General features: G+C 44.2%; 1 protein-coding gene across 1 annotated transcript; it reads right to left on the bottom strand.

Moving 5' to 3' along the window:
* Positions 1–27,916: 27,916 nt before the first annotated feature.
* On the bottom strand, positions 27,917–31,775 carry LOC143350220 (uncharacterized). The gene is made up of 2 exons (XM_076782171.1): positions 30,703–31,775; positions 27,917–28,004 (listed from the first exon to the last, which is right to left on the bottom strand). The coding sequence occupies exons 1-2, from the start codon at positions 31,773–31,775 to the stop codon at positions 27,917–27,919; spliced, it is 1,161 nt and encodes a 386-aa protein (XP_076638286.1).
* Between the last annotated feature and the right edge of the window lie 40,314 nt (positions 31,776–72,089).

The following is a 72,089-nucleotide window of genomic DNA, read 5'->3' as shown; positions in this document are numbered from 1 at the left end:
ATACGATCAATATTTTAGAGGATAACGCCGGTTAGGTCTGGGTTATACCCGCATCTGGCTCACGCCTTTGCGTTTTTATGCATACTTGCTGGCCAGAGCCTAGGCCTTTTCTGGTTTGGATCACGTAGTAATGTGGTACCACACTGGAACAGTCGACTAAACCTGGTTACGATCAATATTTTTGAGAATGACGCATGCTAGGTCTGGATTAGGTCTGGGATTTGCACTCATCAGGCTCATACTTTCGCATTTTTCGCATACTTGTTGGCCAGATCCGGGGTTCTTTCTGGCTTGGATACCGTAATAATGTGGTACCGCACAGGAACACTCATTCTAACCTGGCCTCGATCAATATTTTAGAGGATAACACCGGTTAGGTCTGGGAATTGCCCTCACCAGGTTCATACTTCTGCATTTTTCGCATACTTGATGGCCAGAGCCTGGGCTTTCACTGGTATCCATCACGTAGTAATGAGGTACCACACTCAAACAGTCAATTAAACCTGTATACGATCTATATTTTAGAGGATAACACCGGTTAGGTCTCAGTTAGGTCTGTGATTTGCCCCCATCTGGCTCATACTTTCGCATTTTTCGCATACTTGTTGGCCAGATCCATGGGTTTTCTCCAGTTTGGATTACGTGGTAATGTGGTTCCACACTGAGACAGTGGATTAAACCTTGTCTCGATCAATATTTTAGATGATAACGCCGGTTAGGACTGGATTAGGTCTGGGATTTGCCCTCATCAGGCTCATACTTTCGCATTTTTCGCATACTTGTTGGCCATATCCTGGGCTTTGTAAGGTTTGGATCACGTAGTAATGTGGTACCACACTAAAACAGTCGATTAATTCTGGTCCCGATCAATATTTTAGAGTATAACGCATGTTAGGTCTGGGTTAGGTCTGGGATTTGCCCTCATTATGCTCATACTTTCGCATTTTTCTCATACTTGTGGACCAGAACCAGGGTTTTCTCTGGCTTGGATCACGATGTATTGTAGTACCACACTGAAACAGTCAATTAAACCTGGACACGATCAATCGTTTAGGGGATAACGCCGGTTAGGCCTTGGTTAGTTCTCGGATTTGCCCTCATCATGTTCATATTTCCGCATTTCTTGCATACTTGATGACCTGAGCCTGGGCTATTTCTGGTTTCGATCACGTAGTAATGTGGTACCACACTGAAACAGTCGATTAAACCTTGTCTCGATCAATATTTTAGAGTATAACGCAGATTAGGTCTGGATAAGGTCTGGGATTTACCCCCATCTGGCACATACTTTCGAATTTCTCATATACTTGTTACCAGATCGTGGGTTTCTTCTGGTTTGGATCACGTAGTAGTCTGGTACCACACTGAAACAGTCAATTTACCCTGGATACGATCAATACTTTTGAGGATAACGCCAGTTAGGACTGGGTTAGGTGTGGGATTTGCCCTCATCTGGCTTACACTTTTTTTTTTTTTTTTTTTTTTTTTTTTTTGTCGTGGGGAAAATCTTCGAAAGACTCCCTCCCACCTCCTTGGGGAGAGGTGGGAGGGGTGTGTGGGATTCCCCGCGCCCGTACAACGACAGGCGCGGGACCTACCCACTAAAAACCCCACGGTGACCCTTCGGCACGCTTTGGGAGGATACCGGGAATCGCTCGAAGCATTCTTCCGGTATCCTCCCCGTGCCCGCGCTTTCGCGCCCATCCCCCGGGGGGACAATCGGTCCCCCCAGTAGACACACTGCCTCATAGCGGCGGGACGGGGCCACTCCATCCCGCCGCTATCCTGTCCCGGGGCCGCGTTTAGTGGCGGCTGCGAGCCCCAACTCGCAACCGCCCGCGACCCCGTTTCCACCCCTCGGCGGCCGGGCGTTCATGGCCGCACCAGACCGCCGAGGGTGCCTCCCCTTGCGTCGGACCGGTAGGGGGAGGCACTCCTACCCCCAACCGGTCCGACCCGGCGCCGCCTGGCGGGAGGAGGGTCCCCTCAGGACCCCCCTCCCAGCCTAGGTCATCCGCCACGCCGAGGCGGTCGCCCGCGACGCCTCGCGACCGGGCGACGACCTCGGGCCACCGCACGAGCGCGAGCCTCAACGCGCCGCTGAAGCTCGCACTCCCTCCCCGCGGCCTCCTTCTGCAACATTACGTTCTCGTAGAAGGAGGCCACGGCCCTCCACTTCTCCTCGCTGCCGAGCATGGCGCGCACCACGCCCGGCAGCGAGACATCCCGCCCGACGACGCCGACCAGGACACGGCGCTCCCCCTCCCACGCGGGGCATACCTCCAGGGTATGATCCGCCGTGTCCTGCTCAGCGTCGCAGTGGCAGCAACGCGCCGTCGGCTCCTTCCCTATCCGGCACAGGTATCTTCCGAAGCTGCCATGCCCGGAAAATACCTGTGCCATCCGGTAGGTGAGGCTGCCATGGCCTCTGTCCAGCCACTCCTTCAGGAGTGGCCGAACCGCCCCGACAGTCCGGTGCCCCGCGGTTGGCAGAGCCAGCCGCTCCTGCCACGCGAGCAACACGGACTGCCGGGCCTGGCGCTTCAAATCGCCCCAAGCAGGTTCCTGCCCGCCCGGGACCGCCCCCACCCCCGCGCGACGGTCGACGCGGTGCCGGTACATCACCGCGTGCGACCGCGCGAGCAGGTCCATGGGCGGCATCCCCGCTAGAACCGTCGCCGCCTCATGTGACATGGTCCGATACCCGCGGACGACCCTGAGCGCCATGCGCCTCTGCACCCGATGCAGCATAGTCATGCTGCGCCGGGAGGCAGCCAGGTCGTCCGCCCAGACGGGGGCCCCGTATAGGGCCACCGACTGGACCATTGCCACATAGAGGCGACGAACTCGGCCCGCCGGGCCCCCAGGTTGGGCAGGATCCGGCCCAGAGCCGCAACCATCCTTTCCAACCGGGGGACCAGGCAGCGGAAATGCTCCTCGAAACGCCAGTGGCTATCGAGGATCAGCCCTAGATACCTGATCTGGGGCTTCACCTCGATGTCAGCCCCACCCACCCGGATCAGAGGGGGTGGCGGATCCTGCCGAGGTGAATGAAACGCAATCACCTCGGTCTTATGGACCGCCACCGTCATCCCCATCCCCCTGATCCGGTCGACGACGCGTTGCGACCCCTCCTCCGCGCGACGCATGGCCCTCCCCCAGTGCGCCCCGACGGCCAGCACCAGTGTGTCATCCGCATAACACACCGTGCTGACGCCGTCGGGGAGGCCGGCCCGCAACACCGAGTCGTACGCGATGTTCCACAGGAGTGGCCCGAGGACCGACCCCTGCGGAACACCGCAGTACACCTCCCTCCGCATATCACCATCCCGGCCCGGATACTCGATCCACCTGCCGCGGAGATAATCCCCGACGACCGCCCTGAGACAAGGGGGGACTCGATGATATTCGAGTCCCCTCCTTACCTCTTCCCAGAGGAGGGTGTTAAAGGCATTGGCAATATCCAAGGATATTGCCAATGCCACCCCTCCCCGGGAGACGGCCGCCTCCGAGAGGGCCCTCACACGACCTATCGCGTCGATAGTCGATCGGCCCCCCCGGAAACCGAACTGGCAGTCGGCCAGACCGGGATCACCCCGTGACAGGTGCTCGACGAGGCGGGCAGCAATGACACGCTCGAAGAGCTTGCCCACCTCGTCGAGGAGACAAATGGACCGGTATGCGGAGGGAGACTCCGCGGGCCGACCCTCCTTCCGGAGGAGGACCATCCTCACCACCTTCCAACTGGGGGGGAATCGCCCGTCCCTCAGGCAGCGGTCGAACAACCGCCTGAGGTCGGCCCCAAGGACGCCCTGGGTCAAGACCCAAACCCGGCCGGGCACACCATCCGGACCCGGGGACGTGTTACGAACCCCGAGCCGTCTGATGGCCGCTGCCAACTCCTCCTGCGTGACCCCCAGCTCGGTCGTCCACTCCACTGGGACAGCCGCCGCCGCCGGAGGACGCGGTCCCCTCTCCCCAATTGGGAAGAGTGTATTGACCACGTCCTCCAGCAGCCGGGGGTCAAGACCCTCGGTGACGGGGGGCGCCCACGGGCGGAGCTTATTCAGCACCACCTTATATGGGCGCCCCCATGATCTGGCTCATACTTCCGCATTTTTCTCATACTTGTGGACCAGACCCAGGGTTTTCTCTGGTTTGGATCACGAAGTATTGTAGTACCACACCGAAACAGTCAATTAAACCAGGATACGATCAATATTTTAGGGGATAACGCCGGTTAGGTCTGGATTAGGTCTGGGATTTGCCCTCATCCGGCTCATACTTCTGCATTTTTCGCATACTTGTTGGCCAGATCCATGGGCTTTCTCCAGTTTGGATCACGTGGTGATGTGGTTCCACACTGAGACAGTGGATTAAACCTTGTCTCGATCAATATTTTAGAGAGTAACGCATGTTAGGTCTGGGTCAGGGCTGTGATTTGCCCCCATCTGGCTCATACTTTCGCATTTTTCGCATACTTGTTGGCCAGATCCTGGGCTTTGTAAGGTTTGGATCACGTAGTAATCTGGTACCACACTGAAACTGTCAATTAAACCTGGACACGATCAATCGTTTAGAGGATAACGCCGGTTAGGCCTTGGTTAGTTCTCGGATTTGCCATCATCTGGCTCATACTTTCGAATTTTTCACATACTTGTTGACCAGATCGTGGGTTCCTTCTGGTTTGGATCACGTAGTAGTCTGGCACCACACTGAAACAGTCGATTAAACCTTGTCTCGATCAATATTTTAGAGTATAACGCATGTTAGGTCTGGGTTAGATCTGGGATTTGTCCTGATCTGGCTCATGCTTTCGAATTTTTTGCATACTTGATGGCCAGATCGTGGGTTTCTTCTGGTTTGGATCATGTAGTAATGTGGTACGACAATGAAACAGTCGATTAAGCCTGGTCTCGATCAATACTTTAGAGGATAACACCGGTTTGGTCGGGGTTAGGTCTGGGTTATACCCGCATCTGGCTCATACTTTCGCATTTTTCTCATACTTGTGGACCAGACCCAGAGTTTTCTCTGGTTTGGATCACGAAGTATTGTGGTACCACACTGAAACAGTCAATTAAACCTGGATATGATCAATATTTTAGGGGATAACGCCGGTTAGGTCTGGATTAGGTCTGGGATTTGCCCTCATCAGGCTCATACTTTCGCATTTTTCGCATACTTGTTGGCCATATCCTGGGCTTTGTAAGGTTTGGATCACGTAGTAATCTGGTACCACACTGAAACAGTCAATTAAACCTGGACACGATCAATCGTTTAGAGGATAACGCCGGTTAGGCCTTGGTTAGTTCTCGGATTTGCCATCATCAGGTTCATATTTCCGCATTTCTTGCATACTTGATGGCCTGAGCCTGGGCCATTTCTGGTTTGGATCATGTAGTAATGTGGTACCACACTGAAAAGGACGATTAAACCATGTCTCGATCAATATTTTAGAGTATAACGCATGCTGGGTCTGGGTTAGTTCTGGGATTTGCCCGCATCAGACTCATACTATCGCATTCTTCACATACTTGTTGAACAGATCCTGGGTTTTTTCTGGCTTGGATCAGGTAGTAATGTGGTACCACAATGAAACAATCGATTAAGCCTGGTCTCGATCAATACTTTAGAGGATAACACCGGTTTGGTCGGGGTTAGGTCTGGGTTATACCCGCATCTGGCTCATACTTTCGCATTTTTCTCATACTTGTGGACCAGACCCAGAGTTTTCTCTGGTTTGGATCACGAAGTATTGTGGTACCACACTGAAACAGTCAATTAAACCTGGATATGATCAATATTTTAGGGGATAACGCCGGTTAGGTCTGGATTAGGTCTGGGATTTGCCCTCATCAGGCTCATACTTTCGCATTTTTCGCATACTTGTTGGCAATATCCTGGGCTTTGTAAGGTTTGGATCACGTAGTAATCTGGTACCACACTGAAACAGTCAATTAAACCTGGACACGATCAATCGTTTAGAGGATAACGCCGGTTAGGCCTTGGTTAGTTCTCGGATTTGCCATCATCAGGTTCATATTTCCGCATTTCTTGCATACTTGATGGCCTGAGCCTGGGCCATTTCTGGTTTGGATCATGTAGTAATGTGGTACCACACTGAAAAGGACGATTAAACCATGTCTCGATCAATATTTTAGAGTATAACGCATGCTGGGTCTGGGTTAGTTCTGGGATTTGCCCGCATCAGACTCATACTATCGCATTCTTCACATACTTGTTGGCCAGATCCTGGGCTTTTTCTTGTTTGGATCACGTAGTAATGTGGTACCTCGCTGAAACAGTCGATTGAACCTGGTCTCGATCAATATTTTAGAGGGTAACGCATGTTAGGTCTGCGTTAGGTCTGGGATTTTCCCTCATCTGGCTCATGCATTCGAATTTTTCGCATACTTGTTGGCCAGAGCCTGGGCTTTTTCTTGTTTCGATCACATAGTAATGCGGTACCACACTGGAACAGTCGTTTAAACCTGGTACCGATTAATATTTTGGAGGATAACGCATGTTATGTCTGTGCTAGGTCTGAGATTTCACCTCATCGGGCTCATACTTTCGCATTCTTCACATACTTGTTGAACAGATCCTGGCTTTTTTCTGGTTTGGACGGGTAGTAATATGGTACCACACTGGAACAGTCGATTAAACCCGGTTTCGATCAATATTTTAGAGGATAACGCATGCTAGGTCTGGGTTAAGTCTGGGATTTGCCCTCAATAGACTCATACTATCGCATTCTTCACATACTTGTGGAACAGATCCTGGGTTTTTTCTGGCTTGGATCATGTAGTAATGTGGTACCACACTGAAGCAGTCGATTAATCCTGGACACGATCAATATTTTAGAGGATAACACCGGTTACGTCTGGGTTTGGTCTGGGATTTGCCCTCATCAGGCTCATACTTTCGCATATTTCGCATACTTGTTGCCTAGATCCTGGGCTTTGTATGGTTTGGATCGTGTAGTAATGTGGTACCACACTGAAACAGTAGATTAAGCCTGGTCTCGATCAATATTTTAGAGGATAACACCGGTTTGGTCGGGGTTAGGTCAGGGTTATAACCGCATCTGGCTCATACTTATGCGTTTTTATGCATACCTGTTGGCCAGATCCTGGTTTTTTTCTGGTGTGGACCACGTAGTATCGTGGTACCACACTGAAACAGTCAATTAAACCTGGATACGATGAATATTTTAGGGTATAACGCCGGTTAGGTGTGTGTTATGTCTGGGATTTGCCCTCATCTGGCTCATACTTTCGCATTTTTCACGTTCTTGTTGGCCAGATCCTGGGCTTTTTATGGTGTGGAACACGTTCATGTGGTATCACATTGAACCTGTCAATTAAACCTGGACACGATCAATATTTTAGAGGATAACACCGGTTAGGTTTGGGTTTGGTCTTGGATTTGCCCTCATCAGGTTCGTACTTTTTTTTTTTGCATATGTTAAAAAGCTGATGCTTTTTACGACGAGGTCCGGATAGAGGTATAGGAGTTTTCAGGGAAAATTATTACGAACGTCTGGTTTTCTTTTCGTCGGCCTTCTACGCCGACCTTTTATTACAAACGTAAAATTGAAATAAAAATAACAATCGAAAACCAAAGAATAAATTAGGATTGTCTATATTCGTGCTGGGACGTTGCCTGCCTCGTCTCTGCCGGTCGCCGAACTCGCCGGGTTGAGGTAGGCCAAGGTTCCTATAATCAGAAAAACACGGCTATGTGTTAGACACACGTAAACACGTTATACGTATCTATGCCGTGTTTGTGTCCTCACGCTCCTGGCTTCGGGAATCGAATGTATAGGAGCGGAGAATTACGCTCGCTCGTAATATACGAGCTCGCTAGTGGACTGTATTTATAATTTTGGCTTTTGATAAAGAATAAATTCCTTATCTACGCCGTTTGCAATCGATTACCTTGTGGACGGGATTGCAAGTGGAGGTTGTAAGGCTCCAAATGCACTTTTCCCGTGAGTCTGTCCACTGAGTCTATGCGCCGAAACGCAGTGCAGTGCAACAGCCCAACCGTCGAACTGTGGCTGCTCTTGGCTGTTTCAACAGACGACTTATTGGTCAGGGGTTGCACTACGGAGCCCGACTGCACGTGGTTCACTGCACGTTGCACATCTATTCGTTGCACTTAGCAGCATTCGAACCACGTGGGGCCCTGACCCACGACTCCGTTACTCCTCCGCACAGGTGCTCCTCTAAACGTTACACCGGCGGGATCTGTAGGAGTAAGGATTCGCAGACCGGAAAAGTCAGACGTCCATTGTGGACGTCGACCCGACTACAATGGACCCACCTGGATGGTTCACCACGTAGGTGCCTTCCTTTGGTGTCTCCTCAGCCTGGCGGTAATCACAAGAAAATTGAAGCGTAATTTTTGCCAACTTTCTTATGCCTCGATCGTTTATACGATCGAGACGACCGCACAATTCTGCACGGAGGGATCGAACACCTTACTGGTGTATATTCTCGATCACTCCACGGGATATCGAACTCCTTGCTGGTGTATTTTCTCGATCTCCTGTCGCAGGACTGATTTCGTGGAATCACGATTTGGGAAATCCCATACAAGATTCCGGGGCGTACTTGACCGAATCTAAACCGAACCGTTTGTCAAGGAAAAGGCGGATTATTTCCACACTTTTCTCGAGTTTTATCGAATTCTCAGCTGTGCGAGGTCAATCAGTGGACCCGCACCAGACTGAACATCTACTCTTTACACCCTTTAACTACAGGCAGAATCGTTCTGAATATCAAACAATTCGAACTTTCCTTTTGTAAATCTTTCCGTTCGAGTGCAATCGGGAGCCGATCCGCTTTAGTTGGAAGTCTACGTAGGACTGCGCGGATTGACAGCCGAAGACGCGGCCGCGTTACTCTAATTAGTCGTTAAGCGGCGCTGTCTAAATTTCGGCAGTCTTTCTCCGTCTGATTCTAAGCGCACTACTCTCTCACGGTACTGACGTCATCAACACCGTTAGCACACTCGAATCGAAGGTAATGAGCCGTTACCGATGCCAGAAAAACTAGTAATACACACGTTTTTCTATCACCGTTTGCTGCACAAATCCTATTAGAGATAATCTCCTTCGAATGGTACGTTAACAGGATTAACGGTAATCGCGGCCAAGGACAATCGCTCGGCATTATGCAAATCTTTAAACAGCATACTTGATAGCCCGATCCTGGGCTTTTTCTGGTTTCCATCACATAGTAATGTGGTACCACACTGAAACAGTCAATTAAACCCGGACACGATCAATACTTTAGAGGATAACGCATGTTAGGTCTGGGTTAGGTCTGGGATTTGCACTCATCTGGCTCATACTTTCGAATTTTTTGCATACTTGATGGCCAGATCCTGGGCTTTTACTGGCATCCATCACGTAGTAATGTGGTACAGCACAGGAACACTCATTTAAACCTGGCCTCGATCAATATTTTAGAGGATAATACCGGTTAAGTCTGGGATTTGCCCTCACCTGGCTCATACTTCCGCTTATTTCGCACACTTTTTGGCCATATCCTGGGTTTTTTCTGGTTTGGATCAGGTAGTAATGTGGTACCACACTGGAACAGTCGATTAAACCCGGTTTCGATCAATATTTTAGAGGATAACGCATGCTAGGTCTGGGTTAGGTCTGGGATTTGCCCTCAACAGACACATACTATCGCATATTTCGCATTCTTGTTGGCCAGATCCTGGTCTTTCTCTGGATTGTGTCACGTAGAAATGTGGTACCACACAGAAACAGTCAATTAAGCCTTGCCACGATCAATATTTTAGAGGATAACGCATGCTAGGTCTAGGATAGTTCTGGGATTTGCCCACATCAGGCTCATGCAATCGCATATTTCGCATTCTTGTTGGCCAGATCTTGGTCTTCTTCTGGATTGTGTCACGTAGTAATGTGGTACCACACAGAAACAATCAATTAAGCCTGGCCACGATCAATTTTTTAGAGGACAACGCATGCTAGGTCTGGGTTAGGTCTGGGATTTGCCCTCAACAGACTCATACTATCGCATTCTTCACATACTTGTTGAACAGATCCTGGGTTTCTCCTGGCTTGGATCAGATAGTAATGTGGTACCACACTGGCACCGTCGATTAAACTTGTTTCGATCAATATTATAGATGATAACGCATGTAAGGTCTAGGTTAGGCATAGGATTTGCCCTCGTCAGGCTCATGTAATCGCATATTTCGCATTCTTGTTGGCCAGATCCTGGGCTTTTTCTGGTTTGAATCACGTAGTAATGTGGTACCTCGCCGAAACAGTCGATTGAACCTGGTCTCGATCAATATTTTAGAGGATAATACCGGTTAGGTCTGGGATTTGCCCTCACCTGGCTCATACTTCCGCTTATTTCGCACACTTTTTGGCCATATCCTGGGTTTTTTCTGGTTTGGATCACGTAGTAATGTGGTACCACACTGGAACAGTCGATTAAACCCGGTTTCGATCAATATTTTAGAGGATAACGCATGCTAGGTCTGGGTTAGGTCTGGGATTTGCCCTCAACAGACACATACTATCGCATATTTCGCATTCTTGTTGGCCAGATCCTGGTCTTTCTCTGGATTGTGTCACGTAGTAATGTGGTACCACACAGAAACAGTCAATTAAGCCTTGCCACGATCAATATTTTAGAGGATAACGCATGCTAGGTCTAGGATAGTTCAGGGATTTGCCCACATCAGGCTCATGCAATCGCATATTTCGCATTCTTGTTGGCCAGATCTTGGTCTTCTTCTGGATTGTGTCACGTAGTAATGTGGTACCACACAGAAACAGTCAATTAAGCCTGGCCACGATCAATTTTTTAGAGGACAACGCATGCTAGGTCTGGGTTAGGTCTGGGATTTGCCCTCAACAGACTCATACTATCGCATTCTTCACATACTTGTTGAACAGATCCTGGGTTTCTCCTGGCTTGGATCAGATAGTAATGTGGTACCACACTGGCACCGTCGATTAAACTTGTTTCGATCAATATTATAGATGATAACGCATGTAAGGTCTAGGTTAGGCATGGGATTTGCCCTCATCAGGCTCATGTAATCGCATATTTCGCATTCTTGTTGGCCAGATCCTGGGCTTTTTCTGGTTTGGATCACGTAGTAATGTGGTACCTCGCCGAAACAGTCGATTGAACCTGGTCTCGATCAATATTTAAGAGGATAATACCGGTTAGGTCTGGGATTTGCCCTCACCTGGCTCATACTTCCGCTTATTTCGCACACTTTTTGGCCATATCCTGGGTTTTTTCTGGTTTGGATCAGGTAGTAATGTGGTACCTCGCTGAAACAGCCGATTGAACCTGGTCTCGATCAATATTTTAGAGGGTAACGCATGTTAGGTCTGCGTTAGGTCTGGGATTTTCCCTCATCTGGCTCATGCATTCGAATTTTTCGCATACTTGTTGGCCAGACCCAGGGCTTTTTCTTGTTTGGATCACGTAGTAATGCGGTACCACAATGAAACAGTCAATTAAACCTATTTTCGATCAATATTTTAGAGGATAACACCGGTTAGGTCTGGGATTTGCCCTCATCTGGCTCATAATTTTTTTTTTTTTTTTTTTTTTTGTCGTGGGGAAAACCTTCGAAAGACTCCCTCCCACCTCCTTGGGGAGAGGTGGGAGGGGTGTGTGGGATTTTTTTTTTTTTTTTTTTTTTTTTTGTCGTGGGGAAAATCTTCGAAAGACTCCCTCCCACCTCCTTGGGGAGAGGTGGGAGGGGTGTGTGGGATTCCCCGCGCCCGTACAACGACAGGCGCGGGACCTACCCACTAAAAACCCCACGGTGACCCTTCGGCACGCTTTGGGAGGATACCGGGAATCGCTCGAAGCATTCTTCCGGTATCCTCCCTGAGCCCGCGCTTTCGCGCCCATCCCCCGGGGGGACAATCGGTCCCCCCAATAGACACACTGCCTCATAGCGGCGGGACGGTGCCACTCCATCCCGCCGCTATCCGTCCCGGGGCCGCGTTTAGTGGCGGCTGCGAGCCCCAACTCGCAACCGCCCGCGACCCCGTTTCCACTCCTCGGCGGCCGGGCGTCCATGGCCGCACCAGACCGCCGAGGGTGCCTCCCCTTGCGTCGGACCGGTAGGGGGAGGCACTCCTACCCCCAACCGGTCCGACCCGGCGCCGCCTGGCGGGAGGAGGGTCCCCTCAGGACCCCCCTCCCAGCCTAGGTCATCCGCCACGCCGAGGCGGCCGCCCGCGACGCCTCGCGACCGGGCGACGACCTCGGGCCACCGCACGAGCGCGAGCTTCAGCGCGCCGCTGAAGCTCGCGCTCCCTCCCCGCGGCCTCCTTCTGCAACATTACGTTCTCGCAGAAGGAGGCCACGGCCCTCCACTTCTCCTCGCTGCCGAGCATGGCGCGCACCACGCCCGGCAGCGAGACATCCCGCCCAACGACGCCGACCAGGACACGGCGCTCCCCCTCCCACGCGGGGCATACCTCCAGGGTATGATCCGCCGTGTCCTGCTCAGCGTCGCAGTGGCAGCAACGCGCCGTCGGCTCCTTCCCTATCCGGCACAGGTATCTTCCGAAGCTGCCATGCCCGGAAAATACCTGTGCCAGCCGGTAGGTGAGGCTGCCATGGCCTCTGTCCAGCCACTCCTTCACGAGCGGCCGAACAGCCCCGCCAATCTGGCTCATACTTCCGCATATTTCGCACACTTTTTGGCCATATCCTGGGTTTTTTCTGGTTTGGATCAGGTAGTAATGTGGTACCACAATAAAACAGTCGATTAAACCTGGTTTCGACCAATATTTTAGAGGACAACGCATGTTAGGTCCAGGTTAGTTCTGCGATTTGCCCTCATCAGGCTCATGCAATCGCATATTTCGCATTCTTGTTGGCCAGATCCTGGTCTTTTTCTGGATTGTGTCACGTAGTAATGTGGTACCACACAGTAACAGTCAATTAAGCCTGACCACGATCAATATTTTAGAGGATAACGCATGCTAGGTCTGGGTTAGGTCTGGGATTTGCCCTCATCAGACTCATACTTTCGCAATCATCACATACTTTTTGAGCAGATCCTGGGTTTTTTCTGGTTTGGATCACGTAGGAATGTGGTACCACACTAAAACAGTCGATTAAACCTGGTTTCGATCAATATTATAGAGGATAACGCATGTAAGGTCTAGGTTAGGCATGGGATTTGCCCTCATCAGGCTCATGTAATCGCATATTTCGCATTCTTGTTGGCCAGATCCTGGGCTTTTTCTGGTTTGGATCACGTAGTAATGTGGTACCTCGCCGAAACAGTCGATTGAACCTGGTCTCGATCAATATTTTAGAGGGTAGCACATGTTAGGTCTGCGTTAGGTCTGGGATTTTCCCTCATCTGGCTCATGCATTCGAATTTTTCGGATACTTTTTGGCAAGAGCCTGGGCTTTTTCTTGTTTGGGTCACGTAGTAATGCGGTACCACAATGAAACAGTCGTTTAAACCTGTTTCCCGATCAATATTTTAGAGGATAACGCATGTTAGGTCTGTGGCAGGTCTGAGATTTGACCTCATCGGGCTCATACTTTCGCATTCTTCACATACTTGTTGAACAGATCCTGGGTTTTTTCTGGCTTGGATCAGGTAGTAATGTGGTACCACACTGAAACAGTCGATTAAACCTGGTTTCGATCAATATTTTAGAGGACAACGCATGCCAGTTCTAGGTTAGGTCTGGGATTTGCCCTCATCAGGCTCATGCAATCGCATATTTCGCATTCTTGTTGGCCAGATCCTGGTCTTTTCCTGGATTGTGTCACGTAGTAATGTGGTACCACACAGTAACAGTCAATTAAGCCTGACAACGATCAATATTTTAGAGGATAACGCATGCTAGGTTTGGGTTAGGTCTGGGATTTGCCCTCACCAGGCTCATATAATCGCATATTTCGCATTCTTGTTGGCCAGATCCTGGTCTTCTTCTGGATTGAGTCGCGTAGTATTGTGGTACCACACAGAAACAGTCAATTAAACCTGGCCATAATCAATATTTTAGAGGATAACGCATGGTAGGTCTGGGTTAGGTCTGGGAGTTGCCCTCATCAGGCTCATGCAATCTCATATTTCGCATTCCTGTTGGCCAGATCCTGGTCCTTTTCTGTGTTGTATCACGTAGTAATGTGGTACCACACCGAAAGTGTCGATTAAGCCTGGTCTCGATCAATATTTTAGAGGATAACGCATGTTAGGTCTGGGTTAGGAGTGGGTGAGAAAGGGGAGTTCTGGACAGGGGGCCCCGAGGGGGTTGCGCTGGAGGGGTGAGATGAGGGTGAGGGAGGGTGGGGGAGGGGGCCTGTGCGCCGGAGTGGGGGGCCCGTGGTGGGTCCGTTGGGTGGGGGGGAGCAGTCGGGGTAGGAGGTCGGTAACTATTACCGACAGTCGATAATTGGTATCTACGGTCGGTAATTAGTATCTATGGTTGGTAATTAGTATTTGTGGTCGGTAATTAGTATCAACGATCGATAATTGACATTAACGGCTTGTAATTAGCAGAGGTTAGAAAATGAAAGAGGGTAATTGCCTGGTATCGATAAAAAGGGAAGGGGGGATAAAAGAGATGCATCTGGTAAAAAGAAGTGGTAATTATCAAAGGTAATTATCAGAGGTCGATAAAGAGGAGGTGGGGAAAGAAATTAGACGTCTTTTGACTATTTCGAAATTTTATTCCACAAAAATTAGATACAGTTTTTATTTTTAATTATTAATAGCATCATATAAAATGTTATCCAGCGCATATGCCAACAGCTCGCAATCTACAGGCGAATTTTTATCGTAATATTCACGAAGGATTTTGTCTGCATCACGTTTACGCATAATACTATTGCGTTTTAAAATATTTGTAAATTCTTGGTATTTCTCACCAACATAGTGCGCATTTTGGCATAGCCACGAATATGCATGCTCGATGCACTGTTCCAGTTCGAATAAAAACAATAGAGTTGTCGGTTTCATATACATGCAAGCATCATGCAATTTCACTTGTAGAATGTTCATATCACGCATTGCAACAACCGTAAGCACCAAATCACAAATTGATAACGATGTTGGAGAAGGAGCTGATAGCACATGTTGTTTGATGTCCTCGCGTTTCCGAATAAACACCATCCATATTGAGTAAGACAGCAACAATTTATTTCCTCGAGTATCGCCAAGTATAATTTCCACGGTGGATACAGGTCCTACACCGATTGCAATATCCAAATACTTGTATGCTGTGGATGTGAGGGCAAACCTCCTTCCCAGTATATGAGGCGTTGAATGCTGTTTCTTGCTACTGTTACATGTAGAAAAGTAAATAAAGAATAAAAGGTAAGTAATGACAATAAGTAATAACAATAAGAAAAAATGGATAAGAAAAAATGGTGATAATAATACTTACTCATTACTTGTGCATGCTGTATCGCAAGGAATGCAATAATTCATTTTTTCAGAAAAAATTTGAACGTAGAATTCAATAGATAATGTTTCACGACGATACTATCAAACGAGTGTGAATATTGTGCAGCACTTAAATGCAACGTTGCATCATATATATCAGGGAAGCGGGTGGCGCGTAGTGGGGGGACGAATTTTTTATATCATACGTTCTTCTTCTGCGAAAAGTGCAACTTTTGCAAAAATGTCTTTTAGATTACCTTGAACACGTCTAAACATGCAACTTCTGCAAAGCGTATAACATTACATTCGCAGGATGATGCAAACAAATAATATTCTTCGCGACATAGATCATTTGTGGGGAAGGAGGAATTTTTTATATCACGTGTTCTTCTTCTGTGAAAAGTGCAACTTTTTGCAAAAATTGTTTTTTAGATTACCTTGAACATGTCTAAACATGCAACTTCTGCAAAGCGCATAACATTACACACGAATTGTGCGAGCTATTGGGGTCCTAATCATTTTACGTACACGCTATTCATATTCTTATTTTATGTCGCATGTTCTTCTTCTGCGAAGAGCGCAACGTTTTTTTTGCAAGACGTTTTAGATTACACTGAACACGTGCAAAAACGCAACTTCTGCAAAACGTATACATTGCATTCACAGGCATTGAATTCTGTAATATATATATATGGAGAACCTTACCATGGGAAAGAAATTAGATACCATGTTTTGATGATTTAAAAATATGATATATTTATTAAAGCAATGAATAATTATGTTACAAAACATTACTTTTATGGATCCACGAATTGTGCGAGGTATTGAGCCCCAACCATTTTACGTACACGTTATTCCCCTTCTTACGCAATACTTTTTCAACTAGATACACGTCGGAATTTGCAACTCGTTGCAACTCTCCAGTCGGTGGCCCTATACGGGGCCCCCGTCTGGGCGGACGACCTGGCTGCCTCCCGGCGCAGCATGACAATGCTGCGTCGGGTGCAGAGGCGCATGGCGCTCAGGGTCGTCCGCGGGTATCGGACCATGTCACATGAGGCGGCGACGGTTCTAGCGGGGATGCCGCCCATGGACCTGCTCGCGCGGTCGCACGCGGTGATGTACCGGCACCGCGTCGACCGTCGCGCGGGGGTGGGGGCGGTCCCGGGCGGGCAGGAACCTGCTTGGGGCGATTTGAAGCGCCAGGCCCGGCAGTCCGTGTTGCTCGCGTGGCAGGAGCGGCTGGCTCTGCCAACCGCGGGGCACCGGACTGTCGGGGCGGTTCGGCCACTCCTGAAGGAGTGGCTGGACAGAGGCCATGGCAGCCTCACCTACCGGATGGCACAGGTATTTTCCGGGCATGGCAGCTTCGGAAGATACCTGTGCCGGATAGGGAAGGAGCCGACGGCGCGTTGCTGCCACTGCGACGCTGAGCAGGACACGGCGGATCATACCCTGGAGGTATGCCCCGCGTGGGAGGGGGAGCGCCGTGTCCTGGTCGGCGTCGTCGGGCGGGATGTCTCGCTGCCGGGCGTGGTGCGCGCCATGCTCGGCAGCGAGGAGAAGTGGAGGGCCGTGGCCTCCTTCTGCGAGAACGTAATGTTGCAGAAGGAGGCGGGGGGGAGGGAGCGCGAGCTTCAGCGGCGCGCTGAAGCTCGCGCTCGTGCGGTGGCCCGAGGCCGTCGCCCGGTCGCGAGGCGTCGCGGGCGGCCGCCTCGGCGTGGCGGATGACCTAGGCTGGGAGGGGGGTCCTGAGGGGACCCTCCTCCCGCCAGGCGGCGCCGGGTCGGACCGGTTGGGGGTAGGAGTGCCTCCCCCTACCGGTCCGACGCAAGGGGAGGCACCCTCGGCGGTCTGGCGCGGCCATGAACGCCCGGCCGCCGAGGGGTGGAAACGGGGTCGCGGGCGGTTGCGAGTTGGGGCTCGCAGCCGCCACTAAACGCGGCCCCGGGACGGATAGCGGCGGGATGGAGTGGCCCCGTCCCGCCGCTATGAGGCAGTGTGTCTACTGGGGGGACCGATTATCCCCCCGGGGGATGGGCGCGAAAGCGCGGGCACGGGGAGGATACCGGAAGAATGCTTCGAGCGATTCCCGGTATCCTCCCAAAGCGTGCCGAAGGGTCACCGTGGGGTTTTTAGTGGGTAGGTCCCGCGCCTGTCGTTGTACGGGCGCGGGGAATCCCACACACCCCTCCCACCTCTCCCCAAGGAGGTGGGAGGGAGTCTTTCGAAGATTTTCCCCACGACAAAAAAAAAAAAAAAAAAAAAAAAAAAAAAAAAACTCGTTGCAACTCGTGTTCGCAGAATCCTCCAGGAATTGTTTTTTCATAAATATCTTTCAGCAGATACGTTGCAGGATTAGTTTTCTGTACCTCGGCGATTGTAAATATTTCAGTGCTCCAATTCGGTGTGTAACTTTTTTCAAAAATTGTCTTGAATTTGCTCACGCGTACTGCATCTCCCACTTTGAATCGTGCAGGAGCGGCAATTTTTATATGATTATACGCCATTGTTAAGAGCTTAGCAGCGTTTGTTGGTGTAACATCAATTGGTCGCATAGCGATAGTTCGATGCTTTCGCGCGTTGTAATTTGATATGAGATGCTGCAGCGATTCAATCCATTTATAATTTCCATTAAGTGTAAACAGTTTCCACATATCGTTTTTGAGTGTACGATTGAACCGCTCGACGACTGACGCCTTCATCACCGAATACGTTGAATAATGATTTATGGTGCATTTTGACAAAAGTTTTTGCATATTTGCGTTGTAAAATTCCTTTCCTTTGTCGGTCTTCAAATTTTTCGGATACCTCCCACTGTCTCGGATTATCTTCCCGATCGCTGTAGAAACTTCATTTCCATTCTTGGTTTTGAGGGGTATAGCCCACGCATGCTTACTCAGCACATCGATAACATTGAGTATGTAATGGAAGCCTCTGTTATATCGCGTGTAAGGTCGCATCTCGACCACGTCCACTTGCCATAGGTCGTCGTATCCATGTACTATGACGCGTCTTCGAGGAAAATGTCTTCTCGCTGGAGCATGCAATTCTTCCACAAGACATCGTTTCTCGATACTGGAGGTTTTCTTCTCGGCCATGAATGACTCGCCACTAACGCGAAGACCTAACGCACACGTCTTATCAATCAATGTTCAACGTCTCAACACCCCAACGTCCCCAACACCCCAACACCTCAACGCTCCAACATCTCAGTGTCCCAACATCCCAACGCCCCAACGTCCCAACGTTCCAACGTCCCAACGTTCCAACGTCCTAACATCCAGCTATTGATGCATTTGATTTCGGAATTCGATAATATCCCTCTCCAAGTGATTCAGTTGATCTTTCAAATTCTGAACGTAATCTTGAAACATGATCATCTTCTTGTCGAATTCATCTTGTCGATTTTTTATAAATGTCATGTTTTCTTGCAAGTATAGTTTGTTGATAGCGTCACCATCCTCTACAGGTGGTGCTACTCGACGAATCTTGCGCGCCTTTGCATCATAATCGGCACCGACAATACATAGAGCGTTGTTGCGCACATAATTTCTCACTACTCCATTCCAGCGATAGTATGATTCCATTGTTCCAAACGATGACCCAAACTTGTTGATTGGCATTTTGATAATGATTGATTCTATCGTCAAAGTGCAGCTTAATTTATAATGAGCTCTGCCTCGCGAAGTTCCTCGATAATCGATAACATCTCATTATCGTGAGCATTGTGACCAGCTTGACGCGAAGCCTCGAGCAATCGAAGCCGATCTACGAGTTCGTTAGGATCATTCCAATGAACGTATTCAATCTTGTTGCTGGTTAATCTCATCGAGCTTGGTACACCCTTTCCAACTTTTCTATCTTTCAATAAAGGCTTGATTACATAGTTATACTTGTATCCTTTGTTGCCTAATGTTTTACCATACGAATCATGCTTGTACTTATGTGCACTCGTTGTCAGTAGTATGTCCCTATATTTGCATTTATCAGCCTCAGTATAAATGTCGTTATCTGGAATTTTCTTAAATATCAATTCATAAAGACCGGGTGTACCAGAATATCGTATGCCATCGATAATTATGTTATCGGCATTGTCCACATCAACATGTTTATTACCGAGTATCGGTCCATCATTACCGAGATAAACACCATACACATGATCCATACCAACCTCTATGTCTCCACGTAATACAGGCGCGATGTATTTTTGATTCAGCGGACCTAGGTGATTCCGCAACGTTTTTTCACCTTCCGACGTTTGCAACCGACTTCGAACAGATGTTGAGAAACTGCTTTTTGGGCTTTCAAAAACATCTTCGTTTGCTAAGCTTTTTGGACTTTCAAAAGTATCTTCGTTTCCTAAGCTTTTTGTTGCTGGTGTTGTTTTAATCGGTATAGAGGTCATCGTATTCATACCAGGTAAACTGCTTAATCTTGCTGAGGTTTTTATTGTTGGTACTATCTTAATCGGTGTAGAGGCCATCAGATTCGTATCGGGTAAACTTGCTGAGCTTTTTATTGTTGGCATCGTCTTAATCGATGTAGAGGCCGGTGTAGAAATCATGGGATTCATATCGAGTAAACTGCTTAATCTTGGTTTTTTTATTTTTAGTGGTTTCGAAAGATTTAGCCAGTAATTTGATTGTGTTTTATCCAATTCTTTGATATTCGGAGTGGCTAATGGTTCGCTTCCGATATCTGTATTATTGTATAGATCATAATTTTTTGTCGCGTTATCAACAATTGTTTTCAACGGTTCAGTAACAGGCTTAAAGTGTTTTTCCAGCGCAATCTCTTCCTCAATTTTACCAGTTTTCAATTCACGATACTTTTTGCGAATCAAATCACTCGTTCTCGCAATCTGTTTCGTTATCCTCTCACAATCTTCAATATTGTTGCTCATGTTGGAACACTGCTTTGTCAACGTATCGGAAATAACTGAACATGTTATGATATTGCAAAGTCATTAAATCCCTTTCTATAGCGACCATTCCATAATGCGCTGTCTTTATCAATCACTACAAATCCATATTTTTCTTGCCAACAAGCGGTACACAATTTGCAGAAATTCTCAAATGACATGTCAGTGTTAACATGATCGTTGTATACATGTTTTAGATTTGTACCATCTTGTTTGAACATGATCAGCAGGTTCGCGTTGTCGCGTATCAGATGCTTCGGTATCTTTGCATATGTCTGACAAAGATAGAAACAGTCAACGTCCGAGTGCCTACCCATTGCAAAGTATTCTCTTACCACGTTTTGCTTATCACATGCCACATCATCAAAGATAAAAATGGAATTCGGAAGTGCATCGCTCGGCGGAACGACATCGCTGTTATTCGAAAATGTAAAATAACCAATTTCGTCTATCGATGAGAATATATTTTCTAGATATCGATATTTCGGTTGGTGCAACGATTTCGAGTACACGTATACGTTTTCGAAATGAACACCGTGCGGACTTTCTAACAAACTAATCAACACGTTCGTTTTGCCACAATTCAATGGACCGCAGATGATACCACGTATAGAGGCCGGCAGCATATTTCCATGTTTGCGTAACTCTTTCTCAGACTGTATCTTTTTGTCTAGATTAGTCACTTTGATCATAGGTGATTGGCGTATGAACTGCATATTTTATCAGCATTATACAAATGAAGATACTTTCGAAAGAGTGCTGGTCTATTTATAGCGATGCATAGAGCTGAAACAATCAGTATTCAAATATAACCTGTCGAGTCAGCAGAACACACATTGACTGTCTACCACCACCATCGATAAACAACTGGGACGAATGTCAGCAAAAATTGGGAAAGGTCTATTAAATCGCGTTATAAACACACTTCCGATTGAATTACATATTCCAGGTTATCAGTTTTGTGGCCCCGGAACACATTTAGAGAAACGTTTGGCGCGAGGCGATCAAGGTATCAATCCGCTGGATGCTGCATGTCGCGAGCATGATATAGCGTATTCACAAAATAACGATCTCGTAAAACGACACGCAGCTGACAACATCCTAGCAGCAAAAGCACGAGAACGCATTACTGCGAGAGATTCCAGTCTCGGGGAAAAGGCTGCTGCTACAACCGTTTGGGCGGCTATGAAGGCCAAAACAAAATTCGGCATGGGTTTGAAAAAGAAAAAAAAGAGTGCTGTGAAGAAGCGAATACTTCCAACGGCGAAACGTGGCGGTATCCTACCGATTTTACCATTATTGGGGGTTCTTGGCTTATTGGTTGGAGGGGCGGCAGGAGTCGCAAAGGCTGTGAACGATAAGAAGGCAATGCATCGCCAGCTAGAAGAAATGAAACGTCATAATCTCGTCATGGAAGGTCGCGGACTTTATCTCGCGCCATACAAATGCGGGCGAGGAGTCTCAAAGAGGAAAAAAAAAAGTCAAAATTAAAATGCCTGAAGGTGTAACCACAAACATACAACTGCAGCAACTGGCAAAACGTATGCGTATTCCATATTTCAGAGGTATTTTTATGCGCAATACTTTACCAACAGATGGGGTACGCAGGAATGAGAACGGGATCGTAAATTTGGATACTGTTGAGGGACCAGGTACTCATTGGGTGGCATACGCAAAACGGGGAACATGCGCCATATATTTTGATAGTTTTGGCAATCTTCAACCACCGAGGGAACTGATACAATATTTGAAGAATAGTGTAATTGAGTATAATCACATGCCTTATCAGCGTTATAATCAAAGCAATTGTGGACAGCTGTGTTTACAGTTTCTGCTGACAGTTGACAATCAATTTAAGGATAATCATTGTACGCTTTAACTCCAGTATCCGTTGGAATATGTCGCTGACGCTAACGCTCACCGGGCAAAATAGTATTCTCGCAGTAAGCTATTTTCCAGCCATCGATTTGAGCAATGGTGATTACGAACTCGGTCTTATGGACTTTGAAACATATTACACAATATCGAATGTAAATTTGTCAAATAATAAATTTTACTATGATAATGATGATAAGGAAATCATTATTCCCGAGGGATCTTATGAGCTGGACGACATTCACATGTATTTGCAACGATCGCTTTCATGGGATAATGAAGGGAACCCGCCCTTGATGCTTAGAGCTAACAACAATACGATGAAGAGCGAAATCAGGTGTAATTATAGCATAAATTTTACCAAACCCAATACTATTGGCTCGTTACTGGGGTTTTCAACGAATCGGGTGCTACAACCACGAAAATGGCACGAATCGGATACATCAATCAATATAATGAATGTAAATATCATTCGCATTGAATGCAACGTGACAGCTGGCACTTACAGCAATAACAAGTGTGCGCACACGATACATGAGTTTTCGCCTACCGTTCCACCAGGATATAAGATATCGGAAAGACCAACACAGATCATTTACCTTCCGATTACTGCACGAAGCATTTCGGATTTGACGATTCGCGTTGTGAATCAAGACGATCAATTGCTCGATTTTCGAGGGGAACAGATCACCGTTCGATTGCATGTGCGGAGACAACGACTGTAGTAGGAGATGCTTGTGCTGAACGAAGGGGAGCAAGTGAAACAGACGACGCATGAAAATAAAGAGAAGACAATTCAATCGCTTGCACACCACACTGTATCGAATATTGACTGTCTAAAACCATCAGGCGAGAGGACAATTCGATCACCCACAAAACTTACTGCATCGAATGTTGAATTTCTGAAATCGTTGGGTTTTGTTGTACGAAATGACTAATATCTTAAACATTGGAAGCGAACCGATCTTTGATGATCGCATTGTCAAGATTGAGACTCACACATACAACCCATACGCCAACACAACGTTTGGACACAACGATGAGATACGAATACCTATACAACAGCAGGATTTATACACGCTACCATGTGAGAGCTTTCTATACGTTGAAGGAAGATTCATAGTAAAGAAGCCAAACAATGAGTTGGATGCATTCCTCGGAAATAATTGTGTTGCGTTTATGTTTGATGAAATTCGATATGAACTCAATGGTGTGGAGATCGATCGTAACAGAAACGTTGGGATAACAAGTACCATCAAAACATTTGTGTCCTCAACATATGACAAATCGTTAATTTTACGGAATGCTGGATGGGCCGCACAATCAAACATACCGACAGGTTACTTTAACTTTTGTGTACCACTCAATATGCTGTTGGGGTTTTGCGAAGATTACAAGCGTATAGTAGTCAACGCTCGACATGAACTCATTCTTATACGCGCTCGCAATGATAGCAACTGCATCATTGCAAATTCCGCGCTGGAGCCGGAGATCGAATTACTAAAGATACAGTGGCGAATGCCGCGCATTATACTGAATGATACGAATAAACTATCGATGTTGCGGATTTTGGAAAGCGGACAATACCTAAGCATGAGTTTTCGTTCGTGGGACCTGTATGAGTACCCATTATTGCAAAGTACAACAAAACATTCGTGGGCTGTTAAAACTGCAACTCAGCTGGAGAAGCCGCGATACGTCATTTTTGCGCTGCAGACTGGTCGGAAGAATAACATGTCTAAAGATGCCAGCAATTTCGATGAATGTAACTTGACCAATGTGAAACTGTATCTAAACTCTGACTTTTATCCATATGATGACTTGAATCTTGATTTTGATAAAAACAGATATGCTATTCTTTTTTATATGTATGCACGTTTTCGTAAAGCTTATTATGGATACGACTGTTACGAAACGCTTTGCAACAGGGAGAACTTTTCGTTGTATGGACCGTTTGTAGTCATCGATTGTTCGAGACAGAACGAATCAATCAAGAGCGCTACCATAGATGTGCGAATAGAATTTGATTGTAAAGAAAACGTGCCAGCAAATACTACCGCCTATTGTCTTATTTTACATGATCGTGTTGTCGAATACTGTCCCCTGTCCAACGTTGTGCGCAAGATTACATAAACTGTAACATCAGCAATGTTTGTAATATATATATATAACAGGCGGACACGCCGCATTGCAACATAGTTTCAAAGATATTTTCATGATGGTACCAACATTTGTCGACATACAAGGATTCGTTAGCGACACAGAGTTTGTTGTAAAGGAAGTGGCAGTGTTGAAAAAAGGAAGCACTCTAGCGCATTATATCTTCCAAAGTCCATATTCATGGTGTTTATTATCTGCGCCCGATAAATCACGAGCTACTTGGGTGACGAAGAATCATCACGGACTGTCGTGGGACGACGGTTTTATACCCTACAGCATGAGCAAAATGCTTATTACATCGGCAATAGTAGATGAGTCAAACCCAATCGTCTATGTTAAAGGGCTTCAAAAGCGTGATTGGTTAACCAACATGGTGGCTGAACATATTAATGCTGAGAACATCGATGCTGATTATGGTGATATTGAATGCTTAAAAAATCTTGATTGTGCAAACACATGGCGATGTGGTAACCATAAAAAGACATGCGCTATGCAAAATGTATTTAAATTATACAATTGGTGGTTAAAATATCAAAAATAAATGTACCTTTTTTGATTTGCAAAATGTATTTAAATTATACAATTGGTGGTTAAAATATTGGAAATAAATGTATCTTTTTGAATCAATTTATGTCATTTAAAAAATACATCTAATTTCCCCATCCTCCTCCTTCCTAGAAATTTTTATAAAATTATGAACTTTCAGAATATGTCTAAAAATCTTTTAATGTTTTTGCAAGCTTCTGAAAAACATGTACTTATTAGTTATGGTTGAAATATTGGATATAAATGTATCTTTTTATAAAATTATGAACTTTAGAATAAATCTAAAACCATTGATGTCGATTACGAAGATATCAAGTATTTGAAAAATCTCGATTGTGCTAATACATTGTAATCCAACAACCATGAAAAGACTTGTGTTTTACAAAAATGTTAAATTATACAGCGAGTGGTTGAAATATCAGAAATAATTTTTTTTTTTTTTTTTTTTTTTTTTTTTACTGTGAACTTTTCCTAATGTAAAATTAATAACAAATTGGGGTGAGGGAGATGTGTAGAGAAACCATGTATATATAAATTCTTTTATTACATACCATAATTACATACATAAAAAATATATATATAATGAAATGAATAAAAAATATAAAAATTACATGAAAATATAAATAAAAAATATATATATATTGAAAAATGAATAAGAAATATAAAAATTACATAAAAAATATAAATAAAAAATATATATATTGAAAAATGAATAAGAAATATAAAAATTATGTAAAAATATAAATAAAAATATATAATGAAAAAATGAATGAAAAAATATAAAAATTATTAATATAAATTGTCGCAAATTATTACTGCCTGCCTCGAGATTTTGTAGAGCGGGATTTTTTTAATTGCTGCAACGCACCCCATACAATGTAGTGGATCGGCAAGTTTATATATTTGTGTACCGCATTTACCACAATATAATATACTATAACGGCCATCAAACATCGACGACGTTACCAAAATATGTGTCGGCTCTTTGTCATACTCAATATTTTCATAGCTTGGCAGCGCGTCTAGGCATTCCTTGCAGATACGGTATGGCTCCCGCCTCCGCCTATAGCACTTGCCTCCCCATATGCAGTGTCTCTTATTAATAACATTGTATCTTACTGAAAGTAAGACGGCTTCCGCATATGGACGAGTCCCAGCTGCGCTACCTCTTGCTGTGTGGGGGGCGAGAATGTTCATATTAGAATATTATATTTTGTAATCGATTGTTAAAATATGATACAAACTAATGTGATAAAAATTATTTCTGTTTTACATACCTTCGACCCACTTGTCTGCAACCATTATTAAACAATTTTTTTATTTTTATGTAAAAAAATTTATGAAATCACTTTCGGCTATAAATGGTATGGACTGGTCGTACAACTCTTTATACAGGGTGTCCCGTAAATAGTGTAAGAGCCGGAAATGTGGGGTAGCTGAGACGATTCTGAACAACAATTTCCTTTGCAAAAATGTCGGATGGAGCTTCGTTTTTGAATTATTAACGAAAAACACTGACGAATCACGACGCGCGCCTGCCGCGCGCTCAGGGCCGTCCGAACTAAGAGAGCCACCGTGTCGGGTAGGTAGCAAGATGTGCATCGGAGATACGTCGAGGAACGAATACAAATAATTAAAAATACTACCACCGCAACTGTTACCTCTGCGGATTGGATAAATCAGCCAGCTAAATCGAATTTATTAATTATTTGTATTCGCTGTTTCCAAGAAAGAAGAAATAAAATGTGGGAAGATGCTCTCGGAATTTTTAGGAAATTAATTCTTCGCACCTGAGTGACGCTTCTCGCCAGAGTGTGTTAAAATTAAAATAAGAATTATTTTCAGAAAATTAAAATAAATACGGTAAGAACCATTTGTAATCGTTTGTTATTAAAAACTGTACAAGAAAAGCAAACTGGATTTGTGCATACCGAAACATTCCTCGAATGCAAAGGCTTTAATAGAGAAATAATTGAAATTCGACTTACCCATTTACTAGCAAGTTGCTCTGCTGCGCTGACAATAAGGCCCGGTTAGTGCACTCCTGTCGATCACGGAAAGGTCGAAGACCTCAATAAAAAACAGCTGATGGGACGGCCCGGTCACTGCACCCGCTTCTTACCCCGAAAATGTAAAAGTGAAAAGTGTTAGTGACCGTGCTGCGAAGTGTTTTCGGGGTAAGAAGCGAGTGCAGTGACCGGGCCGTCCCATCAGCTGATTTTTATTGGGGTCTTCGACCTTTCCATGATTGACAGGGGTGCACTAACCGGCCCTATTGCAACTTGCAAGTAAATGGGTAAGGCGAATTTCAATTAATTCTCTATTAACCCCTTGCATGCGAAGAATGTTTCGGTACGCACAAATCCAGCCTGCTTTTCCAGTACAGTTTTTAATAACAAACGATTACAAATGGTTCTTACCGTATTTATTTTAATTTTCTGAATATAATTCTCATTTTAATTTTAACACACTCTGGCGAGAAGCGTCATTCAGGTGCGAAGAATTAATTTCCTAAAAATTCCGAGAGCATCTTCCCACATTTTATTCCTTCTTCCTTGGAAACAGCGAATACAAATAATTAATAAATTCGATTTAGCTGGCTGATTTATCCAATCCGCAGAGGTAACAGTTGCGGTGGTAGTATTTTTAATTATTTGTATTCGTTCCTCGACGTATCTCCGATGCACATCTTGCTACCTACCCGACACGGTGGCTCTCTTAGTTCGGACGGCCCTGAGCGCGCGGCAGGCGCGCGTCGTGATTCGTCAGTGTTTTTCGTTAATAATTCAAAGACGAAGCTCCATCCGACATTTTTGCAAAGGAAATTGTTGTTCAGAATCGTCTCAGCTACCCCACATTTCCGGCTCTTACACTATTTACGGGACACCCTGTATAGTGCATTACTCGAGTGGGGGAGGACTTGGTCTTCTTAGGAATGGGAGTGGTACTCGCTCGTATCTGCCAACATTAGTAGAATTGTATGCCTTCAGCTTCTCCCACAACATTCTGCAAACTTTGCGTTCTTGGATCTTTTATGGTTTCTCCCCACAGCATTCTGCAAACTTTGCATTCTTGGATCTTTTATGGTGTTACAAACATATGTATATTGGTATGTCTAAAGCGGTATTTTATAATGCCCCCACGGCAGCGTCTTGGTTGAATATGGTACAATATATCGTTTGTCATCGTTTGGACTCAAAGCAATTTTTGTTTCTGATACCGTGTACACTTCATGCAACATGGATCTTATACACGATTGGTGACAAATCTTTTCAACCTCACCCATCAAACATTGCACATAATCATCAAATGTTATAGTTCGCGCTACAACATTACTCTTGACACCTTTCACCTTTTTCGTATCTTTCTTACCATCGACTTGTATGGCATACATTTTCGCTCTCAATCCAACAAATTCCGTCATAATCGCACCATTATTTTCATCTTTCATTAAACCTGGTACCTTCTTATTAGCAAGCGGAATACCATATCGATTATCTGTGGGATAATCGCTCGTGTCAAAGCGGGTAATATCGCGTATCATAAGTTCATAAATATCGTCACACTCGATGTGATAGATTAGACTGTCTGTATCGGTATACATAATTTTACATTTATTCCTATGTGTGGGTAACATGTAATCGTAATGGAATTCATACAAACAAATCTTAGATATATCTAGTATACACATGCCCACATAGATTGGTTTGTTAAATTTTACGAACAATTTATGCAGTTCGATCGCAACTAGGTTTTCCGAAAATATCCTGCGACTGTGGAAATTTGGTTTAGCGATTAGTGCCTCTGCACCGTATCTCCCTCCCCATTTCGTTACTAATTTGACATCTACATGATTGCGCACATTCTCCATGGTTTTACCAAACACTGCATTATTCATTAACTTATATAAATTTTTCTCAAAATCGTTTGTAGCAAGAGTTCTGAACTTTGTATTTAGTTCGATGTAATCGCGAAGCCATGGGGATTGGGAAAACTGTAATACGCGGTGAACTTCAGTTACGCGAAGGCCGTGACGAATACATTGCTGCAGATTGCGATAGTGTATTACGTAACGCTTCTTATCGTATAGAGTTGCGAGGAGCTTCTCCTGACGCTTGCCAGGCGGTTTATCATGTGTTGGGCAGAACGGTAGGTCAGTGTGTGAATCATGCAGATGTTGCGGATACTCCAGATCGACTTCCAAAATATACCCCGTCGATGAGTCTAACGCTACGGTCATTACATCTACATCTTTGTTGTTGACCCACTGAAAATTGGCACATGGTAATGGTTGACACATTGCCCAGCCGTACAAATTATTTACATCGAAATACATTAAATATGACGACGGTTGCGATGGATCGTGCGACTGCGTGTATTTGTTGTTGGCTCGTGCGCGTCTGTTGGAACATTGACTCAAACCACCACGTATACCACGTTCGATAAATAGGACCATGTCGATATCGGTAAGAAGTTCGAAATTGATACGTGTATGCTTCAGCATGGCATCCCATGTAAAACCAGGCAAAGTATAATAGTGCGCGGGGTCGAGTCCATAACTTGCGATGCAACTATTGCGAAAATTTTCAAAAATATCAGCCAACAGCAAGACATCCGTCTTCAGATACAAATCGCTATACTCGCCGAGCGTTTCAATGGAGAACCGCTTCCACACGTTGACAGCGTGTGCGTAGTCGTTTTCGGATACTGTATCGCCAGTTAAGGAACTGTAAAATGAATTGCGTGATGGTAAACATGATTGGTCCAACTTTTCAATACAGTCAATGTACTCGTATGGAAACACCCCTTTTCGCGTCAATAAATCAAAATCTTCCGCAGATAATTTTTGAAACTCGGACCGTGTAATTTCAAGTTTATCTTTACTAAGAAAAGATACCAATTTCTCGAGACTTGTATTTAAAAATTTAAATGAATCGATGAATTGCAATTTTATGCGCTTGCGCGAGTTTGATTCTTCATTCGCGTTTTCAACGTATTTTGTAAATGAAATGTACTTCTCTTTTGTTATCGGCAATACAGTGACATCACCCTCAAATGCTGTGGCTATCTCCTTGATAATAAAATATGAATCATAACCGGATAAATTGTGAAAGACTATAGGGATGGCAAATGCGTCTTTATAATTTAGATTGTGATTTGAATGTGCAGGACCTCTGTACTGACCGGTTAAGTGGCAATGATCGCGTACTCGCATATCATCTCGCGTAAACGGTGTTTCGCATATATGGCAGTGTGTTGCCGTATTAAAATTTCGTAATTGTTCAGCTGATAAATTTTCCATGGGTACATTGGTCGATAAGATGGACTTTACACGATGTGACAAATCTTGAAGTTGTCTCACAAACCATGATACGCAATCAGGATCGCGACGACATTGAAACGTAGATAACGAGTCGTCGTACGAGCACCGCACATAATATCCCACGCTAAATACTCGATGATGCTGGTACGTGTATCTTGACGCTTCTCGATCAGTATCCGTTTTCTCCAGGATGCATTCCAGATCGGCATACACGATAAACGGAACACGCTCTTTCCTGTTGTAGTTGCTGAAGCTGAGCCACTTACTGCAATCATCATTTGGCAATATGATTGCACAATCGTTCATCTTCTCACAATCCATGGTGTGAGCTTTCAGCTTCTCATTCGAACTAAAGTAGTGTAAGCATCTGCAATAAGAGGCATAATTTTTATCTAACATAAAATATTTAAAAGATTTATTATATACATACCTATCACAAAAGTATTTCCTGCCATTATGTTTACTCAATTGTGTGCATACGAGGCGAGATAAGTTCTTAATCCATGTGAAATGTCCCACGTCGTTTGCTCCTTCTAAATACAACAAATTTACATGTCTTTCCATCTTCTTATCGGTGACTCGTATTGGTAACACCTTCTTATTCTCAATGGTATAGACATTGATGGAGATGTTGTTGATATGTTCAAACTTTTTAATTTGGTTCAATGTCATTGGAAATTCAATATCCTGGATATTCAACACTGTTGTATAATGAGGATATGACGATGCGAGAGATACGTGACTTTCGGCTGGATACAGAGCGGCCACCACCGACCACGCAAAACATGCATTGTCCGTCGAGCATACATTGATTACTGCTTTCTTTAGTCGTACCTCTCGCGGTAATTGTATGGCACATCCTGCATGCATTGGCATATATTTATTTACATTAACAATTAAATTCAGTATCCGCGACAGCGCCCACCCACTATCGCGTTCCTGAAATTCGTCTAAGGATGCTAGAATGGGTTCGATGACACGTAAATCATACCATTCGCGTAGGTCAGACAAGCGAAAAAGTTCACAATTTTTCGTGTTAACACTTTTGTTTGCACATTTGTTACCAGCAACAAATTCACCATTAAGTATAGTATTTATTTTTACACTATCATGTTTCAGCACAATGTTTCGCACATGATCGACTACAATATCCCTCGCATCTTCGAGAAAATTGCGAGGTTCTATGTGGTTAGAATTTATCACTGCACCGGTCAATATACGGTTAACGAAAGCTGTATCAATTTCACGCCATCTGAGTCTTGCACTATGTCCAGCACCCGCATGTACAAATCGATTGCGTGTCGAATCTTTTAGACTTTCTAATCTAGCGATACGAGCAATCAATGATTGTTTTTCACCGATTGAGAGTCGCAGTCTCTTGATTCGGCTTTGTTCCTCCAACGAATCGAGATAATCGCCAAATCGATGTTCCCATAAATTGTATTCTTCCATCGACCTTAATTGAGCGGCTTGCTCGTACAGCTCCTGCTCTTGATGATCCATACTGTCGTCTTTTGTGTTAATGTGTATAGTGATGCATACGATATATTACAAAAAATCACTGTTCTCGATGATACTTTCGGTGATGCTCGCGATATATTACAGAAATCTGTGTCCGCGAATGCGCTGTTATAGGTTTTGCAGAGGTTGTGTTTTTTGCGCGTGTTCATCCACAAATGTATTGTATACGTTTTTTGCACATGTTCAGTGTAATCTAAAACACCTTGCAAAAAAGTTGCGCTTTTCGCAGAAGAACATGTAACATAAAATAGTAAGAAGGGGGAACAACGTGTACGTAAAAATGGTTGGGGTTCAATAACTCGCACAATTCATGGATCGAACACGAGTTGCAACGCGTTGCAAATTCCGACGTGTATCTAGTTGAAAAAGTATTGCGTAAGAAGGGGAACAACGTGTACGTAAAATGGTTGGGGCTCAATAACTCGCACAATTCGTGGATCCACAAAAGTAATGTTTTGTAACATAATTATTCATTGCTTTAATAAATATATCATATTTTTAAATCATCAAAACATGGTATCTAATTTCTTTCCCATGGTAAGGGTCTCCATATATATATGTTACAGAATTCTTTGCCTGTGAATGCAATGTATACGTTTTGCAGAAGTTGCGTTTTTGCACGTGTTCAGTGTAATCTAAAACGTCTTGCAAAAAAAACGTTGCGCTCTTCGCAGAAGAAGAACATGCGACATAAAATAAGAATATGAATAGCGTGTACGTAAAATGATTAGGACCCCAATAGCTCGCACAATTCGTGTGTAATGTTATACGCTTTGCAGAAGTGCATGTTTCGACATGTTCAAGGTAATCTAAAAAACAATTTTTGCAAAAAGTTGCACTTTTCACAGAAGAAGAACACGTGATATAAAAAATTCCTCCTTCCCCACAAATGATCTATGTCGCGAAGAATATTATTTGTTTGCATCATCCTGCGAATGTAATGTTATACGCTTTGCAGAAGTTGCATGTTTAGACGTGTTCAAGATAATCTAAAAGACATTTTTGCAAAAGTTGCACTTTTCGCAGAAGAAGAACGTATGATATAAAAAATTCGTCCCCCCACTACGCGCCACCCGCTTCCCTGATATATATGATGCAACGTTGCATTTAAGTGCTGCACAATATTCACACTCGTTTGATAGTATCGTCGTGAAACATTATCTATTGAATTCTACGTTCAAATTTTTTCTGAAAAAATGAATTATTGCATTCCTTGCGATACAGCATGCACAAGTAATGAGTAAGTATTATTATCACCATTTTTTCTTATCCATTTTTTCTTATTGTTATTACTTATTGTCATTACTTACCTTTTATTCTTTATTTACTTTTCTACATGTAACAGTAGCAAGAAACAGCATTCAACGCCTCATATACTGGGAAGGAGGTTTGCCCTCACATCCACAGCATACAAGTATTTGGATATTGCAATCGGTGTAGGACCTGTATCCACCGTGGAAATTATACTTGGCGATACTCGAGGAAATAAATTGTTGCTGTCTTACTCAATATGGATGGTGTTTATTCGGAAACGCGAGGACATCAAACAACATGTGCTATCAGCTCCTTCTCCAACATCGTTATCAATTTGTGATTTGGTGCTTACGGTTGTTGCAATGCGTGATATGAACATTGTACAAGTGAAATTGCATGATGCTTGCATGTATATGAAACCGACAACTCTATTGTTTTTATTCGAACTGGAACAGTGCATCGAGCATGCATATTCGTGGCTATGCCAAAATGCGCACTATGTTGGTGAGAAATACCAAGAATTTACAAATATTTTAAAACGCAATAGTATTATGCGTAAACGTGATGCAGACAAAATCCTTCGTGAATAATACGATAAAAATTCGCCTGTAGATTGCGAGCTGTTGGCATATGCGCTGGATAACATTTTATATGATGCCATTAATAATTAAAAGTAAAAACTGTATTTAATTTTTGTGGAATAAAATTTCGAAATAGTCAAAAGACGTCTAATTTCTTTCCCCACCTCCTCTTTATCGACCTCTGATAATTACCTTTGATAATTACCACTTCTTTTTACCAGACGCATCTCTTTTATCCCCCCTTCCCTTTTTATCGATACCAGGCAATTACCCTCTTTCATTTTCTAACCTCTGCTAATTACCAGCCCTTAATGTCAATTATCGATCGTTGATACTAATTACCGACCATAAATACTAATTACCAACCATAGATACTAATTACCGAACGTAGATACCAATTATCGACTGTCGGTAATAGTTACCGACCTCCCACTCCGACTGCGTCCCCCCCCCACGGACCCACCACCGGCCCCCCACTCCGGCGCACAGGCCCCCTCCCCCACCCTCCCTCAACCCCAATCTCCCCACTCCCCGCACCACCCTCGGAGCCCCCTGTCCAGAACTCCCCTTTCTCACCTACTGTTAGGTTTGGGACTTGCCCTCATCAGGCTCATAATTTCGCATATTTCGCACACTTGTTGGACAGATCCTGGGTTTTTTCTGGTTTGGATCAGGTAGTAATGTGGTCCCACAATGGAACAGTCGATTAAACCCGGTTTCGATCAATATTTTAGAGGATAACGCATGTTAGGTCTAGGTTAGGTTTGGGACTTGCCCTCATCAGGCTCATACTTTCGCATATTTCGCACACTTGTTGGCCAGATCCTGTGTTTTTTCTGGTTTGGATCAGGCAGTAATGTGGTACCACACTCGAACAGTCGATTAAACCCGGTTTCGATCAATATTTTAGAGGATAACGCATGCTAGGTCTGGGTTAGGTCTGGGATTTGCCCTCATTTGGCTTATACTTTCGCATTTTTAACTAACGTGTTGGCCAGATCGTGGATTTTTTCTGGTTTGGAACACGTAGTAATGCGGCACCACACTGAAACAGTCAATTAAACCTATTTCCGATCAATATTTTAGAGGATAACGCATGTTAGGTCTGGGTTAGTTCTGGGACTTGCCCTCATCAGGCTCACACTTTCGCATTCTTCACGTACTTGTTGAACAGATCCTGGGTTTTTTCTGGTTTGGATCACGTAGTAATGTGGTACCACACTAAAACAGTCGATGAATCCTGGTCTCGATCAATATTTTAGAGGATAACGCATGCTAGGTTTGGGTTAGGTCTGGGATTTACCCTCATTTCGCTCATACTTTCGCAATCATCACATACTTTTTGAGCAGATCCTGGGTTTTTTCTGGTTTGGATCACGTAGCAATGTGGTACCACACTAAAACAGTCGATTAAACCTGGATTCGATCAACATTATAGAGGAAAACGCATGTAAGGTCTAGGTTAGGCATGGGATTTGCTCCCATCAGGCTCATACTTTCGCATAATTCGCATACTTGTTGGCCAGATCCTGGGCTTTTTCTGGTTTGGATCGGGTAGTAATGAGGTACCACACTGAAAGAGTCGATTAAACCTGGTTTCGATGAATATTTTAGAGGATAACGCATGATAGGTCTGGGTTAGGTCTGGGATTTGCGATCATTTGGATTCAAGATCAGACTTTCGCATTTTTAACAAATATGTTGAACAGATCCTGGGTTTTTTCTGGTTTGGATCAGGTAGTAATATGGTACCACACTAAAACAGTCGACTATACCTGGCTTCGATCAATACTTTAGAGCATAACGCATGTTAGGTCTGGGTTAGGTCTGGTATTAGCCCTCATCAGGCTCATACTTTCGCATTCTTCACACACTTGTTGGCCAGATCCTGGGTTTTTTCTGGTTTGGATCAGGTAGTAATATGGTACCACACTGGAACAGTCCATTAAACCCGGTTTCGATCAATATTTTACAGGATGACGCATGTTAGGTCTAGGTTAGGTCTAGGATTTGCTCTCAACAGGCTCATGCAATCGCATATTTCGCACACTTTTTGGCCAGATCCTGGGTTTTTTTCTGGTTTGGATCAGGCAGTAATGTGGTACCACACTGGAACAGTCGATTAAACGCGGTTGCGATCAATATTTTAGAGGATAGCGCATGTTAGGTCTAGGTTAGGTCTGGGATTTGCCCTGATCAGGCTCATGCAATCGCATATTTCGCATTCATGTTGGCCAGATCCTGGTCCTTTTCTGGATTGCATCACGTAATAAAATGGTACCACACAGAAACAGTCAATTAAGCCTGGCAACGATCAATATTTTAGAGGATAACGCATGCTAGGTCTGGGTTAGGTCTGCGATTTGCCCTCATCAGACTCATACTCTCGCGTTCTTCACATTCTTGTTGAACAGATCCTCGGTTTTTTCTGGTTTGGATCACGTAGTAATGTGGTACCACACTGAAACTGTTGATTAAGCCTGGTCTTGATGAATATCTTAGAGGATAACGCATGTTGGGTCTGGGTTAGGTCTAGCATTTGCCCTCATCGGGCTCATACTTTCGCATTCTTCACATACTTGTTGAACAGATCCTGGATTTTTTCTGGTTTGAATCAGGTCGTAATGTGGTCCCACACTGGAACAGTCGAATAAACGCGGCTTCGATCAATATTTTTGGGGATAACGCATGCTAGGTCTGGGATTTGCCCTCGTCAGACTCATATTTTCGCACTCTTCACATACTTGTTGAACAGATCCTGGACCTTTTCCGTGTTGTATTACGTAGTGATGTGGTGCCACACTGAAAGTGTCGATTAAGCCTGGTCTCGATCAATATTTTGGAGGATAACGCATGTTAGGTCTGGGTTAGGTTTACGACTTGCCCTAATCAGGCTCATACTTTCGCATATTTCGCACACTTGTTGACCAGATCATGGGTTTTTTCTGGTTTGGATCACGTAGTAATATGGTACCACACTGAAACAGTCAATTAAACCTAGTTTCGATCAATATTTTAGAGGATAACACCGGTTTGGTCTGGGTTAGGCCTGGGTTATGCCCTCATCAGGCTCATACTTTCGCATTGCTCGCATATTTGTTAGCCAGATCCTGGGCTTTGTATGGTTTGGAGCACGTAGTTATTTGGTACCACACTGAAACAGTCGATTAAGCCTGGTGCCGATCAATATTTTAGAGGATAACGGATGTTAGGTCTGGGTTAGGTCTGGGATATGCTCTCATCAGAATCATACTTTCGCATATTTCGCACACTTGTTGGCCAGATCCTGGGTTTTTTCTGAGTTTGGATCACGTAGTAATGTGGTACCACACTGGAACAGTCGATTAAACCCGGTTTCGATCAATATTTTAGAGGATAACGCATGCTATGTCTGGGTTAGGTCTGGGATTTGCCCTCATTTGGCTCATACTTTCGCATTCTTCACATAGTTGTTGAACAGATCCTGGTCTTCTCCTGGTTTGCATCACGTAGTATTGTGGTACCGCACAGAAACTGACAATTAAACCAGGCCACGAGCAATATTTTAGAGGATAACGCATGCTAGGTCTGGGTTAGGTCCGGGATTTGCCCTCATCAGACTCATACTTTCGCATTCTTCGCATACTTTTTGAGCAGATCCTGGGTTTCTTCTGGTGTGTCTCACGTAGTAATGTGGTACCACACTGAAACAGTCGATTAAACCTGGTGCCGATCAATATTTTAGAGGATAACGGATGTTAGGTCTGGGTTAGGTCTGGGATATGCTCTCATCAGAATCATACTTTCGCATATTTCGCACACTTGTTGGCCAGATCCTGGGTTTTTTCTGAGTTTGGATCACGTAGTAATGTGGTACCACACTGGAACAGTCGATTAAACCCGGTTTCGATCAATATTTTAGAGGATAACGCATGCTATGTCTGGGTTAGGTCTGGGATTTGCCCTCATTTGGCTCATACAATCGCATATTTCACATTCTTGTTGGCCAGATCCTGGTCTTCTTCTGGTTTGAATCACGTAATATTGTGGTACCACACAGAAACAGACAATTAAACAAGGCCACGATCAATATTTTAGAGGATAACGCATGCTAGGTCTGGGTTAGGTCCGGGATTTGCCCTCATCAGACTCATACCTTCGCATTCTTCACATAGTTGTTGAACAGATCGTGGGTTTTTTCTGGTTTGGGTCAGGTAGTAATGTGGTACCACACTGAAACAGTCGATTAAGCCTGGTCTCCATCAATATTTTAGAGGATAACGCATGTTAGGTCTGGGTTAAGTCTGGTATTTGCCATTATCAGGTTCATACTTTCGCAATTCTCGCATACTTGTTGGCCAGATCTTGGGCTTTGTATAGTTTGGATCACATAGTAATGTGGTACCACACTGAAACAGTCGATTAAGCCTGGCCACGATCAATGTTTTAGAGGATAGCGCATGTTATGTCTAGGCTTGGTCTGGTATTTGCCACAATCAGGCTCATACTTTCGCATTTCTCGCATTCTTGTTGGCCAGATCCTGGTCCTTTTCTGGATTGTATCACGTAGTAATGTGGTGCCACAGTGAAAGAGTCGATTAGACCTGGTTTCGATCAATATTTTAGAGGATAACGCATGTTAGGTCTGGGTTAAGTCTGGTATTTGCCATTATCAGGCACATTCTTTCGCATTTATCGCATACTTGTTGGCCAGATCCTGGGCTTTGTATGGTTTGGATCACATAGTAATGTGGTACCGCACTGAAACAGTCGATTAAACCTGCTTTCGACCAATATTTTAAAGGATAACGCATCTTAAATCTAGGTTAGGACTGGAATATGCTCTCATCAGGCTCATACTTTCGTATATTTCGCACACTTGTTGGCCAGATCCTGGTCCTTTTCTGGATTGTATCACGTAGTAATGTGGTGCCACAGTGAGAGTGTCGATTAAACATGGTTTCGATCAATATCTTAGAGGATAACGCATGTTAGGTCTAGGTTAGGTCTGGGATTTGCCCTCATCAGACTCATACTTTCGCATTCTTCACGTAGTTGTTGAACAGATCCTGGTCTTCTCCTGGTTTGCATCACGTAGTAATGTGGTACCACGCAGAAACAGTCAATTAATCCTGGATACGATCAATACTTTTGAGGATAGCACCGGTTTGGTCTAGGTTAGGTCTGGGATTTGCCCTCACCAGGCTCATACAATCGCATATTTCGCATTCTTGGTGGCCAGATCCTGGCCTTCTTCTGGTTTGAATCACGTAGTATTGTAGTACCACACAGAAACAGGCAATTAAACCTGGCCACGATCAATATTTTAGAGCATAACGCATGCTAGGTCTGGGCTAGGTCTGGGATTTGCCACCATCAGGCTCATACTTTCGCATTTCTCGCACTCTTGTTGGCCAGATCCTGGTCCTTTTCTGGAATGTATCACCTAGTAATGTGGTACCACACTGAAAGAGTCGATTAAACCTGGTATCGATCAATATTTTAGAGGATAACGCATTCTAGGTCTGGGTTAGGTCTGGGATTTGCCGTCATCAGGCTCTTGCAATCGCATATTTCGCATTCTTGTTGGCCAGATCCTGGTCCTCTTCTGGATTGTACAACGTAGTAATGTGGTACCACACTGAAAGTGTCGATTAAACCTGGTTTCGATCAATATTTTAGAGGATAACGCATGTTAGGTGTAGGTTAGGTCTAGGATTTGCCCTCATCAGGCTCATACAATCGCATATTTCGCATTCTTGGTGGCCAGATCCTGGCCTTTTTCTGGTTTGAATCACGTAGTATTGTAGTACCACACAGAAACAGGCAATTAAACCTGGCCACGATCAATATTTTAGAGCATAACGCATGCTAGGTCTGGGTTAGGTCTGGGATTTGCCTTCATCAGACTCATACTTTCACATTCTTCACATAGTTGTTGAACAGATCCTGGTCTTCTCCTGGTTTGAATCTCGTAGTAATGTGGTACCACACAGACACAGTCAATTAAACCTGGCCACGATCAATATTTTAGAGGGTAACGCATGCTAGGTCTGGGTTAGGTCTGGGATTTGCCCTCATCAGACTCATACTTTCGCATTCGTCACGTACTTGTTTTACTGACACTGGGTTTTTTCTGGTTTGTCTCACGTAGTAGTGTGGTACCACACTGATACAGTCAGGCTCATGCAATCGCATATTTCGCATACTTGTTGGCCAGATCCTTGTCTTCTTCATGTTTGAATCATGTAGTATTGTGGAACCACACGGAAACAGTCAATTAAACCTGGCCACGATCAATATTTTAGAGGATAACGCATGCTAGGTCCGGGTTAGGTGTGCGATTTGCCCTCATCAGACTCATACTTTCGCATTCGTCACGTACTTGTTTTACTGACACTGGGTTTTTTCTGGTTTGTCTCACGTAGTAGTGTGGTACCACACTGATACAGTCAGGCTCATGCAATCGCATATTTCGCATACTTGTTGGCCAGATCCTGGTCCTTTTCTGGATTGTATCACCTAGTAATGTGGTGTCACACTGAAACAGACAATAAAACCTGGCCACGATCAATATTTTAGAGGATAACGCATGTTAGGTCTAGGTTAGGTCTGGGATTTGCCCTCATCAGACTCATACAATCGCATATTTCGCATCCTTGTTGGCCAGATCCTTGTCTTCTTCATGTTTGAATCATGTAGTATTGTGGAACCACACGGAAACAGTCAATTAAACCTGGCCACGATCAATATTTTAGAGGATAACGCATGCTAGGTCCGGGTTAGGTGTGCGATTTGCCCTCATCAGACTCATACTTTCGCATTCGTCACGTACTTGTTTTACTGACACTGGGTTTTTTCTGGTTTGTCTCACGTAGTAGTGTGGTACCACACTGATACAGTCAGGCTCATGCAATCGCATATTTCGCATACTTGTTGGCCAGGTCCTGGTCCTTTTCTGGATTGTATCACCTAGTAATGTGGTGCCACACTGAAACAGACAATAAAACCTGGCCACGATCAATATTTTAGAGGATAACGCATGTTAGGTCTAGGTTAGGTCTGGGATTTGCCCTCATCAGGCTCATGCAATCGCATATTCCACATCCTTGATGACCAGATCCTGGTCTTCTGGTTTGAATCACGAAATATTGTGGTACCACACAGAAACAGACAATTAAACCAGGCCGCGATCAATATTTTAGAGGATAACGCATGCTAGGTCTGGGTTACGTCTGGGATTTGCCCTATTCAGACTCATACTTTCGCATTCATCACGTAGTTGTTGAACAGATCCTGGGCTTTGTATGGTTTGGATCACGTAGTAATGTGGTACAACACTGAAACAGTCGATTAAGCCTGGCCACGATCAATATTTTAGAGGATAACGCATGCTAGGTCTGGGTTAGGTCTGGGATTTGCCCTCATCAGGCTCATGCAATCGCATATTTCGCATTCTTGTTGGCCAGATCTTGGTCCTTTTCTGGATAGTATCACGTAGTAATGTGGTACCACACTGAAACAGTCGATTAAACCCGGTTTCGGCCAATATTTTAGAGGACATCGAATGCTTGGTCTGGGTTAGGTCTGGGATTTGCCCTCATCAGGCTCATACTGTCGCATTCTTCACAAACATGTTGAACAGATCCTGGATTTTTTCTGGTTTGGATCAGGTAGTAATATGGTACCACACTGGAACAGTCGATTAAACGCGGTTTCGATCAATATTTTAGAGGATAACGAATGCTTAGTCTGGGTTAGGTCTGGGATTTGCCCTCATTTGGCTCGTACTTTCGCATTCTTCACATACTTTTTGAGCAGATCCTGGGTTTTTTCTGGTTTGTATCACCTAGTAATGTGGTACCGCACTGAAAGAGTCGAGTAAACCTGGTCTCGATCAATATTTTAGAGGATAACGCATGCTAGGTCTGGGTTAGGTCTGGGATTTGCCCTATTCAGACTCATACCTTCGCATTCTTCACGTAGTTGTTGAACAGATCCTGGGTGTTTTCTGGTTTGGGTCAGGTCGTAATGTGGTACCACACTGAAACAGTCGATTAAGCCTGGTCTCGATCAATATTTTAGAGGATAACGCATGTTAGGTCTGCGTTAAGTCTGGTATTTGCCATTATTGGGCTCATACTTTCGCATTTCTCGCATACTTGTTGGCCAGATCCTGGGCTTTGTATGGTTTGGATCAGGTAGTAATGTGGTACCACACAGAAACAGCCAATTGAAGCTGGCCACGATCAATATTTTAGAGGATAACGCATGCTAGGTCTGGGTTAGGTCTGGGATTTGCCCTCATCAGGCTCATGCAATCGCATATTTCGCATTCTTCTTGGCCAGATCCTGGTCCTTTTCTGGATTGTATCACGTATTAATGTGGTACCACACTAGAACAGTCGACTAAACCCGGTTTCGATCAATATTTTAGAGGATAGCGAATGCTTAGTGTGGGTTAGGTCTGGGATTTGCTCCCATCAGGCTCATACTGTCGTATATTTCGCACACTTGTTGACCAGATCGTGGGTTTTTTCTGGTTTGGATCACGTAGTAATGTGGTGCCACACTGAAACAGTCAATAAAACCTGGCCACGATCAATATTTTAGAGGATAACGCATGTTTGGTCTGGGCTAGGTCTGGGATTTGCCCACATCAGGCTCATACTTTCGCATTCTTCACATACTTGTTGAACAGATGCTGGGTTTTTTCTGGTTTGGATCACGTAATAATGTGGTACCACACTGAAACAGTCGATTGAGCCTGGTTTCGATCAATATTTTAGAGGATAACGCATGTTAGGTCTACGTTAGGTCTGGGATTTGCCGTCATCAGGCTCATGCAATCGCATATTTCACATACTTGTTGGCCATATTCTGGTCTTTTTCTGGTTTGAATCACGTAATATTGTGGTACCACACAGAAACAGACAATTAAACCAGGCCACGATCAATATTTTAGAGGATAACGCATGTTAGGTCTAGGTGAGGTCTGGTATTTGCCACCATCAGGCTCATACTTTCGCATTTCTCGCATTCTTGTTGGCCAGATCCTGGTCCTCTTCTGGATTGTATCACGTAGTAATGTGGTACCACACTGAAACAGTCGATGAAGCCCGGTCTCGATCAATATTTACGAGGATAACGCATGTTAGGTCTGGGTTTAGTCTGGTATTTGCCACCATCAGGCTCATACAATCGCATATTTCGCATTCTTGGTGGCCAGATCCTGGTCTTCTTCTGGTTTGAATCACGTAGTATTGTGGTACCACACAGAAACAGCCAATAAAATCTGGCCACGCATGCTAGGTCTAGGTTAGGTCTGGAATATGCTCTCATCAGGCTCATACAATCGCATATTTCGCATTCTTGGTGGCCAGATCCTGGTCTTCTTCTGGTTTGAATCACGTAGTATTTTGGTACCACAAAGAAACAGCCAATTAAAGCTGGCCACGATCAATAATTTAGAGGATAACGCATGCTAGGTCTGGGTTAGGTCTAGGACTTGCCCTCATCAGACTCATACTTTCGCATTCTTCACATAGTTGTCGAACAGATCCTGGTCTTCTCCTGGTTTGCATCACGTAGTATTGTGGTACCACACAGAAACAGTCGATTAAGCCTGGTCTCGATCAGTATTTTAGAGGATAACGCATGTTAGGTCTGGGTTAGGTCTGGTATTTGCCATTATCAGGCTCATACTTTCGCATTTCTCGCACTCTTGTTGTCCAAATCCTGGTCCTTTTCTGGATTGTATCATCTAGTAATGTGGTACCACACTGAAAGAGTCGATTAAACCTGGTATCGATCAATATTTTAGAGGATAACGCATCTTAGGTCTAGGTTAGGTCTGGGATTTGCCCTCATCAGGCTCATACAATCGCATATTTCGCATTCTTGGTGGCCAGATCCTGGTCTTCTTCTGGTTTACATCACGTAGTATTGTGGTACCACACAGAAATAATCAGTTAAACCTGGCCACGATCAATATTTTAGAGGATAACGCATTCTAGGTCTGGGTTGGGTCTGGGATTTGCCCTCATCAGACTCATACTTTCGCATTCTTCACATAGTTGTTGAACAGATCCTGGTCCTTTTCTGGATTGTACAACGTAGTAATGCGGTACCACACTGAAAGTGTCGATTAAACCTGGTTTCCATCAATATTTTAGAGGATAACGCATGTTAGGTGTAGGTTAGGTCTGGGATTTGCCCTCATCAGGCTCATACAATCGCATATTTCGCATTCTTGGTGGCCAGATCCTGGTCTTCATCTGGTTTACATCACGTAGTATTGTGGTACCACACAGAAACAGTCAATTAAACCTGGCCACGATCAATATTTTAGAGGATAACGCATGCTAGGTCTGGGTTAGGTCTGGGATTTGCCCTCATCAGACTCACACTTTCGCATTCTTCACATATTTGTTGAACAAATCCTGGTCTTCTCCTGGTTTGCATCGCGTAGTATTGTGGTACCACACAGAAATAATCAGTTAAACCTGGCCACGATCAATATTTTAGAGGATAACGCATTCTAGGTCTGGGTTAGGTCTGGGATTTGCCGTCATCAGGCTCATGCAATCGCATATTTCGCATTCTTGTTGGCCAGATCCTGGTCCTTTTCTGGATTGTACAACGTAGTAATGCGGTACCACACTGAAAGTGTCGATTAAACCTGGTTTCCATCAATATTTTAGAGGATAACGCATGTTAGGTGTAGGTTAGGTCTGGGATTTGCCCTCATCAGGGTCATACAATCGCATATTTCGCATTCTAGGTGGCCAGATCCTGGTCCTTTTCTGGTTTGAATCACGTATTATTGTGGTACCACACAGAAACAGTCAATAAAACCTGGCCACGATCAATATTTTAGAGGATAACGCATGCTAGGTCTGGGTTAGGCCTGGGATTTGCCCTCATCAGGCTCATATAATCGCATATTTCGCATTCCTGGTGGCCAGATCCTGGTCTTCTTCTGGTTTGAATCACGTAGTATTGTGGTACCACACAGAAACAGCCAATTAAACCAGGCCACGATCAATATTTTAGAGGATAACACATGCTAGGTCTGGGTTAGGTCTGGGATTTGCCCTCATCAGACTCATAGAATCGCATATTTCGCATCCTCGTTGGCCAGATCCTTGTCTTCTTCATGTTTTAATCATGTAGTAAAGTGGATCCGCACGGAAACAGTCAATTAAACCTGGCCACGATCAATATTTTAGAGGATAACGCATTCTAGGCCGGGGTTAGGTGTGCGATTTGCCCTCATCAGACTCATACTTTCGCATTCGTCACATACTTGTTTTACTGATCCTGGGTTTTTCAGGTTTGGATCACGTAGTAGTGTGGTACCACACTGAAACAGTCGATTAAGCCTGGTCTCGATCAGTATTTTAGAGGATAACGCATCTTAAGTCTAGGTTAGGTCTGGAATATGCTCTCATCAGGCTCATACTTTCGTATATTTCGCACACTTGTTGAACAGGTCGTGGGTTTTTTCGGGTTTGGATTACGTAGTAATGTGGTGCCACACTGAAACAGTCAATAAAACCTGGCCACGATCAATATTTTAGAGGATAACGCATGTTAGTTCTGGGCTTGATCTGGGATTTGCCCTCATCAGGCTCATACTTTCGCATATCTCGCACACTTGTTGGCCAAATCCTGAGTTTTTTCTGGTTTGGATCAGGTAGTAATGTGGTACCACACTAGAACAGTCGACTAAACCCGGTTTCGATCAATATTTAAGAGGATAGCGAATGCTTAGTCTGGGTTAGGTCTGGGATTTGCTCTCATCAGGCTCATACTTTCGTTCATTTCGCACACTTGTTGACCAGATCGTGGGTTTTTTCTGGTTTGGATCACGTAGTAATGTGGTGCCACACTGAAACAGTCGATTAAACCTGGCCTCGATCAAGATTTTAGCGGATAACGCATGCTAGGTCTGGGTTAGGTCTAGGATTTGCCCTCATTACGCTCATACTTTCGCATTCTTCACATACTTTTTGAGCAGATCCTGGGTTTTTTCTGGTTTGGATTACGTAGTAATGTGGTACCTCACTGAAACAGTCGATTAAACCTGGTATCGATCAATATTTTAGAGGATAACGCATGTTAGGTCTAGGTTAGGTTTGGGATTTGCCCTCATCAGACTCATACTTTCGCATTCTTCACATACTTTTTGAGCAGATCCTGGGTTTTTTCTGGTTTGGATCACGTAGTAATGTGGTACCACACTGAAACAGTCAATTAAACCTAGTTTCGCTCAATATTTTAGAGGATAACACCGGTTTGGTCTGGGTTTGGTCTGGGATATAACCGCATCAGACTCATACTTTCACATTCTTCACATACTTGTTGAACAGATCGTGGGTTTTTTTCTGGTTTGGATCACGTAGTAATGTGGTACCACACTGAAACAGTCAATTAAACCTAGTTTCGATCAATATTTTAGAGGATAACACCGGTTTGGTCTGAGTTTGGTCCGGGATATAACCGCATCAGACTCATACTTTCACATTCTTCACATACTTTTTGAGCAGATCCTGGGTTTTTTCTGGTTTGGATCACGTAATATTGTGGTACCACACAGAAACAGACAATTAAACCAGGCCACGATCAATATTTTAAAGGATAACGCATGCTAGGTCTGGGTTAGGTCTGGGATTTGCCCTCATCAGGCTCATACAATCGCATATTTCGCATTCTTGGTGGCCAGATCCTGGTCTTCTTCTGGTTTGAATCACGCAGTATTGTGGTACCACACAGAAACAGCCAATTAAATCTGGCCACGCATGCTAGGTCTGGGTTAGGACTGGGATTTGCCCTCCTCAGACTAATACTTTCGCATTCTTCACATAGTTGTTGAACAGATCCTGGACTTCTTCCGGTTTGAATCACGTAGTATTGTGGTACCACACAGAAACAGTCGATGAAGCCTGGTCTCGATCAATATTTTAGAGGATAACGCATGTTAGGTTTGGGTTTAGTCTGGTATTTGCCACCATCAGGCTCATACTTTCGCATTTCTCGCATTCTTATTGGCCAGATCCTGGTCCTTTTCTGGATTGTATCACGTAGTAATGTGGTACCACACTGAAACAGTCGATTAAACCCGGTTTCGACCAATATTTTAGACGAAAACGAACCTTAAGACTAGGTTAGGTCTGGAATATGCTCTCATCAGGCTCATGCTTTCGTATATTTCGCACACTTGTTGACGAGATCGTGGGTTTTTTCTGGTTTGGATTACGTAGTAATGTGGTACCTCACTGAAACAGTCAATAAAACCTGGCCACGATCAATATTTTGGAGGATAATCCATGCTAGGTCTGGGTTAGGTCTGGGATTGGCGTCATCAGGCTCATGCAATCGCATATTTCGCATTCTTGTTGGCCAGATCCTGGTCCTTTTCTGGATTGTATCACCTAGTAATGTGGTACCACACTCAAAGAGTCGATTAAACCTGGCCATTATCAATATTTTAGAGGATAACGCATGTTAGGTCTGGGTTAGGTCTGGGACTTGCCCTCATCAGGCTCATACTTTCGCATTCTTCACGCACTTGTTGAACAGATCCTGGGTTGTTTCTGGTTTGGATCATGTAGTAATGCGGTACCACACTGGAACAGTCGATTAAACCCGGTTTCGATCAATATTTTAGAGGACAACGCATGCTAGGTCTGGGTTAGGACTGGGACTTGCCCTCATTTGGCTCATAATTTCGCATTTCTAACAAATATGTTGACAAGATCGTGGGTTCTCTTCTGGTTTGGATCACGTAGTAATGTGGTTCCACACTGAAACAGTCAATTAAACCTAGTTTCGATCAATATTTTAGAGGATAACACCGGTTTGGACTGGGTTTGGTCTGGGATATAACCGCATCAGACTCATACTTTCACATTCTTCACATACTTTTTGAGCAGATCCTGGGTTTTTTCTGGTTTGGATCACGTAGTAATGTGGTAACACACAGAAACAGACAATTAAACCTGGCCACGATCAATATCTTAGAGGATAACGCATGCTAGGTCTGGGTTAGGTCTGGGATTTGCCCTCATCAGGCTCATACTTTCGCGTTCTGCACATACTTGTTGAACATATCCTGGACTCCTTCTGGTTTGAATCACGTAGTAATGTGGTACCACACAGAAACAGTCGATTAAACCTGGCCACGATCAATATTTTAGAGGATAACGCATGCTAGGTCTGGGTTTGGTCTGGGTTTTGACTTCGTCCGACTCATACAATCGCATATTTCGCATCCTTGTTGGCCAGATCCTTGTCTTCTTCATGTTTGAATCATGTAGTATTGTGGAACCACACGGAAACAGTCAATTAAACCTGGCCACGATCAATATTTTAGAGGATAACGCATGCTAGGTCCGGGTTAGGTGTGCGATTTGCCCTCATCAGACTCATACTTTCGCATTCGTCACATACTTGTTTTACTGATCCTGGGTTTTTCAGGTTTGGATCACGTAGTAGTGCGGTACCACACTGAAACAGTCGATTAAGCCTGGTCTCGATCAGTATTTTAGAGGGTAACGCATCTTAAGTCTAGGTTAGGTCTGGAATATGCTCTCATCAGGCTCATACTTTCGTATATTTCGCACACTTGTTGGCCAGATCCTGGTCCTTTTCTGGATTGTATCACGTAGTAGTGTAGTGCCACAGTGAAAGAGTCGATAAAACCTGGTCTCGATCAATATTTTACAGGATAACGCATGCTAGGTCTGGGTTAGGTCTGGGATTTGCCCTCATCAGGCTCATACAATCGCATATTTCGCATTCTTGGTGGCCAGATCCTGGTCTTCTTCTGGTTTGCATCACGTAGTATTGTGGTACCACACAGAAATAATCAGTTAAACCTGGCCACGATCAATATTTTAGAGGATAACGCATTCTAGGTCTGGGTTAGGTCTGGGATTTGCCGTCATCAGGCTCATGCAATCGCATATTTCGCATTCTTGTTGGCCAGATCCTGTTCCTTTTCTGGATTGTACAACGTAGTCATGCGGTACCACACTGAAAGTGTCGATTAAACCTGGTTTCCATCAATATTTTAGAGGATAACGCATGTTAGGTGTAGGTTAGGTCTGGGATTTGCCTTCATCAGGGTCATACAATCGCATATTTCGCATTCTTGGTGGGCAGATCCTGGTCCTTTTCTGGTTTGAATCACGTAGTATTGTGGTACCACACAGAAACAGTCAATAAAACCTGGCAACGATCAATATTTTAGAGGATAACGCATGCTAGGTCTGGGTTAGGCCTGGGATTTGCCCTCATCAGGCTCATATAATCGCATATTTCGCATTCCTGGTGGCCAGATCCTGGTCTTCTTCTGGTTTGAATCACGTAGTATTGTGGTACCACACAAAAACAGCCAATTAAACCTGGCCACGATCAATATTTTAGAGGATAACGCATGCTAGGTCTGGGTTAGGTCTGGGATTTGCCCTCATCAGACTCATACTTTCGCATTCTTCACATAGTTGTTGAACAGATCCTGGTCTTCACCTGGTTTGAATCACGTAGTAATGTGGTACCACACAGAAACAGTCAATTAAACCTGGCCACGATCAATATTTTAGAGGATAACGCATGCTAGGTCTGGGTTAGGTCTGGGATTTACCCTCATCTGACTCATACAATCGCATATTTCGCATCCTTGTTGGCCAGATCCTTGCCTTCTTCATGTTTTAATCATGTAGTAAAGTGGATCCACACGGAAACAGTCAATTAAACCTGGCCACGATCAATATTTTAGAGGATAACGCATGCTAGGTCCGGGTTAGGTGTGCGATTTGCCCTCATCAGACTCATACTTTCGCATTCGTCACATACTTGTTTTACTGATCCTGGGTTTTTCAGGTTTGGATCACGTAGTAGTGTGGTACCACACTGAAACAGTCGATTATGCCTGGTCTCGCTCAGTATTTTAGAGGATAACGCATCTTAAATCTAGGTTAGGTCTGGTATATGCTCTCATCAGGCTCATACTTTCGTATATTTCGCACACTTCTTGACCAGATCGTGGGTTTTTTCTGGTTTGGATCACGTAGTAATGTGGTGCCACACTGAAACAGTCAATAAAACCTGGCCACGATCAATATTTTAGAGGATAACGCATGTTAGGTCTGGGCTAGGTCTGGGATTTGCCCTCATCAGGCTTATACTTTCGCATTCTTCACATACTTGTTGAACAGATGCTGGGTTTTTTCTGGTTTGGATCACGTAATAATGTGGTACCACACTGAAACAGTCGATTAAGCCTGGTTTCGATCAATATTTTAGAGGATAACGCATGTTAGGTCTACGTTACGTCTGGGATTTGCCGTCATCAGGCTCATGCAATCGCATATTTCACATTCTTGTTGGCCATATTCTGGTCTTCTTCTGGTTTGAATCACGTAATATTGTGGTACCACACAGAAACAGACAATTAAACCAGGCCACGATCAATATTTTAAAGGATAACGCATGCTAGGTCTGGGTTAGGTCTGGGATTTGCCCTCATCAGGCTCATACAATCGCATATTTCGCATTCTTGGTGGCCAGATCCTGGTCTTCTTCTGGTTTGAATCACGTAGTATTGTGGTACCACACAGAAACAGCCAATTAAATCTGGCCACGCATGCTAGGTCTGGGTTAGGACTGGGATTTGCCCTCCTCAGACTAATACTTTCGCATTCTTCACATAGTTGTTGAACAGATCCTGGACTTCTTCCGGTTTGAATCACGTAGTATTGTGATACCACACAGAAACAGCCAATTAAACCTGGCCACGATCTATATTTTAGAGGATAACGCATGCTAGGTCTGGGATAGGTCTGGGATTTGCCCTCATCAAACTTATACTTTCGCATTATTCACATAGTTGTTGAGCAGATCCTGGTCTTCTCCTGGTTTGAATCACGTAGTAATGTGGTACCACACAGAAACAGTCGATTAAACCTGGCCACGATCAATATTTTAGAGGATAACGCATGCTAGGTCTGGGTTAGGTCTGGGTTTTGACTTCGTCCGACTCATACTGTCGCATTCTTCACATACATGTTGAACAGATCCTGGGTTTTTTCTGGTTTTGATCAGGTAGTAATATGGTACCACACTCGAACAGTCGATTAAACGCGGTTTCGATCAATATTTTAGAGGATAACGCATGCTAGGTCTGGGTTAGGTCTGGGATTTGCCCTCATCAGGCTCATGCAATCGCATATTTCACATTCTTGTTGGCCAGATCCTGGTCTTCTTCCGGCTTCAATCACGTAATATTGTGGTACCGCACAGAAACGGACAATTAAACCAGGCCACGAGCAATATTTTAGAGGATAACGCATGCTAGGTCTGGGGTAGGTCCGGGATTTGCCCTCATCAGACTCATACTTTCGCATTCTTCACATAGTTGTTGAACAGATCCTGGTCTTCTCCTGGTTTGAATCACGTAGTATTGTGGTACCACACAGAAACAGCCAATTAAACCTGGCCACGATCAATATTTTAGAGGATAACGCATGCTAGGTCTGGGTTAGGTCTGGGATTTGCCGTCATCAGACTCATACTTTCGCATTATTCACATACATGTTGAACAGATCCTGGGTTTTTTCTGGTTTTGATCAGGTAGTAATATGGTACCACACTCGAACAGTCGATTAAACGCGGTTTCGATCAATATTTTAGAGGATAACGCATGCTAGGTCTGGGTTAGGTCTGGGATTTGCCCTCATCAGGCTCATGCAATCGCACATTTCACATTCTTGTTGGCCAGATCCTGGTCTTCTTCCGGCTTCAATCACGTAATATTGTGGTACCGCACAGAAACGGACAATTAAACCAGGCCACGAGCAATATTTTAGAGGATAACGCATGCTAGGTCTGGGGTAGGTCCGGGATTTGCCCTCATCAGACTCATACTTTCGCATTCTTCACATAGTTGTTGAACAGATCCTGGGTTTTTTCTGGCTTGGGTCAGCTAGTAATGTGGTACCACACTGAAACAGTCGATTAAGCCTCGCCTCGATCAATATTTTAGAGGATAACGCATGTTAGGTCTGGGTTAAGTCTGGTATTTGCCATTATCAGGCTCATACTTTCGCATTTCTCGCACTCTTGTTGGCCAGATCCTGGTCCTTTTCTGGATTGTATCACCTAGTAATGTGGTACCACACTGAAAGAGTCGATTCAACCTGGTATCGATCAATATTTTAGAGGATAACGCATGTTAGGTCTAGGTTAGGTCTGGGATTTGCCCTCATCAGGCTCATACAATCGCATATTTCGCATTCTTGGTGGCCAGATCCTGGCCTTCTTCTGGTTCGAATCACGTAGTATTGTGGTACCACACAGAAACAGGCAATTAAACCTGGCCACGATCAATATTTTAGAGCATAACGCATGCTAGGTCTAGGTTAGGTCTGGGATTTGCCCTCATCAGGCTCATACAATCGCATATTTCGCATTCTTGGTGGCCAGATCCTGATCCTTTTCTGGATTGTACAACGTAGTAATGTGGTACCACACTTATAGTGTCGATTAAACCTGGTTTCGATCAATGTTTTACAGGATAACGCATGTTAGGTGTAGGTTAGGTCTGGGATTTGCCCTCATCAGGCTCATACAATCGCATATTTCGCATTCTTGGTGGCCTGATCCTGGTCCTTTTCTGGTTTGAATCACGTAGTATTGTGGTACCACACAGGAACAGTCAATAAAACCTGGCCACGATCAATATTTTAGAGGATAACGCATGCTAGGTCTGGGTTAGGTCTGGGATTTGACCTCATCCGACTCATACAATCGCATATTTCGCATCCTTGTTGGCCAGATCCTTGTCTTCTTCATGTTTGAAACATGTAGTATTGTGGAACCACACGGAAACAGTCAATTAAACCTGGCCACGATCAATATTTTAGAGGATAACGCATGCTAGGTCTGGGTTAGGTCTGGGATTTGCCCTCATCAGACTCATACTTTCGCATTATTCACATAGTTGTTGAAGAGATCCTGGTCTTCGCCTGGTTTGAATCACGTAGTAATGTGGCACCACACAGAAACAGTCAATTAAACCTGGCCACGATCAATATTTTAGAGGATAACGCATGCTAGGTCTGGGTTAGGTCTGGGATTTGACCTCATCCGACTCATACAATCGCATATTTCGCATCCTTGTTGGCCAGATCCTTGTCTTCTTCATGTTTGAAACATGTAGTATTGTGGAACCACACGGAAACAGTCAATTAAACCTGGCCACGATCAATATTTTAGAGGATAACGCATGCTAGGTCCGGGTTAGGTGTGCGATTTGCCCTCATCAGACTCATACTTTCGCATTCGTCACATACTTGCTTTACTGATCCTGGGTTTTTCAGGTTTGGATCACGTAGTAGTGCGGTACCACTCTGAAACAGTCGATTAAGCCTGGTCTCGATCAGTATTTTAGAGGGTAACGCATCTTAAGTCTAGGTTAGGTCTGGAATATGCTCTCATCAGGCTCATACTTTCGTATATTTCGCACACTTGTTGAACAGGTCGTGGGTTTTTTCGGGTTTGGATCACGTAGTAATGTGGTGCCACACTGAAACATTCAATAAAACTTGGCCACGATCTATATTTTAGAGGATAACGCATGTTAGGTCTGGGCTTGATCTGGGATTTGCCCTCATCAGGCTCATACTTTCGCATATCTCGCACACTTGTTGGCCAAATCCTGGGTTTTTTCTGGTTTGGATCAGGTAGTTATGTGGTACCACACTAGACCAGTTGACTAAACCCGGTTTCGATCAATATTTTAGAGGATAGCGAATGCTTAGTCTGGGTTAGGTCTGGGATTTGCCCTCATTTGGCTCATACTTACGCATTCTTCACGTACTTTTTGAGCAGATCCTGCATTTTTTCTGGTTTGTCTCACGTAGTAATGTGGTACCACACTGAAACAGTCGATTAAACCTGGTCTCGATCAATATTTTAGAGGATAACGCATGCTAGGTCTGGGTTAGGTCTGGGATTTGCCCTCATCAGGCTCATACAATCGCATATTTCACATTCTTGTTGGCCATATCCTGGTCTTCTTCTGGTTTGAATCACGTAATATTGTGGTACCACACAGAAACAGACAATTAAACAAGGCCACGATCAATATTTTAGAGCATAACGCATGCTAGGTCTGGATTAGGTCTGGGATTTGCCCTCATCAGGCTCATACAATCGCATATTTCGCATTCTTGGTGGCCAGATCCTGGTCTTCTTCTGGTTTGAATCACGTAGTATTGTGGTACCACACAGAAACAGTCAATTAAACCTGGCCACGATCAATATTTTAGAGGATAACGCATGCTAGGTCTGGGTTAGGTCAGGGATTTGACCTCATCCGACTCATACAATCGCATATTTCGCATACTTGTTGGCCAGATCCTTGCCTTCTTCATGCTTGAATCATGTAGTAATGTGGAACCACACGGAAACAGTCAATTAAACCTGGCCACGATCAATATTTTAGAGGATAACGCATGCTAGGTCCGGGTTAGGTGTGCGATTTGCCCTCATCAGACTCATACTTTCGCATTCGTCACATACTTGTTTTACTGATCCTGGGTTTTTCAGGTTTGGATCACGTAGTAGTGCGGTACCACACTGAAACAGTCGATTAAGCCGGGTCTCGATCAGTATTTTAGAGGGTAACGCATCTTAAGTCTAGGTTAGGTCTGGAATATGCTCTCATCAGGCTCATACTTTCGTATATTTCGCACACTTGTTGGCCAGATCCTGGTCCTTTTCTGGATTGTATCACGTAGTAGTGTGGTGCCACAGTGAAAGAGTCGATAAAACCTGGTCTCGATCAATATTTTACAGGATAACGCATGCTAGGTCTGGGTTAGGTCTGGGATTTGCCCTCATCAGGCTCATACAATCGCATATTTCGCATTCTTGGTGGCCAGATCCTGGTCTTCTTCTGGTTTGCATCACGTAGTATTGTGGTACCACCCAGAAATAATCAGTTAAACCTGGCCACGATCAATATTTTAGAGGATAACGCATTCTAGGTCTGGGTTAGGTCTGGGATTTGCCGTCATCAGGCTCATGCAATCGCATATTTCGCATTCTTGTTGGCCAGATCCTGGTCCTTTTCTGGATTGTACAACGTAGTCATGCGGTACCACACTGAAAGTGTCGATTAAACCTGGTTTCCATCAATATTTTAGAGGATAACGCATGTTAGGTGTAGGTTAGGTCTGGGATTTGCCTTCATCAGGGTCATACAATCGCATATTTCGCATTCTTGGTGGCCAGATCCTGGTCCTTTTCTGGTTTGAATCACGTAGTAATGTGGTACCACACAGAAACAGTCAATTAAACCTGGCCACGATCAATATTTTAGAGGATAACGCATGCTAGGTCTGGGTTAGGTCTGGGATTTACCCTCATCTGACTCATACAATCGCATATTTCGCATCCTTGTTGGCCAGATCCTTGCCTTCTTCATGTTGTAATCATGTAGTAAAGTGGATCCACACGGAAACAGTCAATTAAACCTGGCCATGATCAATATTTTAGAGGATAACGCATGCTAGGTCCGGGTTAGGTGTGCGATTTGCCCTCATCAGACTCATACTTTCGCATTCGTCACATACTTGTTTTACTGATCCTGGGTTTTTCAGGTTTGGATCACGTAGTAATGTGGTACCACACTGAAACAGTCGATTAAGCCTGGTCTCGATCAGTATTTTAGAGGATAACGCATCTTAAATCTAGGTTAGGTCTGGTATATGCTCTCATCAGGCTCATACTTTCGTATATTTCGCACACTTGTTGACCAGATCGTGGGTTTTTCCTGGTTTGAATCACGTAGTAATGTGGTGCCACACTGAAACAGTCAATAAAACCTGGCCACGATCAATATTTTAGAGGATAACGCATGTTAGGTCTGGGCTAGGTCTGGGATTTGCCCTCATCAGGCTTATACTTTCGCATTCTTCACATACTTGTTGAACAGATGCTGGGTTTTTTCTGGTTTGGATCACGTAATAATGTGGTACCACACTGAAACAGTAGATTAAGCCTGGTTTCGATCAATATTTTAGAGGATAACGCATGTTAGGTCTACGTTAGGTCTGGGATTTGCCGTCATCAGGCTCATGCAATCGCATATTTCACATTCTTGTTGGCCATATTCTGGTCTTCTTCTGGTTTGAATCACGTAATATTGTGGTACCACACAGAAACAGACAATTAAACCAGGCCACGATCAATATTTTAAAGGATAACGCATGCTAGGTCTGGGTTAGGTCTGGGATTTGCCCTCATCAGGCTCATACAATCGCATATTTCGCATTCTTGGTGGCCAGATCCTGGTCTTCTTCGGGTTTGAATCACGTAGTATTGTGGTACCACACAGAAACAGCCAATTAAATCTGGCCACGCATGCTAGGTCTGGGTTAGGACTGGGATTTGCCCTCCTCAGACTAATACTTTCGCATTCTTCACATAGTTGTTGAACAGATCCTGGACTTCTTCCGGTTTGAATCACGTAGTAATGTGGTACCACACAGAAACAGTCGATTAAACCTGGCCACGATCAATATTTTAGAGGATAACGCATGCTAGGTCTGGGTTAGGTCTGGGTTTTGACTTCGTCCGACTCATACAATCGCATATTTCGCATCCTTGTTGGCCAGATCCTTGTCTTCTTCATGTTTGAATCATGTAGTATTGTGGAACCACACGGAAACAGTCAATTAAACCTGGCCACGATCAATATTTTAGAGGATAACGCATGCTAGGTCCGGGTTAGGTGTGCGATTTGCCCTCATCAGACTCATACTTTCGCATTCGTCACATACTTGTTTTACTGATCCTGGGTTTTTCAGGTTTGGATCACGTAGTAGTGCGGTACCACACTGAAACAGTCGACTAAGCCTGGTCTCGATCAGTATTTCAGAGGGTAACGCATCTTAAGTCTAGGTTAGGTCTGGAATATGCTCTCATCAGGCTCATACTTTCGTATATTTCGCACACTTGTTGAACAGGACGTGGGTCTTTTCGGGTTTGGATCACGTAATATTGTGGTACCACACGGAAATAATCAGTTAAACCTGGCCACGATCAATAATTTAGAGGATAACGCATGCTAGGTCTGGGTTAGGTCTGGGATTTGCCCTCATCAGGCTCATACAATCGCATATTTCGCATTCTTGGTGGCCAGATCCTGGTCTTCTTCTGGTTTGAATCACGTGGTATTGTGGTACCACGCAGAAACAGTCAATTAAACCTGGCCACGATCAATATTTTAGAGGATAGCGCATGTTAGGTCTAGGTTAGGTCTGGGATTTGCCCTCATCTGGCTCATGCAATCGCAAATTTCGCATTCTTGTTGGCCAGATCCTGGCCCTTTTCTGGATTGTATCACGTAGTAATGTGGTACCACACTGAAACAGTCGATTAAACCCGGTTTCGACCAATATTTTAGAGGACAACGAATGCTTGGTCTGGGTTAGGTCTGGGATTTGCCCTCATCAGGCTCACACTGTCGCATTCTTCACATACATGTTGAACAGATCCTGGGTTTATTCTGGTTTGGATCAGGTAGTAACATGGTACCACACTGAAACAGTCGATTAAACCCGGTTTCGACCAATATTTTAGAGGAAAACGAATGCTTGGTCTGGGTTAGGTCTGGGATTTGCCCTCATCAGGCTCATACTGTCGCATTCTTCACATACATGTTGAACAGATCCTGGATTTTTTCTGGTTTTGATCAGGTAGTAATATGGTACCACACTCGAACAGTCGATTAAACGCGGTTTCGATCAATATTTTAGAGGATAACGCATGCTAGGTCTGGGTTAGGTCTGGGATTTGCCCTCATCAGGCTCATGCAATCGCATATTTCACATTCTTGTTGGCCAGATCCTGGTCTTCTTCCGGCTTCAATCACGTAATATTGTGGTACCGCACAGAAACGGACAATTAAACCAGGCCACGAGCAATATTTTAGAGGATAACGCATGCTAGGTCTGGGGTAGGTCCGGGATTTGCCCTCATCAGACTCATACTTTCGCATTCTTCACATAGTTGTTGAACAGATCCTGGTCTTCTCCTGGTTTGAATCACGTAGTATTGTGGTACCACACAGAAACAGCCAATTAAACCTGGCCACGATCAATATTTTAGAGGATAACGCATGCTAGGTCTGGGTTAGGTCTGGGATTTGCCGTCATCAGACTCATACTTTCGCATTATTCACATACATGTTGAACAGATCCTGGGTTTTTTCTGGTTTTGATCAGGTAGTAATATGGTACCACACTCGAACAGTCGATTAAACGCGGTTTCGATCAATATTTTAGAGGATAACGCATGCTAGGTCTGGGTTAGGTCTGGGATTTGCCCTCATCAGGCTCATGCAATCGCACATTTCACATTCTTGTTGGCCAGATCCTGGTCTTCTTCCGGCTTCAATCACGTAATATTGTGGTACCGCACAGAAACGGACAATTAAACCAGGCCACGAGCAATATTTTAGAGGATAACGCATGCTAGGTCTGGGGTAGGTCCGGGATTTGCCCTCATCAGACTCATACTTTCGCATTCTTCACATAGTTGTTGAACAGATCCTGGGTTTTTTCTGGCTTGGGTCAGCTAGTAATGTGGTACCACACTGAAACAGTCGATTAAGCCTCGCCTCGATCAATATTTTAGAGGATAACGCATGTTAGGTCTGGGTTAAGTCTGGTATTTGCCATTATCAGGCTCATACTTTCGCATTTCTCGCACTCTTGTTGGCCAGATCCTGGTCCTTTTCTGGATTGTATCACCTAGTAATGTGGTACCACACTGAAAGAGTCGATTCAACCTGGTATCGATCAATATTTTAGAGGATAACGCATGTTAGGTCTAGGTTAGGTCTGGGATTTGCCCTCATCAGGCTCATACAATCGCATATTTCGCATTCTTGGTGGCCAGATCCTGGCCTTCTTCTGGTTTGAATCACGTAGTATTGTGGTACCACACAGAAACAGGCAATTAAACCTGGCCACGATCAATATTTTAGAGCATAACGCATGCTAGGTCTAGGTTAGGTCTGGGATTTGCCCTCATCAGGCTCATACAATCGCATATTTCGCATTCTTGGTGGCCAGATCCTGATCCTTTTCTGGATTGTACAACGTAGTAATGTGGTACCACACTTATAGTGTCGATTAAACCTGGTTTCGATCAATGTTTTAGAGGATAACGCATGTTAGGTGTAGGTTAGGTCTGGGATTTGCCCTCATCAGGCTCATACAATCGCATATTTCGCATTCTTGGTGGCCTGATCCTGGTCCTTTTCTGGTTTGAATCACGTAGTATTGTGGTACCACACAGGAACAGTCAATAAAACCTGGCCACGATCAATATTTTAGAGGATAACGCATGCTAGGTCTGGGTTAGGTCTGGGATTTGACCTCATCCGACTCATACAATCGCATATTTCGCATCCTTGTTGGCCAGATCCTTGTCTTCTTCATGTTTGAAACATGTAGTATTGTGGAACCACACGGAAACAGTCAATTAAACCTGGCCACGATCAATATTTTAGAGGATAACGCATGCTAGGTCTGGGTTAGGTCTGGGATTTGCCCTCATCAGACTCATACTTTCGCATTATTCACATAGTTGTTGAAGAGATCCTGGTCTTCGCCTGGTTTGAATCACGTAGTAATGTGGCACCACACAGAAACAGTCAATTAAACCTGGCCACGATCAATATTTTAGAGGATAACGCATGCTAGGTCTGGGTTAGGTCTGGGATTTGACCTCATCCGACTCATACAATCGCATATTTCGCATCCTTGTTGGCCAGATCCTTGTCTTCTTCATGTTTGAAACATGTAGTATTGTGGAACCACACGGAAACAGTCAATTAAACCTGGCCACGATCAATATTTTAGAGGATAACGCATGCTAGGTCCGGGTTAGGTGTGCGATTTGCCCTCATCAGACTCATACTTTCGCATTCGTCACATACTTGCTTTACTGATCCTGGGTTTTTCAGGTTTGGATCACGTAGTAGTGCGGTACCACTCTGAAACAGTCGATTAAGCCTGGTCTCGATCAGTATTTTAGAGGGTAACGCATCTTAAGTCTAGGTTAGGTCTGGAATATGCTCTCATCAGGCTCATACTTTCGTATATTTCGCACACTTGTTGAACAGGTCGTGGGTTTTTTCGGGTTTGGATCACGTAGTAATGTGGTGCCACACTGAAACATTCAATAAAACTTGGCCACGATCTATATTTTAGAGGATAACGCATGTTAGGTCTGGGCTTGATCTGGGATTTGCCCTCATCAGGCTCATACAATCGCATATTTCACATTCTTGTTGGCCATATCCTGGTCTTCTTCTGGTTTGAATCACGTAATATTGTGGTACCACACAGAAACAGACAATTAAACAAGGCCACGATCAATATTTTAGAGCATAACGCATGCTAGGTCTGGATTAGGTCTGGGATTTGCCCTCATCAGGCTCATACAAGCGCATATTTCGCATTCTTGGTGGCCAGATCCTGGTCTTCTTCTGGTTTGAATCACGTAGTATTGTGGTACCACACAGAAACAGTCAATTAAACCTGGCCACGATCAATATTTTAGAGGATAACGCATGCTAGGTCTGGGTTAGGTCAGGGATTTGACCTCATCCGACTCATACAATCGCATATTTCGCATACTTGTTGGCCAGATCCTTGCCTTCTTCATGCTTGAATCATGTAGTATTGTGGAACCACACGGAAACAGTCAATTAAACCTGGCCTCGATCAATATTTTAGAGGATAACGCATGCTAGGTCCGGGTTAGTTGTGCGATTTGCCCTCATCAGACTCATACTTTCGCATTCGTCACATACTTGTTTTACTGATCCTGGGTTTTTCAGGTTTGGATCACGTAGTAGTGCGGTACCACACTGAAACAGTCGATTAAGCCGGGTCTCGATCAGTATTTTAGAGGGTAACGCATCTTAAGTCTAGGTTAGGTCTGGAATATGCTCTCATCAGGCTCATACTTTCGTATATTTCGCACACTTGTTGGCCAGATCCTGGTCCTATTCTGGATTGTATCACGTAGTAGTGTGGTGCCACAGTGAAACAGTCGATTAAACCCGGTTTCGACCAATATTTTAGAGGACAACGAATGCTTGGTCTGGGTTAGGTCTGGGATTTGCCCTCATCAGGCTCACACTGTCGCATTCTTCACATACATGTTGAACAGATCCTGGGTTTATTCTGGTTTGGATCAGGTAGTAACATGGTACCACACTGGAACAGTCGATTAAACCCGGTTTCGACCAATATTTTAGAGGAAAACGAATGCTTGGTCTGGGTTAGGTCTGGGATTTGCCCTCATCAGGCTCATACTGTCGCATTCTTCACATACATGTTGAACAGATCCTGGGTTTTTTCTGGTTTTGATCAGGTAGTAATATGGTACCACACTCGAACAGTCGATTAAACGCGGTTTCGATCAATATTTTAGAGGATAACGCATGCTAGGTCTGGGTTAGGTCTGGGATTTGCCCTCATCAGGCTCATGCAATCGCATATTTCACATTCTTGTTGGCCAGATCCTGGTCTTCTTCCGGCTTCAATCACGTAATATTGTGGTACCGCACAGAAACGGACAATTAAACCAGGCCACGAGCAATATTTTAGAGGATAACGCATGCTAGGTCTGGGGTAGGTCCGGGATTTGCCCTCATCAGACTCATACTTTCGCATTCTTCACATAGTTGTTGAACAGATCCTGGGTTTTTTCTGGCTTGGGTCAGCTAGTAATGTGGTACCACACTGAAAGAGTCGATTCAACCTGGTATCGATCAATATTTTAGAGGATAACGCATGTTAGGTCTAGGTTAGGTCTGGGATTTGCCCTCATCAGGCTCATACAATCGCATATTTCGCATTCTTGGTGGCCAGATCCTGACCTTCTTCTGGTTTGAATCACGTAGTATTGTGGTACCACACAGAAACAGGCAATTAAACCTGGCCACGATCAATATTTTAGAGCATAACGCATGCTAGGTCTAGGTTAGGTCTGGGATTTGCCCTCATCAGGCTCATACAATCGCATATTTCGCATTCTTGGTGGCCAGATCCTGGTCTTCTTCTGGTTTGAATCACGTAGTATTGTGGTACCACACAGAAACAGCCAATTAAACCTGGCCACGATCAATATTTTAGAGGATAACGCATGCTAGGTCTGGGTTAGGTCTGGGATTTGCCCTCATCAGACTCATACTTTCGCATTATTCACATAGTTGTTGAACAGATCCTGGTCTTCTTCATGTTTGAAACATGTAGTATTGTGGAACCACACGGAAACAGTCAATTAAACCTGGCCACGATCAATATTTTAGAGGATAACGCATGCTAGGTCCGGGTTAGGTGTGCGATTTGCCCTCATCAGACACATACTTTCGCATTGGTCACATACTTGGTTTACTGATCCTGGGTTTTTCAGGTTTGGATCACAAAGTAGTGCGGTACCACTCTGAAACAGTCGATTAAGCCTGGTCTCGATCAGTATTTTAGAGGGTAACGCATCTTAAGTCTAGGTTAGGTCTGGAATATGCTCTCATCAGGCTCATACTTTCGTATATTTCGCACACTTGTTGAACAGGTCGTGGGTTTTTTCGGGTTTGGATCACGTAGTAATGTGGTGCCACACTGAAACATTCAATAAAACTTGGCCACGATCTATATTTTAGAGGATAACGCATGTTAGGTCTGGGCTTGATCTGGGATTTGCCCTCATCAGGCTCATACTTTCGCATATCTCGCACACTTGTTGGCCAAATCCTGGGTTTTTTCTGGTTTGGATCAGGTAGTTATGTGGTACCACACTAGACCAGTTGACTAAACCCGGTTTCGATCAATATTTTAGAGGATAGCGAATGCTTAGTCTGGGTTAGGTCTGGGATTTGCCCTCATTTGGCTCATACTTACGCATTCTTCACGTACTTTTTGAGCAGATCCTGCATTTTTTCTGGTTTGTCTCACGTAGTAATGTGGTACCACACTGAAACAGTCGATTAAGCCTCGTCTCGATCAATATTTTAGAGGATAACGCATGTTAGGTCAGGGTTAAGTCTGGTATTTGCCATTATCAGGCTCATACTTTCGCATTTCTCGCACTCTTGTTGGCCAGATCCTGGTCCTTTTCTGGATTGTATCACCTAGTAATGTGGTACCACACTGAAAGAGTCGATTCAACCTGGTATCGATCAATATTTTAGAGGATAACGCATGTTAGGTCTAGGTTAGGTCTGGGATTTGCCCTCATCAGGCTCATACAATCGCATATTTCGCATTCTTGGTGGCCAGATCCTGGCCTCCTTCTGGTTTGAATCACGTAGTATTGTGGTACCACACAGAAACAGGCAATTAAACCTGGCCACGATCAATATTTTAGAGCATAACGCATGCTAGGTCTAGGTTAGGTCTGGGATTTGCCCTCATCAGGCTCATACAATCGCATATTTCGCATTCTTGCTGGCCTGATCCTGGTCCTTTTCTGGTTTGAATCACGTAGTATTGTGGTACCACACAGGAACAGTCAATAAAACCTGGCCACGATCAATATTTTAGAGGATAGCGCATGCTAGGTCTGGATTAGGCCTGGGATTTGCCCTCATCAGGCTCATACAATCGTATATTTCGCATTCTTGGTGGCCAGATCCTGGTCTTCTTCTGGTTTGAATCACGTGGTATTGTGGTACCACACAGAAACAGCCAATTAAACCTGGCCACGATCAATATTTTAGAGGATAACGCATGCTAGGTCTGGGTTAGGTCTGGGATTTGCCCTCATCAGACTCATACTTTCGCATTATTCACATAGTTGTTGAACAGATCCTGGTCTTCGCCTGGTTTGAATCACGTAGTAATGTGGTACCACACAGAAACAGTCAATTAAACCTGGCCACGATCAATATTTTAGAGGATAACGCATGCTAGGTCTGGATTAGGCCTGGGATTTGCCCTCATCAGGCTCATACAATCGCATATTTCGCATTCTTGCTGGCCTGATCCTGGTCCTTTTCTGGTTTGAAACATGTAGTATTGTGGAACCACACGGAAACAGTCAATTAAACCTGGCCACGATCAATATTTTAGAGGATAACGCATGCTAGGTCCGGGTTAGGTGTGCGATTTGCCCTCATCAGACTCATACTTTCGCATTGGTCACATACTTGGTTTACTGATCCTGGGTTTTTCAGGTTTGGATCACTAAGTAGTGCGGTACCACTCTGAAACAGTCGATTAAGCCTGGTCTCGATCAGTATTTTAGAGGGTAACGCATCTTAAGTCTAGGTTAGGTCTGGAATATGCTCTCATCAGGCTCATACTTTCGTATATTTCGCACACTTGTTGAACAGGTCGTGGGTTTTTTCGGGTTTGGATCACGTAGTAATGTGGTGCCACACTGAAACATTCAATAAAACTTGGCCACGATCTATATTTTAGAGGATAACGCATGTTAGGTCTGGGCTTGATCTGGGATTTGCCCTCATCAGGCTCATACTTTCGCATATCTCGCACACTTGTTGGCCAAATCCTGGGTTTTTTCTGGTTTGGATCAGGTAGTTATGTGGTACCACACTAGACCAGTTGACTAAACCCGGTTTCGATCAATATTTTAGAGGATAGCGAATGCTTAGTCTGGGTTAGGTCTGGGATTTGCCCTCATTTGGCTCATACTTACGCATTCTTCACGTACTTTTTGAGCAGATCCTGCATTTTTTCTGGTTTGTCTCACGTAGTAATGTGGTACCACACTGAAACAGTCGATTAAACCTGGTCTCGATCAATATTTTAGAGGATAACGCATGCTAGGTCTGGGTTAGGTCTGGGATCTGCCCTCATCAGGCTCATACAAACGCATATTTCACATTCTTGTTGGCCATATCCTGGTCTTCTTCTGGTTTGAATCACGTAATATTGTGGTACCACACAGAAACAGACAATTAAACAAGGCCACGATCAATATTTTAGAGCATAACGCATGCTAGGTCTGGATTAGGTCTGGGATTTGCCCTCATCAGACTCATACTTTCGCATTCTACACATAGTTGTTGAACAGATCCTGGTCTTCTCCTGGTTTGCATCACGTAGTATTGTGGTACCACACAGAAACAGCCAATTAAAGCTGGCCACGATCAATATTTTAGAGGATAACGCATGCTAGGTCTGGGTTAGGTCTGGGATTTGCCCTCATCAGGCTCATACAATCGCATATTTCGCATTCTTGGTGGCCAGATCCTGGTCTTCTTCTGGTTTGAATCACGTAGTATTGTGGTACCACACAGAAACAGTCAATTAAACCTAGTTTCGATCAATATTTTAGAGGATAACACCGGTTTGGTCTGGGATATAACCACATCAGACTCATACTTTCACATTCTTCACATACTTTTTGAGCAGATCCTGGGTTTTTTCTGGTTTGGACCACGTAGTAATGTGGTAACACACAGAAACAGTCAATTAAACCTGGCCACGATCAATATTTTAGAGGATAACGCATGCTAGGTCTGGGTTAGGTCTGGGATTTGCCCTCATCAGGCTCATACTTTCGCGTTCTTCACATACTTGTTGAACATATCCTGGACTCCTTCTGGTTTGAATCACGTAGTATTGTGGTACCACACTGAAACAGTCGATTAAGCCTGGTCTTGATCGATATTTTAGAGGATAGCGCATAATAGGTCTAGGTTAGGTCTGGGATTTGCCCTCGTCAGGCTCATACAATCGCATATTTCGCATTCTTGTTGGCTAGATCCTGGTCCTTCTCTGGGTTGTATCACGTAGTAATGTGGTACCACACTGAAACAGTCGATTAAACCCGGTTTCGATCAATATTTTAGAGGATATCGCATGCTAGGTCTGGGTTAGGTCTGGGATTTGCCATTATCAGGCTCATACAATCGCATATTTCGCATTCCTGGTGGCCAGATCCTGGCCTTCTTCTGGTTTGAATCACGTAGTATTGTGGTACCACACAGAAACAGGCAATTAAACCTGGCCACGATCAATATTTTAGAGGATAACGCATGCTAGGTCTGGGTCAGGTCTGGGATTTGCCCTCATCAGACTCATACAATCGCATATTTCGCATACTTGTTGGCCAGATCCTTGCCTTCTTCTGGTTTGTATCACGTAGTATTGTGGTACCACACAGAAACAGGCAATTAAACCTGGCCACGATCAATATTTTAGAGCATAACGCATGCTAGGTCTAGGTTAGGTCTGGGATTTGCCCTCATCAGGCTCATACAATCGCATATTTCGCATTCTTGGTGGCCTGATCCTGGTCCTTTTCTGGTTTGAATCACGTAGTATTGTGGTACCACACAGGAACAGTCAATAAAACCTGGCCACGATCAATATTTTAGAGGATAGCGCATGCTAGGTCTGGATTAGGCCTGGGATTTGCCCTCATCAGGCTCATACAATCGCATATTTCGCATTCTTGGTGGCCAGATCCTGGTCTTCTTCTGGTTTGAATCACGTAGTATTGTGGTACCACACAGAAACAGCCAATTAAACCTGGCCACGATCAATATTTTAGAGGATAACGCATGCTAGGTCTGGGTTAGGTCTGGGATTTGCCCTCATCAGACTCATACTTTCGCATTATTCACATAGTTGTTGAACAGATCCTGGTCTTCGCCTGGTTTGAATCACGTAGTAATGTGGTACCACACAGAAACAGTCAATTAAGCCTGGCCACGATCAATATTTTAGAGGATAACGCATGCTAGGTCTGGGTTAGGTCTGGGATTTGACCTCATCCGACTCATACAATCGCATATTTCGCATCCTTGTTGGCCAGATCCTTGTCTTCTTCATGTTTGAAACATGTAGTATTGTGGAACCACACGGAAACAGTCAATTAAACCTGGCCACGATCAATATTTTAGAGGATAACGCATGCTAGGTCCGGGTTAGGTGTGCGATTTGCCCTCATCAGACACATACTTTCGCATTGGTCACATACTTGGTTTACTGATCCTGGGTTTTTCAGGTTTGGATCACAAAGTAGTGCGGTACCACTCTGAAACAGTCGATTAAGCCTGGTCTCGATCAGTATTTTAGAGGGTAACGCATCTTAAGTCTAGGTTAGGTCTGGAATATGCTCTCATCAGGCTCATACTTTCGTATATTTCGCACACTTGTTGAACAGGTCGTGGGTTTTTTCGGGTTTGGATCACGTAGTAATGTGGTGCCACACTGAAACATTCAATAAAACTTGGCCACGATCTATATTTTAGAGGATAACGCATGTTAGGTCTGGGCTTGATCTGGGATTTGCCCTCATCAGGCTCATACTTTCGCATATCTCGCACACTTGTTGGCCAAATCCTGGGTTTTTTCTGGTTTGGATCAGGTAGTTATGTGGTACCACACTAGACCAGTTGACTAAACCCGGTTTCGATCAATATTTTAGAGGATTGCGAATGCTTAGTCTGGGTTAGGTCTGGGATTTGCCCTCATTTGGCTCATACTTACGCATTCTTCACGTACTTTTTGAGCAGATCCTGCATTTTTTCTGGTTTGTCTCACGTAGTAATGTGGTACCACACTGAAACAGTCGATTAAACCTGGTCTCGATCAATATTTTAGAGGATAACGCATGCTAGGTCTGGGTTAGGTCTGGGATCTGCCCTCATCAGGCTCATACAAACGCATATTTCACATTCTTGTTGGCCATATCCTGGTCTTCTTCTGGTTTGAATCACGTAATATTGTGGTACCACACAGAAACAGACAATTAAACAAGGCCACGATCAATATTTTAGAGCATAACGCATGCTAGGTCTGGATTAGGTCTGGGATTTGCCCTCATCAGACTCATACTTTCGCATTCTACACATAGTTGTTGAACAGATCCTGGTCTTCTCCTGGTTTGCATCACGTAGTATTGTGGTACCACACAGAAACAGCCAATTAAAGCTGGCCACGATCAATATTTTAGAGGATAACGCATGCTAGGTCTGGGTTAGGTCTGGCATTTGCCCTCATCAGGCTCATACAATCGCATATTTCGCATTCTTGGTGGCCAGATCCTGGTCTTCTTCTGGTTTGAATCACGTAGTATTGTGGTACCACACAGAAACAGTCAATTAAACCTAGTTTCGATCAATATTTTAGAGGATAACACCGGTTTGGTCTGGGATATAACCACATCAGACTCATACTTTCACATTCTTCACATACTTTTTGAGCAGATCCTGGGTATTTTCTGGTTTGGACCACGTAGTAATGTGGTAACACACAGAAACAGTCAATTAAACCTGGCCACGATCAATATTTTAGAGGATAACGCATGCTAGGTCTGGGTTAGGTCTGGGATTTGCCCTCATCAGGCTCATACTTTCGCGTTCTTCACATACTTGTTGAACATATCCTGGACTCCTTCTGGTTTGAATCACGTAGTATTGTGGTACCACACTGAAACAGTCGATTAAGCCTGGTCTTGATCGATATTTTAGAGTATAGCGCATAATAGGTCTAGGTTAGGTCTGGGATTTGCCCTCGTCAGGCTCATACAATCGCATATTTCGCATTCTTGTTGGCTAGATCCTGGTCCTTTTCTGGGTTGTATCACGTAGTAATGTGGTACCACACTGAAACAGTCGATTAAACCCGGTTTCGATCAATATTTTAGAGGATATCGCATGCTAGGTCTGGGTTAGGTCTGGGATTTGCCATTATCAGGCTCATACAATCGCATATTTCGCATTCCTGGTGGCCAGATCCTGGCCTTCTTCTGGTTTGAATCACGTAGTATTGTGGTACCACACAGAAACAGGCAATTAAACCTGGCCACGATCAATATTTTAGAGGATAACGCATGCTAGGTCTGGGTCAGGTCTGGGATTTGCCCTCATCAGACTCATACAATCGCATATTTCGCATACTTGTTGGCCAGATCCTTGCCTTCTTCATGCTTGAATCATGTAGTATTGTGGAACCACACGGAAACAGTCAATTAAACCTGGCCACGATCAATATTTTAGAGGATAACGCATGCTAGGTCCGGGTTAGGTGTGCGATTTGCCCTCATCAGACTCATACTTTCGCATTCGTCACATACTTGTTTTACTGATCCTGGGTTTTTCAGGTTTGGATCACGTAGTAGTGCGGTACCACACTGAAACAGGCGATTAAGCCTGGTCTCGATCAGTATTTTAGAGGGTAACGCATCTTAAGTCTAGGTTAGGTCTGGAATATGCTCTCATCAGGCTCATACTTTCGTATATTTCGCACACTTGTTGGCCAGATCCTGGTCCTTTTCTGGATTGTATCACGTAGTAGTGTGGTGCCACAGTGAAAGAGTCGATAAAACCTGGTCTCGATCAATATTTTACAGGATAACGCATGCTAGGTCTGGGTTAGGTCTGGGATTTGCCCTCATCAGGCTCATACAATCGCATATTTCGCATTCTTGGTGGCCAGATCCTGGTCTTCTTCTGGTTTGCATCACGTAGTATTGTGGTACCACACAGAAATAATCAGTTAAACCTGGCCACGATCAATATTTTAGAGGATAACGCATTCTAGGTCTGGGTTAGGTCTGGGATTTGCCGTCATCAGGCTCATGCAATCGCATATTTCGCATTCTTGTTGGCCAGATCCTGGTCCTTTTCTGGATTGTACAACGTAGTCATGCGGTACCACACTGAAAGTGTCGATTAAACCTGGTTTCCATCAATATTTTAGAGGATAACGCATGTTAGGTGTAGGTTAGGTCTGGGATTTGCCTTCATCAGGGTCATACAATCGCATATTTCGCATTCTTGGTGGCCAGATCCTGGTCCTTTTCTGGTTTGAATCACGTAGTAATGTGGTACCACACAGAAACAGTCAATTAAACCTGGCCACGATCAATATTTTAGAGGATAACGCATGCTAGGTCTGGGTTAGGTCTGGGATTTACCCTCATCTGACTCATACAATCGCATATTTCGCATCCTTGTTGGCCAGATCCTTGCCTTCTTCATGTTTTAATCATGTAGTAAAGTGGATCCACGCGGAAACAGTCAATTAAACCTGGCCATGATCAATATTTTAGAGGATAACGCATGCTACGTCCGGGTTAGGTGTGCGATTTGCCCTCATCAGACTCATACTTTCGCATTCGTCACATACTTGTTTTACTGATCCTGGGTTTTTCAGGTTTGGATCACGTAGTAATGTGGTACCACACTGAAACAGTCGATTGAGCCTGGTTTCGATCAATATTTTAGAGGATAACGCATGTTAGGTCTACGTTAGGTCTGGGATTTGCCGTCATCAGGCTCATGCAATCGCATATTTCACATACTTGTTGGCCATATTCTGGTCTTTTTCTGGTTTGAATCACGTAATATTGTGGTACCACACAGAAACAGACAATTAAACCAGGCCACGATCAATATTTTAGAGGATAACGCATGTTAGGTCTAGGTGAGGTCTGGTATTTGCCACCATCAGGCTCATACTTTCGCATTTCTCGCATTCTTGTTGGCCAGATCCTGGTCCTCTTCTGGATTGTATCACGTAGTAATGTGGTACCACACTGAAACAGTCGATGAAGCCCGGTCTCGATCAATATTTACGAGGATAACGCATGTTAGGTCTGGGTTTAGTCTGGTATTTGCCACCATCAGGCTCATACAATCGCATATTTCGCATTCTTGGTGGCCAGATCCTGGTCTTCTTCTGGTTTGAATCACGTAGTATTGTGGTACCACACTGAAACAGTAGATTAAGCCTGGTTTCGATCAATATTTTAGAGGATAACGCATGTTAGGTCTACGTTAGGTCTGGGATTTGCCGTCATCAGGCTCATGCAATCGCATATTTCACATTCTTGTTGGCCATATTCTGGTCTTCTTCTGGTTTGAATCACGTAATATTGTGGTACCACACAGAAACAGACAATTAAACCAGGCCACGATCAATATTTTAAAGGATAACGCATGCTAGGTCTGGGTTAGGTCTGGGATTTGCCCTCATCAGGCTCATACAATCGCATATTTCGCATTCTTGGTGGCCAGATCCTGGTCTTCTTCTGGTTTGAATCACGTAGTATTGTGGTACCACACAGAAACAGCCAATTAAATCTGGCCACGCATGCTAGGTCTGGGTTAGGACTGGGATTTGCCCTCCTCAGACTAATACTTTCGCATTCTTCACATAGTTGTTGAACAGATCCTGGACTTCTTCCGGTTTGAATCACGTAGTATTGTGGCACCACACAGAAACTGTCGATGAAGCCTGGTCTCGATCAATATTTTAGAGGATAACGCATGTTAGGTTTGGGTTTAGTCTGGTATTTGCCACCATCAGGCTCATACTTTCGCATTACTCGCATACTTATTGGCCAGATCCTGGTCCTTTTCTGGATTGTATCACGTAGTAATGTGGTACCACACTGAAACAGTCGATTAAACCCGGTTTCGACCAATATTTTAGAGGAAAACGAATCTTAAGACTAGGTTAGGTCTGGAATATGCTCTCATCAGGTTCATACTTTCGCATTTTTCACATACTTGTTGAGCAGGTCCTGGGTTTTTTCTGGTTTGGATCACGTGGTAATGTGGTACCACATTAAAACAGTCGATTAAGCCTTATCTCGATCAATATTTTAGAGGATAACGCATGTTAGGTCTGGGTTAGGTCTGGGACCTGCCCTCATCAGGCTCATACTTTCGCATTCTTCACATACTTCTTGAACAGATCTTGGGTTGTTTCTGGTTTGGATCGTGTAGTAATGCGGTACCACACTGGAACAGTCGATTAAACCCGGTTTCGAGCAATATTTTAGAGGATAACGCATGCTAGGTCTGGGTTAGGACTTGGACTTGCCCTCATTTGGCTCATACTTTCGCATTTCTAACAAATATGTTGACAAGATCGTGGGTTTTTTTCTGGTTTGGATCACGTAGTAATGTGGTACCACACTGAAACAGTCAATTAAACCTAGTTTCGCTCAATATTTTAGAGGATAACACCGGTTTGGTCTGGGTTTGGTCTGGGATATAACCGCATCAGACTCATACTTTCACATTCTTCACATACTTGTTGAACAGATCCTGGGTTGTTTCTGGTTGGATCATGTAGTAATGCTGTACCACACTGGAACAGTCGATTAAACCCGGTTTCGATCAATATTTTAGAGGATAACGCATGCTAGGTCTGGGTTAGGACTGGGACTTGCCCTCATTTGGCTGATACTTTCGCATTTCCAACAAATATGTTGACATGATCGTGGGTTTTTTTCTGGTTTGAATCACGTAGTAATGTGGTACCACACTGAAACAGTCAATTAAACCTAGTTTCGATCAATATTTTAGAGGATAACACCGGTTTGGTCTGGGATATAACCACATCAGACTCATACTTTCACATTCTTCACATACTTTTTGAGCAGATCCTGGGTTTTTTCT

This window comes from Colletes latitarsis, chromosome 14 (assembly GCF_051014445.1).
Source record: "Colletes latitarsis isolate SP2378_abdomen chromosome 14, iyColLati1, whole genome shotgun sequence".
NCBI lineage: Eukaryota > Metazoa > Arthropoda > Insecta > Hymenoptera > Colletidae > Colletes > Colletes latitarsis.
The sequence above is the reverse complement of the archived record's forward strand: the minus strand, read 5'-3'. Positions and strand labels throughout refer to the sequence as shown.

Bases quoted from the DNA above. Each gene is read 5' to 3' on its own strand.
- LOC143350220 (XM_076782171.1), bottom strand. From the start codon at position 31,775: ATGGATCATCAAGAGCAGGAGCTGTACGAGCAAGCCGCTCAATTAAGG. The intron at 28,005-30,702 runs GTATGTATATAA...CAAAGTTTGCAG, and splicing joins AGGAAATACTTTTGTGATAG to AATGCTGTGGGGAGAAACCA.